Below are 72,089 nucleotides of genomic sequence, written 5' to 3'. Positions count from 1 at the left end.
CTGTCACATAGTTTAGAGGCAGAACACAGAGTCATAGAGATGTACAGCACGGAGACAGACCCATCGGTCCAACTTATCCATGTCAACCAGATATCCCAACCCAATCTAGTCCCACCTTCCAGCACCCAGCCCATATCCCTCCAAACCCTTCCTATTCATATACCTATCCAGATGCCTCTTAAATGTTGCAATTGTACCAGCCTCCACCACTTCCTCTGGCAGCTCATTCCATACACGTACCACTCTTTGCGTGAAAAAATTGCCCCATAGGTCTCTTTTATGTCTTTCCCCACTCACCCTAAACCTATGCCCTCTAGTTCTGGACTCCCCCACCTCAGGGAAAAGCCTTTGTTTACTTATTCTATCCATGCCCCTCATGATTTTATAAACCTCTATAAGGTCACCCCTCAGCCTCCAACGCTCCAGGGAAAATGGCTGTTGGAGGATTCAACCTCTCCCTACAGCTCAAATCGTCCAACCCTGGCAACATCTTGTAAATCTTTTCTAAATCCTTTCAAGTTTCACAAAGTCTTCCGAAAGGAAGGACACCAGAATTGCATGTAATATTCCAAAAGTAGCTGAACCAAAGTCCTGTACAGCCACAACATGACCTCCCAACTTCTGTACTCAATACTATGACCAATAAAGGAAAGCATACCAAATACCTTCTTCACTATCCTATCTACCTGCGACTCCACTTTCAAGGAGCTATGAACCTGCACTCTTTGTTCAGCAACACTCCCAAGGACCTTACCATTAAGTGTATAAGTCCTGCTAAAATTTCCTTTCCCAAAATACAGCACCTCACATTTACCTAAATTAAACTCCATCTGCCACTTCTCAGCCCATTGGCCCATCTGATCAAGATCCTGTTGTAACTTGAGATAACCTTCTTTGCTGTCCCTTACACCTCCAATTTTGGTGTCATCTGCAAACTTACTAACTATACTTCTTATGCTCACATCTAAATCATTTGTATAAATGATGAAAAGTGGTGGACCCAGCAGTGATCCTTGTGGCACTCCACTGGTCACAGGCCTCCAGTTTGAAAAACAACTCTGCACCACCACCAAAGGTCTTCTACCTTTGAGCCTGTACAAACATATGGATTAGGAGCCAGAATAGGCCACTTGGCTCCTCAATCCTGCTCCATCATAGCTGATCTGATTACTCTACACTCATGCCTAATGCAATAATCTTTCACTCTGATCTTTATCTCTATCAAGAACCTATCAACTTCTGCCATTATAAGTATTCAGTCTCTGCTTTGACAGCCTTTTGAGGAAGAGCATTCCAACAACTCAAGATCCTCTGAGGAAAAAAAAAGAAGGGTTCCCTCGTTCTAGATTCTCTCACAAGAGGAAACATTCCAGGTATTGGTCTAGTAAACTGCCTCTGAGCCACTTCCAATGTAGTTAGACCCTTCCTTAAATAAGGAGGCAAATGCTGTACACTCCAAATGTTGTCTCATTTGTGCCCTGCATAACTGTAGCAAAATCTCTCTACTTTTATATTCAATTCCCCTCACAATGAACAATAACATTCTATTAGCTTTCGTAAATACTTGCTATACTTGCATATAAAATCTTTGCAGTTCATACACTTGGACTCAGATTCCTCTCCAGCTTGAAACTCTGCATTCTGTCACCATTTAGATAATATGTTTTCTTTTTATTCCTCCTGCTAAAATAAGCAATTTCACATTTTTCCTCATTATTTATCATTTGCCAGGTATTTGTCCATTCATGTGTGCCATTTATGTCCCTTTATAGCTTTTTTATGTCCTCTTCACAGCTTTGGATTGGAACTCAACACTAGTGCTTGGTATGTTACCAGAGGTGTGTTAGGGACCTAACAATATTATTTCAATGATTGTGACTGATGATGGTAGAGAGTATGGTGGTGGAACTTCTTACTGCTGATAATTATTCATCTGAGCTGAAAAATGTGTTGCAGGAAAAGCGCAGCAGGTCAGGCAGCATCCAAGGAATAGGACAATCGCGTTTCGGGCATAAGCCCTTCTTCATTATGCCTGAAACGTCGATTGTCCTGCTCCTTGGATGCTGCCTGACCTGCTGCGCTTTTCCAGCAACACATTTTTCAGCTCTGATCTCCAGCATCTGCAGTCCTCACTTTCTCATAATTATTCAGCTGTCTTGAAAACCCATAAGCATTAAATTACTACACAAGCTGCATTCGCATTAGATGGTTAATTAAGGACAGGGAGATACACACAACAGGGTTATCTCACTTACTTAAACATAACACACTGCATTTAAAATTTATCAAAGCAGTTGACATTTTCTTTTTACACTACGTCCAATAATTGCAACCTGCAAAAACAAAGCTGAGTAACTTTGTTTGCTTGTGAAATATTTGAAGCAAATGCATTCATTCTATAACCGTACCAACCTGTGCTTGTTTTATTGTCTTAAAGGAGGGACATACTAACACCATAGAGACTCTGCTGATGTTAGGAATTGACAGACAGGCAAGGGATGTCAAAGGCCGTTCTGGTAAGTGTTTTAACTCACTCAATTGTTAAGCTGAAGTTATACAGGACACTACCACAGCTTTATTGTTTGTACTGCTTTATAAATGGGGCACTTTTGCTAAATTAATTTTGATGATGATGTAAATTAGCCTAATTGCCAATAAAGAAATGAAAGGAGTATGGCGTATACACTGGATTCATCTGATATTCTCTGATGAAAAGGCAAACACTGGAGAAGATCAAAGGGAGTCTGGGTTTCCCTGATTTTGACAGTGCAAAAGGAGGGTGCAGCTTCAACACGGATCTCCAACTCAATCACAGTCCTTTGTCCTGAGTTAGACCGTAAGACATAGGAGTGGAAGTGAGGCCATTCGGCCCATCGAGTCCACTTCGCCATTTAATCATGGCTGATGGGCATTTCAACTCCACTTACCCGCATTATCCCTGTAGCCCTTAATTCCTTGTGACATCACGAATTTATCAATCTCTGCCTTGAAGACATTTAGCGTCCCGGCCTCCACTGCACTCTGCGGCAATGAATTCCACAGGCCCACCACTCTCTGACTGAAGAAATGTCTCCGCATTTCTGTTCTGAATTGACCCCCTCTAATTCTAAGGCTGTGTCCACGGGTCCTAGTCTCCTCGTATAACGGAAACAATTTCTTAGCGTCCACCCTTTCCAAGTCATGTATTATCTTGTAAGTTTCTATTAGATCTCCCCTTGACCTTCTAAACTCCAATGAGTACAATCTCAGGATCCTCAGCCATTCCTCATATGTTAGACCTACCATTCCAGGGATCATCCTTGTGAATCGCCGCTGGACACGCTCCAGTGCCAGTATGTCCCTCCTGAGGTGTGGGGCCCAAAACTGGACACAGTACTCCAAATGGGGCCTAACCAGAGCTTTATAAAGTCTCAGTAGCACATCGCTGCTTTTATATTCCAACCCTCTTGAGATAAATGGCAAAAGTTGGGGTATACTTGGTCTCTGCAAGTAAGGGAAATGGCACAGTAAGTATATTACTACAGCAACAAACATACTGCTCCTCACTAGTTAGTTAAAGAGGTAGAAAATATTCCAGAATTACCCAAGGCTACAGCCTTTATGAGAATGCCTACAGTGTGGAAACAGCCATTCGGCCCAACAAGTCTATACTGACTTTCCAAAGAGTATACCACCCAGACCCATTCCACTACCCTATTACTCTACATTTCCCCTGACTCATGCATCTAACCGACACCCCCTGAACACTTTGGGCAATTTAGCATGGCCAATTCACCTAACCTGCACATCTTTGGACTGTGGGAGGAAACTGGAGCACCCAGAGGAAACCCACGCAGACACGGGGAGAATGTGCAAACTCCACACAGTCACCCAAGGGTAGAATTGAACCCGGTTCCCTGGCCTTGTGAGGCAGTAGTGCTAACCATTGAAACACGCGCCACCCCTTACCTTGGAGGGGGGACAATATTGATTTAAGCCTCTTCTACCTTAAGGGCTAGCTACCTTAAGACCGTTACCTTGGTCTTAAGGTAACTAGACCTTAGAGTAGAAGAGTTCTAAATCAATATTGTCCCTCCATTTAAAAAGATCCAGTGATACTTTTCTATTATCCACAATAAATTACATACTCAAATGTTGCTTCTCCCCCTCCTTTTGGTATTTCTCAAGGCGATTTACATTTTCACATTAGTGGGAATAAAAAAAGTCTTATTTGCTTGACACATGAACAATAAGTGACATGGTCATGAGAGGGAAAGCAGAAGAAGGCTGATGTTATGAAGGTGAAAAGATAGGTATTTTGGTTCTAGTATATTACATCACAGACTTTGATTATGGTTTCTCCCTCAGTTCTTCAAATGATGAGTTCTGATATTACTGGATTCATTCGAGAGTGGGATAAAATTATTTCCACTGTGCAGAGATAAAATCATAGTCCTGAGGGACAAAGGTGACATCTGGCAGTGCTCCAATTTACAGTAATGACTGGTCTAAGAGTACCATAAACAATGGCCAGGAACTAGTTATTTACCTTCTTGCACAGAATGACAGGAGGCTTCATAAATTGTAAAATGATCATTTGAGAAAAAACACAAGTTAAAAAGCAAAATGAAAGTAAAAATAGAGAAAAAAAATATAAGCATGAAGAGAAGAAAAAGGAAGGAAATAGGTAGAAACAAAAGTTGTTCTGTTTTTAATTCTCACTTGAAGTGTGGGGTTGGTGAAATATGTTTTCCAATTATACATGGCTCACCTCTCAATTCGAAAGCTGAGAGTTCAGATACTACTTCAGAGACTAGAGTAACATGTCTGTGTGGAGTTTGCACATTCTCCCCGTGTCTGTGTGGGTTTCCTCCTGGTGCTCCGGTTTCCTCCCACAGTCCAAAAATGTGCAGGTTAGGTGAATTGGCCATGCTCAATTGCCGGTAGTGCCCTTGAAGGAGTAACTGTAAGGGAATGGGTCTGGGTGGGTTGCTCATGGGAGGATCGGTGTGGACTTGTTGGGCCTGTTTCTACACTGTAAATAATCTAAATCTAAAAAAAATCTAATATCTCAGCCAGAGCTATCGGAGATTCCATCTTTTGAACAAGATAGTAAACTGACATGCCATCACTTGTCTTGGGGAATATAAAATATCCCATGGGACTATTTGAAGAATTTCCCCCAGTGTCCTGGATAATTCTTATTCCTCAACCCAACATCATGGAAACAGTTTTTTGAACTTATATACACTGATTGTTGTGTTTCCTACCTTACAGTTGTGACCACAGTTCAAAAGAACAGTACTGTATTTCATTGACTGAAAACACTTTGGGATATTCTGTGGCTGTAAAATCAAGTAAATGAACCCAAATTCTTTCTTTTACAGCTTTGCACATGGCCTGTGCAGGCCAGCATACCAATTGTATAAAAAAGCTTATTGCTGCTGGACTAACTGATTCTACAGATGACAGTGGAATGCTAGCAAGCCAGCTGCTCAAGAAACCTGAAGCACTCAAGGCTCTACACAACGTTACAGACTGTAAATAAAATATATGAAGAGAAATCTAAGTTAATATTTCACGTTCTGAGGAAGGGTCACCAGACTGAAATATTAACTTTGATTTCTCTTCACAGATGCTGCCAGACCTGCTGAGCTTTTCCAGCAGCTTCTGTTTATGATTCTGATTTACAGCATCTGCAGTTATTTTGGTTTTTGTGCAAATAAAATATATTTATCCAACTATATTTGCAGTAAATTTATTTTACTCCTTAAATATATCAGTCTGGACGTACATATCCTGCCCCCTTCTGACTCCCTTCCAGATCTGTTCCTTCTTCTTTTCCAATTTCCCATAACTGAACTCAGAAATTTGCAATTTAGCCTTTGACCCAGTTGTGAAGCACTGTGTCAAGAGTATTTTGACATTACATTCAAGCACAGTGCTGTGCTGGGAAGCTGGAATTGGTGAATTCACCCTTTCCTGTCCTAATGTATGCCAATGATAGCATTTTGGTTGTGGTGCCAATTTAGTGACATGGACATAGTAACCCAGAGGCCTGGAATAATGATCAGAGACATGAGTTCAAAGCCCACCATGGAAGCTGAGAAATATGAATTCAGTTAATAAATTGATTTTGGAAAAAATAAGCCAGTAATTGTGATCCTGCAACTATCAAATTGTCTGGAATACTTTATTCATCAATGTCTGTAATGGGCAGAGATTTACCATACTTTCCTGGTCTAACCGATATGTGAATCTCAGATGTACACCAATGTGTTTTCACTCAAATGGTCTTTGAAATGGCCCAGAAAGCCACTCAATTCAGGATACTTAGGATGGGTTATAAATGCTGGCCATGCGGCCCTCTTTTGATGCAGAGGTATAGTCCCTACCCCTGGACCAGGAGGCCTGGGTTCAAGTCACACCTGCTCCAGAGTGTTATGGACCAGACCAAACCCCTCAAAACATTACAAGAAAGTAGCCCAGACCTAACTTTAAGCAGGTATAAATAGACATTCCAGGAGTGATGCAGCTGGTCAAACCACTTAGTTTTAAACAAAACAGAATTTATAAGATTACCAAATGGACCACAAACAAAAGAGAGCAGAATACAGAATAACCCAACAGATTATCCCAACTTAATGATACTGTTCCCTATACTTGCAACAGTCCCTATAAACACCCCTTAGCATGAAAGGAAAGATCAAACATAGCTTCTTATAGGAGAGAAATCAGAGAGAGAGTACTAGCCTGGACCTGCTTCTTTGGGTCCAGCAGCTTCCAAACACTCCTGCTAAAAACCGATCCAAACCAGAGAAAAGTTCAGCAGGCAGAACTGACCACTCCCCTTTCATTGTACAAGTGATTTTTTTCAAAAACATAAAAGCCTGTTGCCTGAGGCAGTATCTGTCAGCTATAATCAAACTGGCCCTAAAACCCTTCAGACTTTTCTGAGTCTGTTCTTTACAACCTCTCTGGGAAAAAAGAACAAGGAAAGCATAACCTTGTGAAAGGAGCAGCTTTGTCACAAGAGGTGTGTCATAACATCTGCGAGTAGGTTGATTTTAAAAAAAGCGATATAAACAACAAATGCTGGTCATTGTGGTGCAGTGGTAGTGTCCCTACCTCTGAGCTAGGAGGTCTGGATTCAAGTGCTATCTGTTCCAGACGTGTGTAATAACAGCTCTGAACAGATTGAATAGGTTATAACTCACACAACACCAGGTTATAGTCCAGCAGGTTTATTTAGAAGCACTAGCTTTCGAACACTGCTCCTTCATCAGGTGATTATGAAGCATAAGACCTTATGACAAAGAATTATGGTCTCGTGCTTCATAACCACTTGATGAAGGAGCAGCGCTTCGAAAGCTAGTGCTTCCAAATAAACCTGTTGGACTGTAATCTGATCTGTGATTTTTAACTTTGTTCACCCCAGTCCAACACCAGCTCCTCCACATCACAGATTGTTTAGAAAATGTCTAAATATTGCTTGTGCTAATGTTATCCCTTGAATAAATTTTAAAAATACTCCTGCACTTTTAAAACCTGTTACCTTATTTATGTGAAATAACACATAAGATATTCATTTAATACTTCTCAGTTGTCATACTGTAAATACTTTTATCACATTTCATAGAATGTCCAACACAAATTCAGGCCATTTGCTGATGCTTATATTCCACAAGTGTCTGCTCATGTCATTTCACCTAACCCCATCAACATATCCTTCTAATTATAGAGAAACAAAAGCAATAATTTGGAGCCGATGCCAAATTAAAATACCTTAATTAAGATGTGAGTCAAATGCCTTTAACTAATCACACTTTATTTAAAAAGTAATTAAATCCCTGAAGACCATTTAAAATCTGCTTTAACAGCAACTAAATAAAAGAGTTGCTGCTTGCTGAATTTGCAGCTACAATCAGATTTTAGTCTCTACTTGTGCTCTACAGTCTGTTTTGTGAGCTTAGGTCCATAAAATAGCAACTAGCTATAAACTATCAAAATGGACAGATCCTGTAGATTTTTGCTGTTTATCCCATAAGAGAAGAATTATTTGATTAGATAATGAAAGCTCTGTCATCAGGAATGATTTTGTTGACATGTTTAACCATGGTCCAAGTTCTCTGTTCGGGTAAATGTAAAAGGGAAAAATTGAGCTATTTGAAAGGGAACAGAGTTATCTCAGTTTCTGGACCACAATCACGTCTCAACAAAGATCATCTAAACTTATTGAATTATATGATATTTTTAATACTTTTCTAAGTACAAATTCAATGTGTTTGCCTATTTATTTGTAATTGCATTGCAAACGAGTTCATTAACTGTGAATTATTAAGGACATCCCAAAGATATAAAGGTGCTACCTACAGCATATATTAATTTTTTAACTTTAGCGTAAATTGTCTCAAGGAAGTATAAATTAACATGAAACTGAATGTGAAAGATGCCAAAGGAGATTTTAGGGCAGGGAATCAAATGCTGCATCAAAGATGTAGGTTTTGAGCAAGGTCTGAAAGAAGCAGAGTTGGGGAGTCAAAGATTTTGGGAGAGAATTCCAGGGCTTTTGATTTAGTGAACACAAATTATTTGATTGTATCTAATGTCCTGTCATTTTGTAAAAATGGTAGCTGATGCAAAGTGGAAAGCAGGATAGTTAGCAGAATAAGCAAATGCACTTGCAATGCAGTGGGGATAACTACATTGTGTTCCCTCCACCAATGATTTACAAAATCTCTTCATCATGAGATAAACATGCAGTTGGCAGGAACCTCCATGTTTGTGTATAAAAGGACTAAGTCAGCAGTTTCATAAATCCTTTCCTGTCTCTGTTGTCAGCACCAATCGCTGTTATCTTAATGCTTTTGTCTCTTGTGTGAGGAATGCTGCTGATAAGGTCTAAACATTTTTCACATCAACACAAGCAACAAACTTCATCCCTGTTCATGATTTATATGAATGCAGCCAGTGTACTCACCTGCGTAACTCAGGAATTTCCTGTCTGCTCTTTGGTGTGAGCTATTAGGATGAATTTCCACAATAGTCATCTTAATAAAACGAGCAATCAAGGTTTTATGAAACAAAAATCGGGAGGAGAGTAAGTTCTGAAATGACATAAGGATTCCACAAAAAAAATTGACAATTAAAACAAAGAAATCCAGATACTAGAAATCTGAAACAAAAAGAGAAAATGCTGGAGAAACACAGCAGGTCTGGCAGTATCTGTAGAGTGAAAACAGAGTCAACATATTGACTTCAGTGACTTGAGCCAGTGACTCAAAACAGTCACTCAGCTTCCTCTCCACCAATGCTGCCAGACCTGCTGAGTTTCTCCAGCAAGTTCCGTATAAGTTAATTGATTAGCAAAGATTAGACAGATGGAGTATAATGTGAGAAAATGTGAAATTTTATATTTTGATCGGAAGAATGATAAAGAAGAATCGTATCGAAATGGTGAGAGATTGCAAAGATCTGTGATTCAGAGAAAGATCAAGGTATCCTAGTTTGCGAATTGCCAAAGGATACCATGTAGGTACAACAAGAACCTATTAGACAGATAAGACCTTTGTCCACTGGAGTTTAGAAGAATAAGAGATGACCTGATTGAAATATATAAGATCCTGAGGGGCAAGTGGTAGATAGGCTCTTTATAAGCAAGAAAGTAAAAGATAATTAGAGGTAGACTGGGCTAGAATTTATTTGTGATCATTAGTTATCTTCAGAAAGTGCTGGTGAAATGCCTTCCTGAATAGTTGCAGTCCATTTGGCAGTATTGGCACCCACAATGCTGTTAGCGAACATGTTTCAAGGTTTTGACACTGCAACACTGAAGGAAAAGCAATATACTTCAAAGTCAGAATTCTGAGTGGTTTGGAGGGTAAATTGCAGTTTGGAGTGATCGATGTATGTGCTGCACTTGTACTTCAAGGTTTGGAAGGAGCTGTCAAATGAGACTTGGTGAATTTCCCCAAAGCATCTTATAGATGGTACACGTTGCTGTTTCTGTGCAATAGTGGTGGAAGGACTTCATGTTTGAGATGTCAATCAAGCAGAGGGCTTTGTCCCGGATGATGTGAAGTTTCTTCAAAGTTGGTGTAGCTGTGCTCAACCAGGCAAGTGGACAGTATTCCACCACAGTCCTGACTTGTGCCCTGTAATGATGGACAGGCTTTGGGAAGTCAGGAGGTGACTTACTTGCTGCTGCTTACCTAGACTATGATCTGTTCTAATAACCATTGTATTTATATGTCTAGTCCACTCCAGTTTCTGGTCAATGGTAACCCCGTACAGGATATTGATGGTGGGGCATTCAACGATGATCATATCATTGAATTTCAAGATGTGAAGGTTAGATTCCTTCCTGGAGATGATTATCACCTGACACTTTTATGTAATGAATGTTACTTGCCAGATCAGTCTAATCTTGAATATTGTCTGGATCTTACCACCTTTCGGTATGGACTGCTTCAGCACCTGAGGAATTGTGAATAGTGTTGAATCATCAGCGAACATCCCCACTTCTGACATGATGATGAGGGAAAGTCATTAATGAAGTAGTTGGAAATAGTTGGGTCGAGGACACCACTCTGAAGAACTCCTGCAGCCATATTCTAGAACTGAGATGATTGATTTCCAACAACCACAATCATTTTTCTTTGCACTAGGTATGACTCCAGCTGGCGAAGAGCTTTCCTCTGATTCCAACTGACTCCAGTTTTGCTTGTACTCTTTAATGACATTCAGTCAGCTGCAGCCTTAATGTCAAAGTCATTCACTTTCACCTCACCTCTGGAATTCAGCTATTTTGTCCATATTTAAATCAAGACTGTACGGAGGTCAAGAGCTGAGTGGCCTTGAACCCACTTGATATCACTGTTGATGATTCCCTCCATCACTTTACTGGGTAGTAATTTGCTTGGTTGGCTCTGTCCTCCCTTTTGTGCACAAGATATACCTTGACAATTTTCCACACCGTAAGGTAGATTCTAGTGTTGTTTACACCTATTGTGTTGTTTTGAATGAAATTTGAGGATTTTAAACCAGTAACAGTGATGGAAGGATAATATATATCCAAATCAGAACTTTCAGCTGTTGGTACCCTTGTTCATCTTGGTGGGAGGGTTTGGTAGATTTGTCAAAGAAGGCTTGGCAGGCTGCTGCAGTGTATCCTTTAGGTATTGCATCTTGCTGCTTCTGTCTGTCAGTTATCCAATGAGTGGATGTTTTAAGGTAGCAGATGAAGTTTTAATGTGGTGGATGGTGTTCCAACCAAGTAGGCTGCATTGTCCTGGATGATGTTGAGCTTCTTGAATCTTGTTAAAGTGAGAGATACTCTCACAATCTTGACCTGTATCTTATTGATGGTGGGCTGGGATTGCAAAGACAGACAGTGAGTTACTTGTTACTAATTTCCATGTCTCTGACATGTTCCTATCAATAATTAAATGGTTGATTCTGAAAAAGGTAAAGGCCATTGTAAATTTTGGAAAAGGGAAAAATGCTTACCAAGTCTGACAGCATCAGTGAAAGCTGAAGGTTAGTTTCAGATATCCTTTCGTCACAGCTGTGACCTTCCAGTGGTGTAAGAGATTTTATTTGTCTAGATGTTAGCTCCTTTATCATTTAATCTCTTCTGAGGTAAAAACAATGACTACAGATGCTGGAAACCAGACTCTGGATCAGTGGTGCTGGAAGAGCACAGCAGTTCAGGCAGCATCCAAGGAGCAGCGAAATCGACGTTTCAGGCAAAAGCCCTTCATCAGGAATATGTGCTCTTCCAGCACCACTAATCCAGAATTTAATCTCTTCTGCCTTCAAACCTGTCACAGAACTTCCTTTCAGTTCTCCCCCCACCTGTTTACCCTGTTTGCTTAGAAAATTATTAAATATCTAAGCACTCCCAATTCTGATGGAAATCTGAAACACAGATGTTGCCAACTAAACTAAGTATTTCCAGAAACTTTTATTTCCCAGGTTTCCAGCACCTGCAATAATTCTTACAGCCATTGGATTGTACAGAATTTAAGTATTGCTGAAAAAATATATACTTTTTAACCTTTTAATTTTGCACTCATCAGGACAATTTTTGGGAACATCAAATCAAGGGGGAAACCAATTGAATGAGGGGAGAGTGCTGATTGTTTATTGTCGTGATTGGGAGAGGCTTTGCAATGGATAATGCAACAATTGATGATGATTGACAGTTAACTACCAGGCTTTGTTTAAATTTTATGTCAAACTGGTTGACGTTGCTTACGATAAATGCAAGACAAAAAGCTTCAACATGCATTTTGCTGTAAAAAGAAACATTTTATTACTTTTCATGAAATTGAATCTAAATTTATTTTTGATAGTAACAATATGGAGTTTCGTGCAGGTGGGGGAGCAAAAACAAAGGTTCACAAATTTGTCTGCATCGCAATGCATGAAGCATTCTGGAAATCATAGGTAAAAGGAGAAAACCTTAGAAGTGTCTTCAAGTATTTTCTAAGCAATTTTGGCAAAATAGAGGCAACACAAGAAAAGCATTACTTTTGTCCAAGAGTGATAAGCAATGAATAAGTTCAATTGCGGCCTTTGAAGAGAATGTCTATGACTGTTGTGGATGGATTGGGATACCAATTGTCATGACTAGTCAAAAAAAAATCCATTATCATTGTACCATGTGATATCCAGATTGGTAGATGGCGAATCTCTAATTGTTGTGGTTGATCTATTTCCACTTTGAGAGAGATTTCAGTACAAATCCTACACTTTGTTCGGAATTATGTTTGGCATGGACTGGTTGGACCAAAGAGTCTATTTCTGTGCTGTATGACTCTGTGTGCTTTAATCTCTAAATCAACTACAGTCTCAGTGGCAAATAACAAACATATAACTTTTCCATGGAGCAAGTGAGGACTGCAGATGCTGGAGATCAGAGTCAAAAAGTGTGGTACTGGAAAAATGCAGCTAGTCAGGCAACATCCGAAGTGCAGGAGAATCAATGTTCCAGGCATAAGCCCTTCTTTAGGAATGTTGGAGAGTGTGAAGGGGGCTGAGAGATAAATAGGAGGGTGGAGTTGGGGGTGAGGTAGCTGAGAAGGTGACAGGTAGATGCAGATGGGGGGGTGATGGTGATAGGTTGGAGCGGAAGGTGGAGCAGATAGGTGGGAAGGAATATGGACAGGTAGGACAATTCAAGAGTGTGGTGCCAAGTTGGAGGGTTGGATCTGGGATGAAGTGGGGGGAGGGAGAAACTGGTGAAGTCAACATTGATGCCATGTGGTTGAAGGGCGGCACGGTGGCACAGTGGTTAGCACTGCTGCCTCACAGCGCCAGGGACCTGGGTTCAATTCCCGCCTCAGGCGACTGACTGTGTGGAGTTTGCACGTTCTCCCCGTGTCTGCGTGGGTTTCCTCCGGGTGCTCCGGTTTCCTCCCACAGTCCAAAGATGTGCGGGTCAGGTCAATTGGCCATGCTAAATTGCCCCTAGTGTTAGGTAAGGGGTATATGTAGGGGTATGGGTGGGTTGCGCTTCGGCGGGTCGGTGTGGACTTGTTGGGCCGAAGGGCCTGTTTCCACACTGTAAGTAATCTAAGATGAGGCCTTCTTCCTCCAGGCATCAGGTGGCTTGGATTTGGTGGTGGAGGAGGCCCAGGACTCTCATGTATTTGGTGGAGTGGAAGGGGGAGTTGAAGTGGTTGGCCACAAGGCAGTGGAGTTGTTTGGTGTGTATATCCCAGAGATGTTCCCTGAAACATTCCATGAGTTGGTGTCCTGTCTTTCTATTGTAGAGGTGATCACATCGAGAGCAACAGACATAGTACATGTTTGGATATGCAGGAAAATCTCTGCTGAATGTGCAAGGATCCTTTGGGGCCTTGGACGGAGGTGAGGGGAGTGTGGGTTCAAGTTTTGTATCTCTTTCAGCGGCAAATGAAGATGACAGCAGTGGAGGGTGTGTTGGTGGGGGGAGGGTGCATGGAGCTAATGACGGAGTTAGGGACGGTTGAGTATCTGAGGAATGCCGATGGGGTGAGGAGAGAAATATATCTCTGGTGGTGGGGTCTGATTGTAGATGGCAGTAATGGCAGAGGATGCTGCGCTGTATCCGGACAGTAGTGAGGTGGAAGGTTCTGTCCTTTTTGCAGTTGGAGGGGTGGGTTCAAGGGCAGATGTACGGGAAATGGAGAATACATACTGGAGGGCATTGTTGATTACATGGGAGGGGAAATTGCGGTCCTTGAAATAGGAGGCCATCTGGGATGTCGTAGAGTAGAAATGCTCCTCCTGGGAGCAGGTATGGCGGAGTGATTGGAAGAAAGTTATGGCGGAGGCAGAGGAATTGGGAGCAAGATGCAGCAGAGATGGAGGAATTCCACAATTACCTGGACTACACCTCCTCCACCCCACCCCGCCCCCAACCCCCACCCCACCCCCCCGTAAAAATGCTATCCTCTACTTCCAATCCCTCCACCATATCTGGTCCCAGGAGGAGGTGGAATTAAACCTGGGTCCTTGGTTCTGTGAGGCAGCACTGCACTGAGCCACTGCATAGATCTTCAAGACTTCAATCATCTAACAGTGATATTTTAACTGAAATGATTGTATAATTTTCAACAATCTTATTAACAGCTGAGAAGTACCTGATTTATCAATATGAAATTGATATGATTCCAGAAAATGGTGCTAAGGCAAGCCAGATGGCAAAAGGGCTTATGCCTGAAACGTCGAATCTCCTGTTCTTGGATGTTACCTGACCTGCTGCACTTTTCCAGCAACACATTTTCAGCTCTGATAAACTCCAGCATCTGCAGTCCTCACTTTCTCCTCCAAGCCAGATGGCAGCAAGGGTTAACTGTGTGGCAGTTTTTCGAGTTCCTACTACCCACATGACCATTTCCATGGTTTCCATTGCTTAACATACCACAGCAATATGTTTGTTGTGTGTGAACAATGGCTGTTAAATCTCATCAGTCAATTGCCTTTGGCAATTGTAGGATTGCAGTAAGGAACTGCTCTACAATGACAATGCAATCACACAGCAAACTGGGTTGATTTTGTCAGAAAAAAGGTTATCTTCAACATATGTCAATAGAGAGAGAAATAGCATATAAATTGGGAATGAAAACTAGCAGGCTGAACACCCTGTTCCCATTGTTTCAGCAAAAAGAATAGGAGCAGAAGAAGGCAATTTGGCCCTTCAAGCCTTCAAACCTGAGCCATCACTCTTTTAAAATGAGAACTGAAGTGAAGAGTTGTGGTCTTAGTGAATGGAAAACAGAGGATAGGTCAACCAGCACAAATGCCCCTTTCCTGGTACTGTGAGGTGGAGTTGAAAAATGTGGTGCTGGAAAAACATAGCAGGCCAGGCAGCATCCGAGGAGCAGGAGAATCGACATTTCAGGCATAAGCCCTTCCTCAGGAATGAAGCTGGTGTGCCAAGCGGGCTGAGATAAAGGGTAGAGGGGAGGGAATTTGGGGGAGGGGTGCTGGGAATACGATAGGTGGAAAGAGGTGAGGGTGAGGGCGACAGGCCGGAGAGGGGGTGGGGGCGGAGAGGTCGGGAAGAAGATTGCAGGTCAAGAGGGTGCTGCTGAATCCGGGGGTTGAGACGGAGATAAGGTGGGGGGAGGGAAAATGAGGAAGCTGGAGAAATCTACATTCAGACAAATCTACATTCTACTGTGAGGTGGACCCAAGGACCAGGGTCTTCCCTCAGCACAGCTTGGTGTTGTAGTATTACATATGCATCTACAACAGGCCAATCAGCCCCTCAAGCTTGCTGTCATTCAATAGGATCATGGCTGATCTGTTTGTAACCTCAAATCTACATCCCACCTACTCATCATAACTTCTAACCTCTTGCTTAACAAGAATCTATTCAACTCTGCCTTCAAGCTATTCAATGACTCTGCTTTCACTATCTGTTCAGGACGAGAGTTCCAAAGGCTCTGAATACTCTGAGAGAAAAATAAATTGCCTAATCTGTTCCAAATAGGTGACCTCTGATCTGAAATTGGCTAGCTGATAGAAGTCAGAGGGTGGTGGTTGATTGTAAATGATCATCCTGGAGTTCAGTTACTAGTGGTGAAATGCAAGAATCTGTTTTGGGTACATTGCTGTTCGTCATTTTTATAAATGACCTGGATGAGGGCAGAGAAGGATGGGTTAATAAATTTAGGGATGACACTAAGACCGGTACAATTGTGGATTGTGATGAAGGATCTTGTAGGTCACAAAGAGGCATAGATAAGCCGCAGAGCTGGACTAAGAGGTGGCAAATGGAGTTAATGTGGAAAAGTGTGAGGTGATTCACTTTGGAAGGAGTAACAGGAATGCAGAGTACTTGGCTACTGGTAAGATTCTTGGTAGTATAGTTGAGCAAAGAGATCTCGATGTCGAAGTACATAGATCCCTGAGAGCTGCTACCCAGGGTGTTCGGGTCGTTAAGAAGACATACGGTGTGTTAGCTTTTATTGGTTGAGAGATTGAGTTTCGAAACCATGAGGTCATGCTGCAGCTGTACAAAACTCTGGTGTGGCCACACTTGGAGTATTGCATACAGTTCTGGTCACCACATTATAGGGAGAATGTGGAAGCTTTGGAAAGTGTTCAGAGGAGATTTATTATAATGTTGCCTGGTATGGAGGGAAGGTCTTACGAGGAAAGGCTGAGGGACTTGACACTGTATTCATTAGAGAGAAGAAGGTTGAGAAATATAGGCCCTTTGGCCCTCGATGTCGCGCTGAGCTGTGAACCCCATCTTCACAGAGACGTTTTAGATAGTCAAGAGGCTTAAATAGGTTGGACAGTGAGACCCTTTTTCCTTGGATGGTGATGCATAACACGAGGGGACATAGCTTTAAATTGAGGGGTGATAGACATAGGACAGTTGTAAGAGGTAGTTTCTTTACTCAGCATGTAGTAGGGGTGTGGAACATACTGCCTGCAACAGTTGTAGACTTGCCAACTTTAAGGGCATTTAAATGGATAGGCATATGGACGAGAATGGAATAGTGTAGGTTAGCCGGGCTTCAGATGGGGTTCACAGCTCAACGCGACATCGAGGGCGAAAGGGCCTGTACTGCACTGTAATATTCTATGTTCTATGTTCTTGTAATTAGTGACCACTAGATTAAGAAGGAATCAATATCCATCCTGTCAAAACCCCTCAGGAGTCTGTCTCTTTCAATCAAGTTTCATTCTCTTCCAAACTCCAGTGGATGCAAGGTTAGCCTCACAAGGCAACCCACCAATTCCTGATATTAGTTCAGTGAATATTCTTTGAACTGCTTCAAAAATATTCACAACCTTCCTCAAAATAATTACCAATACTGTAACAAAGACAGAAAATGAAGGAAGTCAACAAGTTTGGCAGTATGTATGGAGAAAAAAATATTAATGTTTCAAGTTCAGTGACCCTTCAGCAGAACAGATTATGCAGTTACAACAAGTAGGAAAGCTAATAATTTATCATGAGGGTAAATGAATACAAAGGAGATGTTATGCTTCAGTTATACAGAGAGCTGGTTAGACCACATCTGAAGTACTGAGATGTTGGTCAAATAAAAAAGAACTGCAGATACTGGAGATATGAAGCAAAGATAGAAAGTGCTGGAGTAGCTCAGTAGGTCCAGCAGCATCTGGGGAGAGAAAATCAGAACTAACCCTTCCACAGTTCTTTCTTTGATTTAATCAATGTTGTACTTGGTGCTCCAGATGTGGTTTCACCAGTGCTTTGTATAATTGAAGCATGACTTCCCCACTTTTGTATTCAATTACCTCATGATAACTTGTTAGTTTTCCGAATTAATTTTTGTACCTGCATAATCTTCAGTGATTCATGCACAAGGACACCCAGATCCTTCTCCACCTCAGAGCTCTGCAATCTCTCATCATTTATATGCTTCTTTTTTATTCTTTATTGATCACAGTTACAAAGACAGAAACCTTGCAGCGACTGGATCCTTATAGACATTACCACCACTAATAGGGCAGATACAACTAAAGCCCCAATGAATTCCAGAAATCAGTCCATTTTATTATAATGAGGCAGATATTTTATCAGGATATCCTCAGATAAAGAATGTTAAGTTAACTTAAAATAAACATGATTTGGAGGTGCCGGTATTGATTGGGGTGTACAAAGTTAAAAATCACACACCACCAGGTTGTAGTCCAACAGGTTTATTTGGAAGCACTAGCTTTCGAAACACTGCTCCTTCACTAGTTGGTTGTGGAACGGGACCATAAGACGCAGAATTTATAGCAAAAGGAAGACAGTGTCATGCAGCTGTAATGATTAAACAAATTTAGATTAACTCTTTCATCCTTTAGCATTGGATATGCTAGATTCAGTTCTTTGCTATGTAAATCCCAGGACTCTTTTAAGTTACATTCTTGAGATAACTTCAGCTTTTCTAACAATAGGTGCCATCTCAGCTCAAACAATGCATGAAATGCATGTCTGTGTCCCAATGTTGAGTCAGACTGGTTCTATTTCTAAAGCTAGTGATTCCAAATAAACCTCATGATTTGGAGATGCCGGTGTTGGACTGTGGTGTACAAATTTTAAAAACACACAACATGAGGTTATAGGCCAACAGGTTTAATTGGAAGCACACTAGCTTTCAGAGCACCGCTCCTTCATCAGGTGATTGTGGAGGACACAATTGTAAGGCACAGAATTTATAGCAAACATTTACAGTGTGATGTAACTGAAATTATACATTGAAAAATACCTTGATTGTCTGTTGAGTCTTTCATTTGTTCAAATACCATGATAGTTTCACTTCTTTCATGTGTAAATCACAAAACATTTTTTTAAAAGTTGCATTCTCAGGTTAGCTGTAACAATGGGTGTTAGCTAGACAATATGTTGAAGGTGTTAGTCCCCGTGTTCTCTGTCTATGCCATGATGTTTAGATTGATTCTAATCTAAAAAGTGAGATGACAGAGTTTTATATGAATTCATGCAATTTTTGAGCAAGTACAATGTACTTGCAATGTAACTCTGCAAGTACAAATTCACCTCAAAACATATGTGTGCATGTGGGTCTTTGTGTCTGTGTCTGTCTGGATTGGGTGTTGTGAGTGTGAGAGAGAGTGTATATGTGTGTGTAGTGAGTGTAGAGTGTCTTAAGTCTGTGAGGGGGTGCACGTGTGAGTGTGTGAGTGTGTGTGTCTGGGGTGGGGGGTTGTGAGTGTCTGTGAGAGAGAGTATATGTGTGTGCATGAGTGTAGAGTGGTCTAGGCCTCTGAGAGGATGCCTGTGTGTGTGGGAGTGTGTGTGTGTCTGTAAGGGTGTGTGTGCGTATCTGTGTGCCTGTCTGTGGATATGTGTATCCATGTGTATGTGTGTGTATAGGAGTGCCTCTGTATGTGTGTAGGAATGTCTGTGTGTGTGTGTGTGTGTGTGTATAGTGCAATGGTGGTCACCTGTAGTGTGACATGAACCCAAGGTCCCAGTTGAGGCCCTCCCTATGGGTATGGAACTTACTATCAGCCTCTACTCAGCCACTTTTCACTGCTGCCTGTCCCGAAGTCCGCCTTGAAGGATGGTCACCCAAAGGTCCGAGGTCGAATGTCCTGGACTGCTGAAATGCTCCCCAACTGGGAAGGAACACTCCTGTCTGTTGATTGTTGTGCGGTGCCCATTCATCCATTGCCATAGCCTTTGCTTGGTTTCCCCAATGTGCCATGCCTCAGGGCATCCTTGCCTGCAAAGTATAAGATAGACAATGTTGGCTGAGTCACATGAGTATCTGCCACGTACATGGTGTGAGGTGTCCCCACGTGTAATGGTGGTATCCATATGCACACTCTGACACATCTTGCAGCGCCTACCGTGACAGGGTTGTATGGAGTTGTCCTGAAAGCCAGGCAGCTTGGAACGACCAATGATTTGTTTGAGGTTTGGCAGTTGTTTAAAGGTAAGCAGTGGAGGTGTGGGGAAGGTCTTGGTGAGGTGCTCATCCTCATTAATAATGTGTTGCAGTTTTGTGATTTACACATGAAAGAAGTGAAACTATCATGGTATTCAAACAGATGAAAGACTCAACAGACAATCAAGGTATTCTTCAATGTATAATTTCAGTTACATCACACTGTAAATTTTTGCTATAAATTCTGTGCCTTACAATTGTGTCCTCCACAATCACATGATGAAGGAGCGGTGCTCTGAAAGCTAGTGTGCTTCCAATTAAACCTGTTGGACTATAACCTAGTGTTGTGTGATTTTTAACCAAATAAACCTGTTGGACTATAACCTGGTGTTGTGTGATTTTTAACTTTAAAGTAAACATATCAGACACTGTGAATTGCATGTCCAAACCTTGAAATTCAAGCCAAAAAGAATGTTTCAAGTTACCCCACACCCTATTATCACTCCCTGGTCATGTTCTGCAGAAACCCTCTCTAAGTTATAATCACCCCTGAGTGTTGTGTTGACTGAAATCAATTTAGCAAGTGACGGACAATTAAATCAGGATCAGGAACACAATCTTTTTAAAGTCTTATATTCTGCCTTTACAAAAATATTATAATTTATAGTGAAATAACAACAATTATAAGGTTATACCAGTGGCTTGCAGCAATGAAGTGCCTCATTTATATTTATATCCCACTGGTCCTGCTTTATTTATCTAGCTCAAATCACCTATTGATATGTTTTGGCTTTAATCCTTTTATTATGATGACTTTGATTGAGGGTTTGGTTAAGAAAAAGAAGGAAGCATATGTAAGGTATAGACAGGATAGATCGAGTGAATCCTTAGAAGAGTATAAAGGAAGTAGGAGTATACTTAAGAAGGAAATCAGGAGGGCAAAAAGGGACATGAGATAAAATAGAATTAAGGAGAATCCAAAGACATTTACAAATACATTAAGGACAAAAGGGTAACTAGGGAGTGAATAGGGCCCCTCAAGGATCAGCAAGGCGGCCTTTGTGTGGAGCCACAGAAAATGTGGTAGATACTAAATGAGTAGTTTGCATCAGTATTTACTGTGAAAAATGATATAGAAGATATAGACTGTAGGGAAATAGATGGCGACATCTTGCAAAATGTCCATATTACAGAGGAGGAAGTACTGGATGTCTTGAAACGGGTAAAGGTGGATAAATCCCCAGGGCCTGATCAGGCGTACCCGAGAACTCTGTGGGAAGCTAGAGAAGTGATTGCTGGGCCTCTTGCTGAGATATTTGTATCATCAATAGTCACGGGTGAGCTGCAGGAAGACTGGAGGTTGGCTAACATGGTGCCACTGTTTAAGAAGGGTGGTAAGGACAAGCCAGGGAACTATAGATCAGTGAACCTGACATCGGTGGTGGGCAAGTTGTTGGAGAGAATCCTGAGGGACAGGATGTACATGTATTTGGAAAGGCAAGGACTGATTTGGGATCATCAACATGAATTTGTGCATGGGAAATCATGTCTCACAAACTTGATTGAGTTTTTTGAAGTAACAAAAAGGATTCAGGGCAGAGTGACATCCATCATCGATATGGACTTCAGTAAGGCATTCGACAAGGTTCCCCATGGGAGACTGATGAGCAAGGTTAGACCTTATGGAATAACGGGAGAACTAGCCATTTGGACACGGAACTGGCTCAAAAGTAGAAGACAGAGGGTGGTGGTGGAGGGTTGTTTTTCAGACTGGAGGCCTGTGACCAGTGGAGTGCCACAAGGATCGGTGCTAGTTCCTCTACTTTTTGTCATTTAGATAAATGATTTGGTTGCGAACATAAGACATGCAGTTAGTAAGTTTGCAGATGACACCAAAATTGGAGGTGTAGTGGACAGTGAAGAGGGTTCCCTAAAATTACAACAGGATCTTGACCAGACAGGCCAATGGGCTGAGATGTGGCAGATGGAGTTTAATCCAGATTAATGTGAGGTGCTGTATTTTGGGAAAGCAAATCTTAGCAGGACTTACACGCTTATTGGTAAGGTCCTAGGAAGTGTTAGTGCAGGTTCATTGCACCTTGAAAGTGGAGTCGCAGGTAGGTAGGATAATGAAGAAGGCGTTTGATATGCTTTCCTTTATTGGTCAGAGTATTGAGTACAGGAGTTGGGAGGTCATGTTGCGGCTGTACAGGACATTGGTTAGGCCACTGTTGGAATATTACGTGCAATTCTGAGCTCCTTCCTATCGGAAAGATGTTGTGAAACTTGAAAGGGTTCAGGAAAGATTTACAAGGATATTGCCAGAGTTGGAGGATTTGAGCTATAAGGAGAGGCTCAACAGGCTGGGGCTGTTTTCCCTGGAGCGTCGGAGGCTGAGGGGTGACCTTATAAAGGTTTACAAAACTATGAGAGGCATGGATAGGGTATATAGGCAAAGTCTTTTCCCTGGGGTTGGGGAGTCCAGAACTAGAGGACATAGGTTTAGGGTGAGAGGGGAAAGATATATAAGAGACCTATGGGGCAACTTTTTCACACAGACGGTGGTACAGGTATGGAATGAGCTGCCAGAGGAAGTGGTGGAGGCTGGTACAATTGCAAATTTTAAGAGGCATTTGGATAGGTATATGAATAGGAAGGGTATATGAGCCGGGTGCTGGCATGTGGGACTAGATGGGTTGGAATATCTGGGCGGCATGGATGGGTTGGACCGAAGGGTCTGTTTCCATGCTGTACATCTCTATGACTCTATGATCATAAAGACTTTAAGCAAATCTTTTTGATGGACTACACTTTTCTGGCTAACAGGTCCCAATCATTCAACTTATCATGGAAAATGAGGGCCTTTAAAATAAGAAATATTCTGTGACTTTCTTCACATTTTATGAACAAAAAAAGGTTTCATAATAACCACAATTAACTGGTGTTGTGCACTCTAAACCCGAGGTGCACTTCCCAAAAAGCAGCCTTTCTTTTGCACAGAACAGACTTTACTTAACTCACTTCAACACATTTCAATTTGGCTATACATCAACAGTATTCAAAATTCAAAAGTACGTACAAACTGTAATTAATTTCCTAATTATTTGCTCACATCCTATTATTTCAGGTTATAGTGGAGTCTGAGCTATCATCAGTACAATGTTTGTTGGGACTATCATTACCATATTTGACTGCATTGAACGAAAATGTCAGTCTTTCAATTTAATAAAAAAGCATCAAAAGGTGGTGGAAGCAGGTCTTAAATATTTTTATGGCAGAGGTAAATAGATTCCTGATAAAAGAGTGACATGTTAAAGGGGTAGGAGGAAGTGTGAAGTAATCAGATCAGCTGTGATCTTACTGAATGGTGCAGCAGGTGTGAGGGGCAAGTGACCTGCTTCCATTCTTAGTTTGTGTGTTCATAATCATGACTTTAATGGTTAACTGACTTCTATGTGCTTTTCAAACAACCAGTTGCAAGTCTGATACTTCATTGAAATATACTCTTAAAACACACATTTCCCACAAAATACATCAACCTTCTGTCATCCTACACATACTGTGTATGCATGCTGCAAACAAAAACCGAGAAGATATAAAATTCAGTCTATTTAAATAGTTAAGTTTCCATGCTTTCAACTTTTAAGTATGGACATCATTTTACAAAGTTGAATAACATAGCAATTGTCATTTTTAAGCTGCAACTTTGCACTTTGGATCTGCAACAATTCTAGTAAATAACATTGTATTTTCCCAGAAATGTGGCAAAGCAATGTTTATCCTGTCCACTGCAGTAAGGCTGAGTCTTGGTGTAACACATGGCTGTACAGATAAAATCAATTCTCTATTGTGAATTCTTCATCTTCTTCAGCGAATGTCAATCACTATACACTTTGAGCAAACCTTCATTTTTATCCTCTTGAGAAATGGTGCTTGAAAGGTGAAACTGAAAGGTTGCAAATCCAATGAAGGACCACCTTTGTTCAGAATTTATATTTAGGATTTGAACTTTGAACAATCCCTAAATTTGATGGATGAGACCAAATAGGGGAGTGTTAATTAATCCTGAGGAGAATTGAATGGCAAGAACACATAAACTGAACAGGAGTTTTTTGATAGTGCCTTAGCTAGTATAGTTTATCAGCAAAACCCAAAACATGCAAGAGTACATAAGTGGGGTTAACATAACGCTCCTTAGCACTAGCTGACAACACCGGCCAGCAACATGAGATGCCTACATATCTTTGCATGTCATTTCCAAAAATGGCTGCTCAGTCTTTCATATCACCAATCATCTCATTTTCTTTCCTCCTTCATTTATGAAATGATAACAATCATTTTATAAAGTGCCCTATAGAGTGGAGGTGTTTCACAGGTAGTAAATCAGGAAAATAATAAATAAAATCAATACAAAGGAGGGAATATTTAGACAGTGGCCTGATGTTCAGTCAGAGGTAGTTTTTGACGAATTTCTTAAAGGAAGGGAGAAATGGAGCAAAGAGATTAGGTGAGAGATATTTAGAGTTTAATATAAGGAGGATCTGAACAAAACACCAGGACCGCAAACATCAATGGTATATGTTTATTTACATATTTATCATCCAATTCTCATAAACTGACCAATTTTAATAGGAATCCTATCCAAGGATATACATACTGTTGAAAGGAGAGGAAGATGGGCATAAGGTGCAGGGTTACCTTGTTAAACATACAATCAAATCAATAGCACAGTGATACAGAATCAGAAGGAGTAGAACTTTTGTGGTTAGAATTGAGAAACTGCAAAGGATAAAAGACCCTGGTGGGAGTTATGTACAGGCTTCGCAGCAGTAGTCAGGATACGAGGTAGAAAGTAAATCAGGAGATAGAAAAAACATTTAAGAAAAGCGCTTTATCATGGGGGACTTCAATATGCAGATTGACAAGGAAAATCAGGTTGGTAACAGACCCCAAGAAAAAGAACTCTTGGAATGTCCACAAGATTATTTTTTGGAGCAGGTTGCAGTAGAGCCCAATCAGGAACAGTCAATTTTGGGTTTAGTGAAGTGTATTGAGGCAGACTTGATTAGGGTGCTCAAGGTGGAGAAAGCCATGGGGGCCAGTGATCACAATATGATAGAATTTGTCCTGCAGTTTGAAAGGGTCATGTTGGAATCAGATGTAACATTACTACAATTGAGTAACGGTGACTACAAAAACATGAGGGTGGAGCTAGTCAGAGTCCAGGACAAGAAATGATGGACAATAAATGCTGGCCTTGCCACCGATGTCCAAATCCCTATCAGGAACAAATAAAAAAGGGCCTATTTGGAAAAGTACATATACCTTTTAATGTAAAATAAACTAGTTTCTCAAAAAAGTTCTAAGTGCATAATCTCCCAACACTGAAATCCTTATCCTTGTATTTAAATACTTCCAGGTGTCAGCCCTTCCCCCTCTCTGTAATTTCTCCAACTTTACAACATCACAGGTCCCATATCATTACCCTGAACTTTGAACTGCATATGTAACCACACAACAGCTGAGAACTCTTACACTTATATAGATGCCATTAAAATGAATTCATTCATTTCGAGTTGCTCTGAGATGTACTTAGAATCTGATAAGGTACAATGAAGATGCAAAGTTTTCCTTTCCTCCATTGCTAACGGACACAGCTGGATCTGTGATCTCTATAGTGCCCTACTATGGCTATTTGAAATTTTCAGGCCTCCTTGACCACATCATGAGTATGATAGGGAGCATAAACTTCCACTGTTTCAGACAAAAATAACTATCACTTAAGAAAATATGGGTAATAAGTGATAGCCAGCACAATTTATTGTTCAAGATTCCTTTCAAGTTGCACACAATCAGATTTGGTTTTAACATTGTTTCTCCTTTCCTGCTAGGTTGAAGTCCAGGAACTTCCTATCTAACCACAAGTAGGAGTAGGTTCACTATTCGGAATGTTCATTGCCACATCCTCCTCAAGGGTAATTAGGCAATCAATGCTGGTTTTGCTAGTGATATCTTATTTGAAAATTTGAATTTAAAAAGTGTAATAGTACATTGCTTGCTCCAGTTCAAGAAACAACTATTTATGATTAGTCTTTGCTTCCTCTGTTAATTTGGTATCCACTCTGCTACTGTCCCTTATATTTCATTGACATAAACTTTGCCTGTAATGCCAGCTAACACAACAGCTCTGACAATAGATATATATTAAGACTATTATTCCGGTCTGTTAAATTGTCTATTTTTTCAAAAACGTAAAGTTGGTCACCTTTGTATCTTAACTCACATTCTTAAACTACATCATAAGTAAGATTTCATAATAATTGTCAGCTTGGTTTAATGATCAATCAATATATTCAGCCTATCTAGTTTAGTCTGCTCCTCTAAAGCAGCAATTCAACTCATGCCAGCCCCTTGCCTTTTTCCTATATTTCTGCAACTGCATTTTCAGGTCCAATAAATTCTCATTCAAAACTTTAATTGACACCACCTTGAACACACTCTCAGGAAGTGCATTTCAGATTTTCACCACATACTTCCTGGGGAAAAAAATTCTCATGTTGCCATTGCTTTTTTTTCCCCCAATTACCTTAAATCTGTGTTCTCTGGTTTTCTATGCTTCCATGAATGTGAACAGTTCCTCTCCATTCTGTCTAAATCTTTGATGCTTTTGAAGTTGTCAAATCTCCTCTCAATACCCTCTTCTTCAAGAAAATTCACAATCAACCCTCCCTCTGAGCTGCATGGCTGCAGTTATGTGCAGCCACTCTGATGTTCTACATGTGGTGATTAGCATCAGCATACCAATTGCAGTATTGGCTATCGGTTCCAGAAGTTTCTGCCACACAGGCCCATGCAGCTGGTTAAAAAAATTAGAAGGAACGCTGCTCACATGTTCTGCAATCTTTCTATGTGATTGAAGTTCCACATCCCTGGAATCATTCTCAGATTTTCTTTTCTGATGCATTCACTGCTTGCCTCAAGCATGGCACTCAGAATTGAAGCTGAAAATGTGTTGCTGGTCAAAGCACAGCAGGCCAGGCAGCATCACAGGAATAGAGAATTCGACGTTTCGAGCATAAGCCCTTCATCAGGAATGAGAGAGAGTAGCCAAGCAGGCTAAGATAAAAGGTAGGGAGGAGGGACTTGGGGGAGGGGCGATGGAGGTGGGATAGGTGGAAGGAGGTCAAGGTGAGGGTGATAGGCCGGAGTGGGGTGGGGGCGGAGAGGTCAGGAAGAAGATTGCAGGTTAGGAGGGCGGTGCTGAGTTGAGGGAACCGACTGAGACAAGGTGGGGGGAGAGGAAATGAGGAAACTGGAGAAATCTGAATTCATACCTTGTGGTTGGAGGGTTCCCAGGCGGAAGATGAGGCGCTCCTCCTCCAGCCGTCGTGTTGTTATGTTCTGCCGGTGGAGGAGTCCAAGGACCTGCATGTCCTCGGTGGAGTGGGAGGGAGAGTTAAAGTGTTGAGCCACGGGGTGGTTGGGTTGGTTGGTCCGGGCGTCCCTGAGGTGTTCTCTGAAGCGTTCCGCAAGTAAGCGGCCTGTCTCACCAATATAGAGGAGGCCACATCGGGTGCAGCGGATGCAATAGATGATGTGTGTGGAGGTACAGGTGAACTTGTGGCAGATATGGAAGGATCCCTTGGGGCCTTGGAGGGAAGTGAGTGTGGAGGTGTGGGCGCAAGTTTTACATTTCCTGCGGTTGCAGGGGAAGGTGCCGGGGGTGGAGGTTGGGTTGGTGGGGGGTGTGGATCTGACGAGGGAGTCACGAAGGGAGTGGTCCTTGCGGAACGCTGATAGGGGATACTCAGAATTGAAGACAGTATTCCTGTTGAGACAGCGTTATGCAGGTTTATCATAATTTTCTATTCTGCATCCTGTTTTATAAAGCCCAGATGCTGAATGTCCTTTTTAACTTCCCCTGTCACCTACAATGATTTGTGCACCTGTTCCCCAAAACCCCTTTGTTCCTGCATCTCCTTAGAATTGTACTTTTTAACTTATATCACGTCTCCTCATCTTCCCACCAAAATGAATCACTTCATACTTTTACAAATTAATCTCATCTGCCATTTGTTAGCTCTAGCCACTGACTTGACTATGTCCCTTTAAAGTTCTACTTAATTCTTCACAACACTTCCAAGTATTGTATCATCTGTAAATGTTGAAATTCTGCCCAAACACTAGGATATGGATCATTAATATATATCAGGAAAAGTAGGAATCTAAACATTGATGTCCTCAGTGGCATCCTCAACTTGTAAATGAATTTTAAAAAAGTAAAAACTGTTCCAGTACATTGCTTGCCGCAGTTCAAGAAACAACTATTTATGATTAGTCTTTGCTTCCTCTGTTAATTTGGTATCCGCACTGCTACTGTCGCTTATATTTCATTGGCATAAACTTTGCCTGTAAATCTGTTGTGCAGCTCTTTATCAAATGCCTTTTGGAAGTACACATTCAACACACCAATAGCATTAACCTTAAGCATTATTTTTCATTCTTTCACGGAATCTGGGCATCACTAACAGGCCAAAATTTATTGTCCATTCCCAAATGCCCTTGAAATGGTGGTGAGTGATCTTTTTGAATTGCTTGGGATGTAGGTACGCCCAATGTGCTGTTAGTCAGAAGGTTCCAGGATTTTGATGCAACAAAGGTGCATGAATAGTGATAATAGTTCCAAATCATACTATTTTGTGATTTGGAGGAGAACTTGGAAGTCAGTTATATCACACATCTTGTCCTTCTAGATGATGGAGATTGGGGCTTGGAAGGTGAATTGTTGATACACGAAGCGTAAAAGATACACATATAGTGGCACTGTGCATCAATGATGAAGGGAGTGTATGCTCAATGAGGTGGATGGTGTACAAAGCAAACGGGCTATATTTCCCTGAGTAGTTGTAAGGATTTCACAGCATCCTCAGAGGATCTTCAGCCTATCATGTTCACATCAGTCATCAAGTTCTTAGCTATTGTATTCCCATTTTCCAGTACTTGGCCCATGTTTTTGTATTCTTTGGTGCTTCAGGTGAACAATTCATAAATGTTATGATGGTTCCCACCTCAACCAGAATTTCAGGCAGGTGACAAAAATTCTTCCTTTAATCCCTTGTGAACCTCCCATTGTTTACCCTAAATCTATGCCCTTTTGTAACTGATTCCTCTATTGAGGGGAATGTTTTCTTCCTATATACCCTATTTATGCTCCACCTAACTTGTATACCTCAAACAGGTCTCCCTTTAGCCATTTCTGCTCTAAAGAAAACAACACTTGCTGATCTGGTTCTCTCTTCATGACTGATTCATTTCATCTTAGACAATTTCCTTGTGAATCTTCCTCTGCACCTGCTCTAGTGCAATCCCATCCTTCCTATAATATAGTCACCAGAATCACAGAGTACAAAAAAAGCCCTTTGGCCCATTGAGGCTATTGCCAATACTGTGCTAAATATACTCTCGTTCCACTTTTCAGCTCTATAGGACCATAGCCTTGAACATTATGACATTTAAAGTGAGTCTGGCATGGATACTAGTAATGTTTTTCAGTGCAGGAATTGAAGCCATAACTTTGATGTTCTTAGCACTGCTCACTAGCCATTTCAGTTTACCAGTCACCAGTTATGGCCTAATGTGTGGAGACAGGCCATTCATCCCAACAAATCCACACCGATCCTCTGAAAAGCATCCCACCCAGACCCATTCCCCCTACCCTTTCCCTGTAAACCTATATTTGTCCCTAGTTAACCACCTAACCTACACATCACTGAACATTATGGGCAATTTAACTTGGCCAATCCACCTAGCTTGCACATCGTTTAGACTGTGGGAGAAAACTGCAGCACTGGCAGAAACCCACGCACACACAGAGAGAGATTGTGTGCAATTTTTGAGAAGATTTGTGGCTCAGGTTGAGGTTTATGTTGTAAGTTTGCTCATTGAGCTGGCAGGTTTGTTTTCAGACATTTTGTCACCATGCTGGGTAACATCTTCAGTGAGCCTCTGGTGAAACACTGGTGTTCTGTCCCTCTTTCTATTTATGTGTCTTGCTCTGTTAAGGTGGAAGATATCATTTCCTGTTCTTTTTCTCAGAGACTGATAAATGGGGTTCAAATCGATGTGTTCGTTGATGGAGTTCCAGTTGAGGTGCCAGGCCTCTGGGAATTCGCGTGCGTGTCTCTATTGAGCCTGTCCTACGATGGATGTGTTGTCCCAGTCGAAGTGGTGTCCTTCTTGGTCTATAATGATACCCATAATAGTGGGTCATGCCTTTTGGTGGCTAGTTGGTGTTTGTGTATCCTGGTGGCTAGTTTTCCGTTTGGCTGTCCAATGTAGCATTTGTTACAGTCTTTGCAGAGTACTTTATAAATTACATTCATTTTGCTGGTTGTTGGTATCTGGTCCTTTAGGTTTGTCAGTACCTGTTTCAGGTACCTGTTAGTAGGTTTGTGGGCTACCATGATGCCAAGGGGTCAGAGTAGTCTGGTAGTCATATAAGAAATGTCTTTGATATATGGTTGTGTGGCTAGAGTTTCTGGGCATGTTGTGTCTATTTGTTTGGGTTTGTTGTTTAAGAATCCGCAGACTGTGTCTATCAGGGAGAATGTGTAAACTCCACACATACAGTTGCCTGAGTATGAAATCAAACCCAGGTCCCTGGTGCTATGAAGCAGCAGTGTTAATCACTGAGTCACCGTGCCACACCCCACCACCCCCCAAGAAACTATCAAATTATACAGCTCTATCATAATTTCCTTGCTCTTGTATTCAATGTCTCGATTAATAAAGGCAAATATGCCTCGTTCACCACCTGTCTCTCTAGTGTGGCTGGAGCTGCTCTCAATTTTTGAGAAGATTTGTAGCTCAGGGTGAGGTTTTGGATGTCGGTTTGCTCGCTGAGCTGGTGGGTTTGTTTTCAGATGTTTCATCACCATACTAGGTAACACACAAGGAAACTCAAACATATAAATAGAAAGTGGGCTACACCACGGGTGCCTCAGTAGGAGGCTCACTGAAGATGTTACCAAGCAGGGTAACGAAACATCTGAAAATAAACCTTCCAGCTCAGCAAGCAAACCTACATCCAGGTAGGTGGGGATTACATCCAAATCAAAAACAGAGAAGCTGCTGAAAAAAACTCAGCAGGCCTGGCAGCAAAGAAACAGAGTTCATGTTTCAGAGTCCAGTGTGCCCCTCCTTTCAAACAATCCCGACTTGTGCATTTGGACGTGAGGAATTGGGAACCTCAGGTATTCATCAGGAATACCTGATGAAGGGCTTTTGCCCGAAACATCGATTTTACTGCTCCTCGGATGCTGCCTGAACTGCTGTGCTCTTCCAGCACCACTAATCCAGAACCTGGTTTCCATCACCTACAGTCATTGTTTTTACCCTTTAGGAGACTGGGGAGGGCTGCCGAAGTTATCGATGGCCACCAACCGTCAAACGTTCGCCCGCACGCGGCCTGCCCAGAAGCGGCGGAAATTCCACTGCGCCTGCGCAACCACACCTCCTTCCCTCCCATCCCCCAAAAACCTGTCGTTATGTGGAACTGAGGTACTTGACGGCTCATGGGCGGGGCGGTCTACCGCAACGCGCCTGCGTGAAAGGTCCTCGGGTGCGGCAGTGGAGTTCTACGCATGCGCCTTGGAGCCTGCGTTCCGCCTGGCAGGTTTTCGCTCCCTTACAAAGAGCGCGTAGTGCGCATGTGCCTGCTTCAGTGACGGGAGAAGGGGAACAGGGGTGGGGATTGTCTCAGGTCCGCGTCCATCGCCTTTTTTCTCTCTCTCTCTCTCTCCCCGAAATTCGGACGAAAGAAGTAATCGCTCTCGGCCAAGATGAATGAGGAATACGATGTTATCGTGCTGGGCACCGGTCTCACGGTGAGTCTGCCCTCGGCTTTGATGGTCCGCTGCTGAGTGAGCGGTAAGGGGCGAGGCTGCTCGGCAGCGCCCGCCTAGGCCTCAGGCCTCTCTCTGCTTCTAGCTGAGTCAGGGAGAGAGAGAGAGAGAGACAGGGGGGAGGGGAATGGAATGGAATGGAGAGATTTGGGCAAAGGGATCAACTCCCGGTGGGGGAGGGGAGCAGAAGCTGTCTTTTTCCCTCTGAATTTACTCCCCTAGTTCCCCTACACAGGAGACTCTCATCATTTTTGCTATTGTAAGGTTGCCGTTAGACGGTTTCTCTTCGCACACCGGAAGCTTGTGCGTTGCCGGCGGTGAAGTTTGAGGTCGGGGAAATGGTTGGTGATGGGAGCTCTTGGGCTTTTTTTAAAAAAAATATCCGGGCAGTACATGGATTATTTTCGCATTAGCAAGGTGCGGCGGATGCTGAAATTCAGAACAAAATGGTCGATTGTTCGGCGGGTTTTGGCAGCAACTGAAATGTTCGGGAGAAGGGGCACAGTTGAAATGCTAAAACCTACTTTCGGATACTGAGCGTGTCCAGCGGTGTCTGCATTCATTTTTTCCCTGGTTTTGGTAATAAAGATGTCAAGAATGTGTGACCGCAGTGAATGCGTGGAAGTTTTTACAGGGCAGTGCCTCCTAATTCCCAGTAGTCTGTCCACCATCTGCAAGACACGTATCAGGAGTGTGATGAAATACACACTGTTGCCTGGATATGTGTAGCTTCTCCAACAACCCTCAATGGACTCGACACCATCCAGAACGAAGCCTATTTGACCAGCAAGAAAATCGACGTTTTAGGCAAAAGCCCTTTTCTTGCTCTTCGGCTGCTGCCTGAACTGCTGTGCTTTTCCAGCACTACTCTGCCAGAATCTGGTTTCCAGCACCTGCAGTCATTGTTTTTACCTATTTGACCAGCAGCCCATCAACATTCAACTCCCTTCACTACTGGTGCAAAGTGGCAGCAATCTATTACTGTATGATGCACTGCAGCACCTCACCAAGGATCCTTCAAGAGCAAGTTTTTAAATTTGTGACCTCTGGGAATGTGAGTTCATCTTAGTCCCACATAATCCTAATTTGGGATGAAATCACAATTCCTTCAGTTGCTTTTCAGTCACTGAAGTTGATAGCACTGTGCAAGTAAACATGTTGCCTATATTCCTAAATATTATTTTATATACTATCTCTTCACCTAGACTTGAGGTGATCTGTTTTGGGTACAAATTATATCCTCATGATTCAAATCTGTTTTGATCAGTGCGTTTAGAGGGTCAACAGTTGATCTAGTTACATAACAACAGGACTTCGGACCTGTTTTTCTGAAAATCAGTGAAATATAGGTTGAGCAATACAATTTACACCCCTCAGTTGAGTGTTAACATTGCAGTTACCATTCCTTCTGCCCTTTCATTAAGAAAACACTTGCATTGGTGATTTCATATTGTAGAAAAGACACTTTTAATTTTTCAGAAACAGCTATTCTATTTTAATTTGTTGTTGGATGCATTTTGATTTGGCTTGTTTAATAATTGAAAACAATTGTTTTTTTAAAAACTGAAAAAATTAAACCTCTACTGTTTTTCTGAACAATGTGAAGGAAATGGCTAATGGTTCAGGACTTGGGAGTAAATGCAAGTTTGTGATCAAGCTGTAAAAACTAACTATCAAGTTACCAAAGCCAAGGCATGTAGTATAGGAAAGAAGAAAAATCTGTCGTTAAATACAACACTTTACAACTACTTATTATCCCAAGTTGCATCGCAGCCAATGTGTTACATTTTGTGATGTGGTCGTGTGAAAATGTAAGGAAGGACAGCTGCTAACTTGCACCAGAAGACCCTGCAAATTCTAATCAACTTGTTTTATTTGAAGGATAATGGCTGGGACGTCAGGAAAACAATGTCTTGACTTTTCCAACAGATGGGTCTTAATTTCATTTGAAAGACAGTTAGAAACCTCATAATGTGAGCCCAGACATTTTCATTCCTGAATGGGGTTTTCATCCATGGTGGCACAGTGGTTCAATGATAAGCACTGCTGTTTAACAGTGCGAGAGACCTGGGTTCAGTTCCAGCCTCAGACTGCGTGGAGTTTGCACGTTCTCCCCATGTCTGCATGGGTTTCCTCCAGGTGCTCTGGTTTCTTCCCATAATACAAAGATCTGCAGGTTAGGTGAATGTGTTCAGGGATGTGTAGTTTAGTGCATTAGTCTAGGGTAAATGTGGGATAATTAGGGTAGGAGGGGGGAGAAGAGGGGAGTGTGTAACTCATCAGAGGGTTGGTGTGGACCTGTTGGGCCAAATTTCCACTATGTAGGGATTCTAGGATCTAGAACTCAAGACCTGGATGGATGCTGCCACTGAGTTGAGACTCCCACCTGGAAGAGAAAGTGGAACAGATGGGCAGAACTATATTTAACAAAAACTAGTAACCACTTAAACCCTCTATGTTTAGTATTGGGAGTAGCATTACCCAAATGCACCAAGCAAATCTTATCATAAGTGGAAGTGAAAAGCAATGTGTTTGTCTGTTGGATAACAAATAGTGCAGCTGGTACATGGTTTAATTGTGGAAGTCTGAGCTAGTCAACTCTCAGTTCTGCATTGAATTGGGACTTGTCTTGATTACCTATATTAAAGCACACATTAGGATGAAGTGGTTTCACAATTGCATTCTGTAATTTAAAGGCTATATGAAAACTCCCTGTTAACTTGGTCTGTTGTTTGATATTTGCTTTAATTTTATAACTCTTGTATGGATTTAGATTAGCTTTGTTGCTGAAATCCAAGAATGCTGCTAGGTTAACCATCATTTGCATACCAGCCAGAGGAGGTGGTAAAGGCTGATGCAGTTACTGCATTTCAAAAGACATCTGAATGGATGTGAATAGGAAGAGTTTAGAGGATTACAGGTTAAATGCTGGCAAATAGGACTAAATCAGATTAGAATATCTGGTTGGTATGTAAGAGTTCAACTGAAGGGTCTGTTTCTGTGTATATTTCTGACTGAGTATTGCACGCATCTGATACTGGAGTGGAAGCATCGCAGTCGTCAAATGGTAATTTCAAACATTTCAATTGTCTGGTGAGTAATGCATGTTGACAAGGTTTTTTCAAGGTTTTTAACAGCAAACTAAATTTTACAATGAGATTGTAAATGCTTTAAAAACTTAAATTGCCAAGCACACTTTAAGTTTTTTTTAAATTTAGCAAAGCACCTTATTAATTTCCTTGCCTTTTTAAGGATCTATCTTTTTGTACTGATCATTTTGACACCTTAGGTTCCACGTCAAAAATATTGTGCATTTAACATTGGGAGGAATTAACAGGAAAATTTCTTCTCTCCATTTTTTTTTGTACCTGAATCACTAGAATCTTTTGCTTTGAGTCTTTGTTACAGGTATGCTTTTATTATGTGGAACTTTTGGTTGTACAGATATGGTTAGCATTCACATGGCACACATGGTAGCCATTTTGCACATTTGTGAAAAATGTCTTTGGTGATACTGAAAACTTTGGCTTGAAAAATACACTTGCTGCCTGCATTCTACTATGAACATGAAGTAAAATAATCTAACTCTACTGTGGACTCTTTCATTGTAGTGACATTTTGAGTTCAGCAGTCATTGGCAACAATTTCATCTTAGGTCCTGTAAATTAGGAAAGTGGTCTTGGAATATTTTAAATGGTTGAACTATGGGTTAGCAAAGGTCCTCTTATTCATATACCACTTAGTATTCTGCTATTTGTTTTGAGTAAATAAATTAACCTAAATGAAATGAGTTATTCATTGCATCCCATATGGTGGTTACCTTTGGTATTGATGCTTTTCTGCCTTGCTGTGTTTTAATTCAGATTGACTGACTGAAATATTAGTATTTTATCTGCAGGTCAAATATACCAACCACATAGCTGTGCCAACAAAAACCTTTGTTTTCACCACTTATATCACTCAGTTGTGCTTTTGCCTTATACCTTTTGGCTGTTGAGCCCCATGGGGTGGCACAGTAGTTAGCACTGCCTCTCAGCAGCAGGCATCTGAGTTAATTTCCACTCTCTGGCCATATGGATTTCCCCATGTCTGCATTGGTTTCTTCCACAGTCCAAAAGTCAGCAGGTTAGATGGGTTGACCATGCTAAATTGCTCTAATGTCCAGGGATGAGCAGACTAGGTGGTTTATCCTTGGGAAATGCAGGAATAGAAGAATCTGGGTGAGGATATTCAGTGGGTCAGTGCGGACTTGATAGGTTGAATGACCAGCTCACACATCGTAAGGATTTTGATTTGTCCATATTGTGATGTAACTGCAAACCCAGATCCAAGTTTGATATTTGCAGCATCTGCTATTTTGCTCTAACTTGTGTCAAGTTATGAATATTCGCATGTCTGCCTATTGTCTAGTCTGGTAGGCTGTTGCATAAGACTATACTGCGCACTCCTTCAGGCTACGATCTGTTCAGCATAATGGGTGCTTCCTTCCAACATTTCTTGTCATATCCATGTATGACTTTTTTTACATGTAACATATGAAGGATATTGTTTAAACTTGGTTATATAGCACAGAAGCAGACTCATCAATACTGGCCAAGTTACCTAAACTAGTCCCACTTCCCTGCATTTGGCCTATAATCCCTCTAAGCCATTCTATTCATGTACCTGTCCAAATGACTTAAGTGTTGTAAGTGTACCTGCATCTCATTTCTGCAGTTCATTCTCAAACCACCATCTGTGTGAAAGTTGTCCCTCCAGTTCCTATTAAATCTCTCTTGGAGGTACAAAATGCCCTCTAATTTTGAACATGCCTAACCTTTGCTATTCAATTTATCCAACTGCTGAAGTAAAATAAAATGGTTAAAAAGAAATCTGCTACAGTAACTAAAGCCAGACATTCAAGTACAGCAACTAAAATAAACAGGGCACAGAAATTGGCCAAAAAGCAGGTATCCTGGAAATACCTCCGTCCAAGACACAGACAAGTCTGACTAGAAGGAGGCCCTGCAAGATTCAAGACCAGAGAATTGAAAATGAGAGAGGCAGCAGAGCACATTAACAAGTGGAAAAGGGCTGCTCAACAATACCTGAAAAACCGATCACCATTTAGACACATAAGGCAGATGTGCCTCAGTAAAACAAAATACCATGTGCATATTCTGGGCCAAAACCGGACACCCAGGGCCCAAAGCAGGCCAATCAAAAGGGTTTGCTGTTTGCAAGCTATTTGAGAGGGTGCAGAAAAAACTTAAAGGTTTTGGTTGGCCTTGAGGGTTTGGGTTATAGGTTGATTTTTCTCCTGGAGCATTGAAAGCCTTGGGGTGACCTCTAGAAGTTTATAAAATAATTTAGAGGCATGGATAAAATGAAAGATTTTAAAAAGGTAAATGTAGGGGGTGATGGCTGTAGCATGAACAACCAAGTTTTTGATATTGAGACTGGCTCTGATGCAACGAAGGGTACATTTAAGTTCTAAGTGATTTATTGTGTTAGGAGACTGGATTGTCTGTGACACACAGACGTTTCTGTGGCTAGCAGTGAAAAATCAGAATGGTGTTGCCTCCCTGGTGCCAGGGTCAAGGATGTCTCGAGGGGAAGAGGGCCCAGCAAGAGGTCATTGTACACATTGGAACCAATGACATAAGGGGAAAAGGATGAGATTCTGAAGGAAGGATATAGTTAGGGAGGAATTTGAAAAGGAGGTCCTTGAGTAGTAAAAGCCAGAGAACTCCTGGTGAGGGTAGGATTAGGAGGTTAGAGCAGGAGGCTGAGGAGCTGTTGCCTAGAAGGATTAGCATTTTTGGATCATTGGAATCTCTTCTGGGGTAGAAGTCTTCTGTACAAAAAGGACAGATTGCACCTGAATTGGAAGGGGGCTAATATACTGGCAGGGAGATTTGTTAGAGCTGCTTGGGAGGATTTTTAAACTGGTATGGTGGGGGGGATGGGACCCAGGGAGATATCGATCTCTTTCATCACTGAGATGGGTACAATTGAAGTGAGTCAAACAGTCAGGGACAAAGCAGAGAACAAGGTAGGACTGGTAATCAAAGTTTGGGAGAAGATTTGTAGCTAAGGTGCTCATTCTTGTGGTTCTGCTCGCCAAGCTGGGAATTTTGTATTGCAGATGTTTCCTCCCCTGTCTAGATGACATCCTCAGTGCTTGGGAGCCTCCTGCGAAGTGCTTCCAGCTGTCCGTTGCAGTGGTTGATATATTGGGACCACTGCAACGGATAGTTGGAACTGACAACCGGAAACGGCAGACTCAAACCACTACAAATGCCGAAGGAAACATCACCGAAGCGCTTCACAGGAGGCTCCCAAGCACTGAGGATGTCACCTAGACAGGGGACAAAATGTCTGCAACAAATTCCCACCTCGGTGAACAGTAGGACCGGTAAGTTAAACTGCTTTAAGAAAAAGGACGCAAATGTCAGGTATAGACAGAATAGATGGTGAATCCTTAGAGTATAAAGACAATAGGAGTATACTTGAGAGAAATCAGGAGGGCAGAAAGGGGGCATGAGGTAGCTTGGGCAAATAGGGTTAAGGAGAATCCAAAGGTTTTTCCACATACTTTAAGGACCAAAGGGTAAGTAAGGAGAGAATAGAACCCCTCAGATCAACAAGGCAGCCTTTGTGTGGAGCCGTAGAAGATGGAGGTGATACTAAATGAGTATTTTGTATCTGTTTACTGTGGAAAAGGACATGGAAGCTATAGAATGGAGGGAAATAGATTTTAACATCTTAAAATGTCCATGTTACAGAGGAGGAAGTGCTGATTGTCTTAAAGCATAAGTGGATAAATCCCCTAGATCTGATCAGGTATACCCTAGAACTCTGTGGGAAATGATTACTGAGCCTCTTGCTGAGGTATTGATGCTACAAATAGTCACAGGTGAGGTGCCAGAAGACTGGAGGTTGGCTAACATGGTGCCACTGTTTAAGGTGGTAAGGACTGGCCAGGAACTATAGACCACTGAGCCTGACATCAGTGATTGGTAAGTTGGAGGAAATCCTGTGCGACAGGATGTATGTGTATTTAGAAAGGTAAGGACTGATTAGGGAACATAAGCATGGATTTATACATGGGAAATTGTGTCTCAAACTTGATCTGAGTTTTTTTAAGTAACAAAAAGGATTCAGGGCAGAGTAACATCCATGATCGCTATGGACTTTAGTAGGATGTTGTTTGACAAGGTTCCCCATGGTAGATTGGATAGCAAGGTTAGATCTTGTGGAATACAGGGACAACTAGCCATTTGAATACAGAACTGGCTCAAAGGAGACTGGTGGTGGAGGGTTTTTCAAACTGGAGGCCTGTGACCAGTGGAGTGCCACAAGGATTGGTGCTGGGTCCACTAATTTTAATCATTGATATAAATGATTTTAGATGTGAGCATCCAAGCTATAATTAGTAAGTTTGCCGATGACTGACAGGTGTCGTGGATAGTGAGGAAGGTTACCTCTGGGATCTTGATTAGCCCATCTGATCGGCTGAGAAGGGGCAGAGGAAGTTTAATTTAGATAAATGAGGTGCTGCATTTTGGGGAAAATAGGACTTGCACACCTTAATGGTAAGGTCCTCGTGAGTGTTGCTGAACAGAGACCTTGGAGTGCAGGTCCATCACTCCTTGAAAGTAGTGTCACAGGTAGAATAGTGAAGGAGGTGTTTGGTATGCTTTTCTTTATTGGCCAGAGTATTGAGTACAGGAGTTGGGAGGTCATCCTGTGGCTGTCCAGGACATTATTCCATGTTTGGAATATTGTGTGCAATTTGGTCTCCTTCCTATTGGAGGGATGTCGTGAAACTTGAAAGAGTTCAGAAAAGATTGAAAAGCATGTTGCCAGGGTTGGAAGAATTGAGCACTAGGGAGATGTTGAACAGGCTGGGGCTGTTTTCCCTGGAGCGTGGATGCTGAGGGGTGACTTTAAAGGTTTATAAAATCATGAGGGGCTTGGATAGGGTAAATAGGCATGGTTTATTCCCTGGGATGGGGGGAGTTCAGAACCAGAAGGCATAGGTTTAGGGTGAGGGAGGGAAAGATACAAAAGAGACCTAAGGGGCAACTTTTTCACGCAGAGGATGGGCTGCCAGAGGAAGTTGTGGAGGCTTGTAAAATTACAGCCTTTAAAAGGCATTTGGATGGGTATATGAATAGGAAGGGTTTGGAGGGATATGGGCTGTGTGCTGGCAGGTGGGACTAGATTGGAACAAGTGGCTGGCATGAATGAGTTGGATCAGAAGGTATGTTTCCATGCTGTACATTTCTTCTGACTCTATGACCTGGGAGTAATATTTTCAGGCAGAGGGTGGTGCATGTATGGAGTGAGCTGCCAGAAGTGGTGGAGGTGGGTACAAGTAAATATTTGAAAGGTATTTTGCTTATATGAATAAGCAGTGTTTTCAGGGATGTGGTCCAAATGCTGGCAAATGGGGCTAGGTCTGGTATGGAAGAGTTGATGAAGGTCTGTTTCAGTGCTTCATCAACAGTCTAGCATATGCAGTTTATCAACATTTTTGCTGATTCTCATTTTAAGTATAATGGCAGTGAAGTTATTTCTGTAAACTTGAAGCTTTGTCACAGCAAATCGTCTTTTTGAATACCATTTTGAGTAATAGTGCACAATGAGTACTTTTCACAAGGGTTGATATGTGCTAAAGGGAGATGCAACAAGATGAACCTTTCTTGATTTTTATTGCTATAATGCAACCAAAACCCATGGTTCAGCATAGGCTTCTCAATTGTGCATTTGTGTCCTGTTTGTTTTGAAACAGATGTGTAGTGTTTGGGATGAATGGAGTTAATATTGGTGTATACAGCTGAAGTAGAATTAACAAGGAAATAAAGTCCCAGACTTGCTAGCAAGTCTTTATCTCCTTTTCAAAAGAAATCATAATTTTGAGCATCTTTATAATTTCGTGTAAGCTATAACTGCAAATGCCTGTACATATCTTAAGGATTGCAATTGATGTGTGAAACTACTGTGCTGTCATGCCCTGCAGACAAGAAAACAGCAAATGTGTAATGGTTATGTTGTACTCTAAATACTGGGAATTGCTTTGAGATTTGGGTGTTAGATTAATATGTAAGGAATCTAATCAAATAAGTTTTTGATGCAGGGCATGTTGCTAAGGATGTGCATAGGGTATAAGCAGGTAGGGAAAGATGAGGTTCTTCAACTGAGCATGACTCAACAACTAGCAGTTAACAATGGGGTACTGGAGGCAAGGGTAATGGGTTAACAAGGTGGGAAGGCATTCATAATGTAGAGCCATTTAACAATATTAAAAAGTTTTGTTAAACAAAGGTGAAAAGTATTCATTGTGAAGTTTTTTTCTGCCTTTCTGTCCCCTCTACCCAGGACAGGTTTTTAAAAAAAAATCACTGAGGAAAGTGCTATATTTAGTGCCTGCCTTGTGCTTGAACTGAGTGACTTCAGATAGCTCAGACTTATTTTTTAATGGATAACCTAAAGATTTTAAAATGCTAGAGCGTGCACAGTTATAAGTATATGTAGACCTTGAGCAAATTCCATTTGGAAGGAATGGTTTTCTCATCAGAAATGTAATGGCACAAAATGCAATAATCCAAATGAGTATTTGGATACTGGGATCAACAGATAAAAGGGCAGGTACAGACAGATCATATGCTTTGTGAAATATGGATTTCCAACTATCTTCTGGCTAGAGAAGAAAATTTTGGGGGGGGCAGGGGGAATCTAAGATGGTGGCGATCTGAGAAGATCACACTGCAGAGCTTCGCATCGTAGCAGGAGTAGGACGGTCCTTTTACCCACCCAATCCAGGTCATCAGGATTTCTTGGGGCATTGGAAAGATTGTGGAGCCCCAAGAAGCATTGACTTGTATTTTCAGAAATGCCTAAAAAGGAGGAGCATCTGAGGCCAGGCCTGCAGCAGCCTCTGAGCCAATTACTCTCCAGGACCTGGTGAACCAGCTCTCGATCTCTATGTTGGGGAAACAGCTTGAAGAGAAGCTGGCTCCAGTCTCATGCTACATGAGCAGCAGCTGGGAGACCTGGAGAAAAGGACGGATGAGGTGGAGCATTGGGTCACAACGGTGGAAGCTGATGCCAGTTCATTCAAGGAAGAGATCCAAGCCCTGAACACTAAGGTTCATAATTTGCATGACCAAGTAGATGATCTTGAAAACGGATAGGAGAAAAAAAACATTCGGATCATTGGTCTGAGGGTAAAGAAGGTGAACGGCCTGTGGAATTTGTTGAAGATTGGCTTCTGCAATTTCTTGACTTGGAGACTGGCATGAGGATTGAAGCTAGAGGGCTCACTGGGTCGCAGCATGGAGGACGGATCTGGGTCAATGCCCTCCTTTCCTGGTGAGGTTCTATCATTACCGGGATAAGGAGAGAGTCATGGAGGCTTCTAGACTCCAGGGGAAGGATCCAAAGGTCCTGATTTATGCAGGGTCTAAGATCACGTTTGTTTTCAGGACTTTTCAGCGGCGGTGATCCAGAAACTAAAATCGTATGATGGCGTCGAGAGAAGATTGAAGGAGCTTGGGGTTCGGTACTCGGATATCCGGCAGGGCTTCGGATCTCCTTAGATGGATCCATGCATCTCTTTGACACATGGGAGAAGGCAAGAGTTTTGTGGACAAACTAACATAATTTAAACAATTGTAGTATCTATAAATATTGTTGCTTGGGTATGTTTTTTTTCTGTAAAAGAAATGAAGGAAAACCAGTTGGCGCTTTGACTTTCCTCTTTTTCTTCCTCTATTGATGATTTGGCTCAAACTATGTCTGGTGGTTATGATGTACATTTTTAAAAATTTCGAAGTTAGGACATACCAAAGGATGGGTGGGGTGTTTATTCACCCTTTATTTTTATAGTTTTTATTCATACTGATATTCTATGGGGCATTTATTCGTTTTAGCTTGTGCTTGCGATGCGGCTCTAGCTGGGAGAAGTTAAGGTGGTTGAGATGCATAGATGCCTATTTATGGGCAGTTCAGACAGGTAGTTGCCCCCTCTGGGCAGGGGGTGAGTTCCCCTACTCAGCGTTATTGGTGCTTCATATGTTGGTTTGTTTTATGGTTTTTGGACCCCTTTATTCCCATGGACAGCAAGTTTGTGGAGTATTTCTCGAGGGAATTTCGGGCATTCCTAGACATCAACATAGACTCGGTTGATAGCTCATCTGTTCTCTGGGAAACTGCCAAAGCTAATGCCAGAGGGTTAGTTATTTCATGTTCCACAAGTAGGAAGCGGCAGAAGTGTGAGCAGCAACGTCTCCTTAAAGCATGGTTGAAGGCAGCCGAGAAGGCCTATTTTGATAGACCCTCATTGGTCAAACTACAGAGGATTACGGCACTGTGGTCTGCACTAAATTCCTTGCTCACGCAGACGGCGAAGGAGCTGGCTTTTGCAAAGCCAAGGTTATACGAGCATAGTGACAAGTCAGGCAAATACTTAGCATACCTTGCCAGAAAGAGAAGTGCCCCATAAACCATTATAGCGAATAGGGGAGATTACAGCGATGTCAACAGCATTTAATACAGGGATTGGTAATTTCTTTTAGATGCAGAGAAGGCATTTGACTGAGTTGTGTGGCTGTACCTTTTCTATACTCTAGACCAGTTTGGTCTAGGTGAAGTTTTCTTAAGATGGGTAAAGGTTCTCTACAGTGTACCTCTTGCTGCGGTCATTACCAATTAGGGTACGATCAAGCAATTTTAATATTTCTAGGGGCAGCTGGCAGGGCTGTCCCCTTTCACCATTACTTTTTACATTGGTGATTGAACCATTGGCAGAAGCCATTCGTGGGGATCTCAATATATCAGCTCCAGAAGTGGGGTCAAAATTACAGGAAGATCTCGCTGTATGCAGGTGTTCTAATTTTCTTGACCAATCCAGCAGTCTTGGTGCCTTGCCTGATATGCATTCATGCATTTGATGCTTTTTCAGGGTATAAGATTAATTCTGCTAAATCAGAGACTGCCTATGGGTGGTCTTACAAATGAGTTGGCTCTTGAGTGACCATTTAGGTGGTCATGGGGGTTTTGTGTATTTTGGGCATATTCATTACTCTTGTTCTGGATTGGCTGTTAAAGCCAATTTTACTCAATTATTTGAAAAAAATTAAACAAGATCTCCAAAGATGTGAGGCACTTCCAGCCTCATGGTTGGCTCGGATAGCGCTTATTAAGATGAATATCTCCCTCGTTTGCTATACCCTCTATGGATGCTCTCCCTGATTTTCAATAAACAAACACTCAGGAGACTGAACAGTGGGTTCAGCACCTTTTTTTTTTAAATCTGGCACTGTAAACAGCCCTTCATTAAATTAGCCAAACTGCAGTTGCCTCACAGATTGGAGGGAGTAGACCTTCCGGACACTAAAAATTGCCAATTAAGCTCTCTTTTGACCTACATAAGTGGGTTTGTGGGGACCCTCTTTCAATATGGCTAGACAGAGGTCTCCCAGGCAAGGTGTCCCCTTACCAGTTTGCTGTTTTTGGACAAGGTGAGGACAATTAGGAAATATTGCCATATCTCAATAGTCATCAATGCTGTTTAAAGCATGGAGGGCAATTTGGCAGAGGAAGGTAATATTGGCAAAACATCTTGTTTACACCTTTTAGTGGGTATGATAGATTCAGGATTTAAACGTTGGGCAGCTAGGGGTATACCTTGAATGGGTGATTTATTTGAGGGAGATGTAGTAATGTCCTTTGATCAGTTAGTACGGAAGTAAGAGTTACCTAATAGAGACCTTTTTTTCCCCAAGTTGGGGATTTTTTCAAAAAAAGGACCACACGTTTGACTCCTACAAATCTGACATAGAGGGGTACTAAGGGCTAAGAGTACACTGTCAGTACTCTACCCCCAATTGGGGGGGTGCTCCCTCATAAGTCTGATCAACTCTGCAAGATGTGGGGAAAAAGAGCTGGGTGTTGAAGTTTCTTCAGAGGTATGGGAGGATATTTGGGAGAATGCAATGAAGATATCAATTTGCAATAGGACCCATACTTTACAGCTGAAGATTCTCCACTGGGTTCGCTTAGCCCCAGACCGTTTATCAAAATTTAAACTAGGGGTATCTTCAGCATGCCCCAAATGCAAGGTCTGTACAGGTACTCTTACCCATTGTCTTTGGTCTTGAGACAGGCTTCAAACACATTGGAGCGCTGTGGTGGGTGAAATGGAGAGGGTTTTGGGTGTAAGGGTGGAGAAGGATCCTATTTTGCTCCTTTTGGGTTGCCCATTGTATTTCCTGCAGACTCTCAAAAGGCAAAACTTTTCAATATTTTTACATTCTGTGCAAGGAAGAATATCTTGCTAGGTTGGATATGGGAAAACTCCCCATATTGGTGGAAGATTGTTATGGAGCATATTCCCCATGGATTTTTCTCAAGTATGGTATACCACAAAACTGAATTTTTACAAGACATGGCAACCTTTTTGAAATACCTGGGCACTGATTTATCTGCCACACTAACAAGGGCTTTTATATAGCCGTAATGATTGTGTTTCATGAGTCCAGTATCCAGGGAGGAGGAACTGTGAATGTATGAGTGTTTTGTTTGGCTGGGCTGAGTTATTACGATTTATTTAGTTAGTTAAATGGCTAGTTTAGGTTTTTCAATTTTATACTTTTATACAAATGTATAAACATACGTAGAGGAGGGTGGGTTGGGGAATGTTTTTATTTCGATTTTAGTTTTGTACTATTGTATTGTTTTGTATTTATAATATTTAAAAATCTCTTTTCTTAAAAAAAAATTGCCTTGAATGTTATCTGAAATTTGATTTGCTAGATTTTCAAAAGTGACAAATTTTTCTGACTTGAATGCAAATTTTTAAAGGAATGAGAGTTTTAGTTGTTTTCTAACTAAGTCTATTCTGATCACGCCACACTGGATTTGGCAAACTGTTTTTGTGGTTATGTTCAGAAGTAGGTCAAGCTTAGTTGCTGCTTGTTCATGATTTGAAAAATGAATGTGGAAGTATCTTTTCTATCTTTTTATAGTTTGATTCATTCTTTACTTTCTAAGTGCATATATTGGAAATGAAGTATGGTTATCATGTGTCACTTAATGCACAATTGCTTGCATACTTTATCACCAGTCATAGTTAGCTATTAAAAGGTAATTGTCAGTATTTGGCAAACTGTTCTATTCATAGCACACGACAGGATCTCTTTCTCACTAAGAATTTGGTTAGCTTGTAGTATATGTTAGAGGAATTGCGTAAATTGACATCTATACAGAGAAATTTTTTTTAAAAGCCTTGCAGCTAGCTGCAGATCAATGCAATCTGCATAAGTGGTACCTTTTGGTAAGATTGACTGACTGTAGACCTGCAATCAATTATTCCAGTTGGCCACTTGCTGAGAAGTCTGCTTTTAGAGCCGGTCATATAGATGTACAGCATGGAATCAGACCCTTCGATCCTTGCCGACCAGATATCCCGACCCAATCTAGTCCCACATGCTAGCACCTGGCCCATATCCCTCCCAACCCTTCCTATTCATATACCCATCCAAATGCCTCTTAAATGTTGCAATTGTACCAGCCTCCACCACATCCTCTGGCAGCTCGTTCCATACACTGACTACCCTCTGTGTGAAAAAGTTGCCCCTTGGGTATCTTTTATATCTTTTCCCTCTCACCCTAAACCTATGCCCTCTAGTTCTGGACTCCCCAACCCCAGGGAAAAGACTGTCTGTTTATCCAATCCATTCCCCCATGATTTTGTAAACCTCTAAGGTCACCCCTCAGCCTCCAACACTCAGGGGAAAACAGCCTCAGCATGTTCAGCCTCTCCCTGTAGCTCAGATCCTCCAACCCTGGCAATATCCTTGTCAATCTTTTCTGAACCCTTTCAAGTTTCACAACATCCTTCCCATAGGAAGGAGACCAGAATTGCATGCAATATTCCAACAGTGGCCTAACCAATGTCCTGTACAGCTGCAACATGACCTTCCAACTCCTGTACTCAATACTCTGACCAATAAAGGAAAGCATACCAAACACTACCTTCACTATCCTATCTACCTGCAACTCCAGTTTCAAGGAGCTATGAACCTGCACTCCAAGGTCTTTGTTCAGCAACACTCCCTAGGACCTTACCGTTAAGTATATAAATCCTGTCGAGTTGCTTTCCAAAAATGCAGCACCTTGCATTTATCTGAATTAAACTCCATCTGCCACTTCTCGGCCCATTGGCCTATCTAGTCCAGATCCTGTTGTAATCGGAGGTTGCGCAAGCCTGGTAATGTTGATGAGCTGAGGAATCACTACTTTTTGTTTGGTGTGTTGCACTGTTTATTCTGGAATCTGAGCTGATAATATGGTGGAATAGCCCTAAAACCTTTCTAGTATGCATTCAAATATGGAACAGGAAAAAGTGTCTTTATGTAAAGTCAGGTTTTTAAGAATATTTGGAGACCAAGAAAAGGGAGGAATGTAGAAACCTGAAGAGTCTTGAATGGTCACTCCTGCATGCTTTTTCTGGCTTTGCCTCTTCTCCCCTGAAAGACATTAGTATTTTGGGGGTTTATTATATAATAGAACACTGGAAACTATGCACCTTCAATGTAATGGAGTGAAATTGGGCATCAGTGAGAATCACTGTTGAAGGTAGTTCATTTTGAGTCACTGAACTCATGCTGAAAATTAGTGGGGTGTCAGTACAGTAGAATTGTTTTTTCCAACGAAGATGCAGTGAATGAGGAATAAATGCGTAATACAAATTGGGTTCATTTGAATGGCTAGTGTTCAAATTAGGGAGGGGTCAATGGAGGGGAATTGTCATTTGATCTTTTTTAAAGAAAGCTTTCAGATTCAAATTTGTTACAATGCAGATAGTTTGACAGGTTTAAAAGTTTTAAAATAAAATATTCTGATCCTGCATTTACTAGTGACCTACATCATGAATTCTCTAAGACCTTCCTAGAAGCTAGCTACTTATTGCAATTTTGCATTAAGTGCAAATTGTTTCACTGTTTGACTATTTAGAAATGATTTCTATATCCCTAGTTCACTTGGCTAATTACATTCTTTGACTTGCAGCATTATGGGTATTTCCAAAATACAGCATTTCACTATGGTGATCGTAAAACCATAAGATATTACAGCATAATTGGGCTAATCAGTCCATAGAATCTGCCCTGCCATTTAATCATGGCTAATATCTTTCTCCACTCCCGTTCTCCTGTGTTCTCCCCATAACTCTCTTGATCCCATATTTAATCAAGAATAACTGTCTTAAATACACTGCAGCAGAGGGCAGTGAAGGCCAAGTCATTTGAGTTCTAGAGATTAACCACTACGGCAAAAGGAAAGAGAAACAGCAGCAGGGAGGATACTCCCCGCAGTACCGAGCACACCAGAGGCCGCAGCAGCAGCCTGTCCTGAAACCCCAGAAAACCTGACCAATTCTCAGTAATTGGTGATGGTGAGACTTAGCTTGAAGGTTGGGGCTGCAATTGAGATCCATGTCCATTGCTTCCATGCTGCAGAAGCATGAAAGGGAGCTTCAGGAGCAGGTGGAAGGTCAAACCACTGCCTCAGAAGCACCGATTGAGTCCTCATCCAGTTGAAGCCAGGTAGTGGCGCTGGAGGTGTGGGCCTTACAAGACCAGGTTGACTACTTCTGATTGAGGTCAGGGGGTGAATCTTTAGACTTGTCCACCTCTGGGAAGGTGAAAAGGGTGGCCAGCCAGTCAGCTGCTTAGAAAACTGGCTGCCGTGGTTCCTGGGCCTTCAAATAGTCCACCTGGCTGCAGATTTGAAGGGGCCTATCTGATTGCGGTGCACAGGTCTGGGCTGGTACAGTGCCCCCTCCTGGTCTTAGTGTTTCCAAGGAAAAGCAAAAAGTGATTGAAGCCTCCAAATCCACTGGAAAATGACCCACAGACACTGCACATGGGGTCAAACTTTTTTGACAGGATTTCTCTGCAGCTTTAATTCGAGGCAGGTCGTCCTTTTGAAGAGGAGGCTGAGGAACCTGAGCATCCAGTGCTCCGAGGTACCCTGCAGTGCTCCATATCAGCCAGGAGGACTCAGTTTATACTTTTGACTTGGCAGATAAAGCCAAAAATGTTGTAGACCCTTTTTCAGGGGGTGGGTGTGGGGAAAGAGTCTCCCATTCAAGGTTTTACAGTTGCCTTTCTTTGTAGCTTTTTTTGGTAGCAATAGTTGTTTGTATTATGATTTAGTAGTTTTGTATATGCAATTTTGAGTCTCTATTTACTTCTGCTCAGTGCATTGTAAGCAGGGTTCTCCCTCCGGGGTTGAAGCCTGTCTGAAAGGAGATGTGGTTGTCTTAGATGGTGCACCTGGAACATCAAGGGAAGTCATTTGTCTGTTAAAAGAAAAAGTACTTTCTAGCTATTGAGGGAAAGGGTTGATGTTGCTCTTTCAGGAAACCCATCTTTGAGAACACCTGAAATACAAGGGGTTATGACTAGGTATTCTTTTCATCCTTTTACTACTAAAAGTAGGGGATGGCAGTACTTATCAAGTATAATTTTCCGTTCACATTATTAGAGCAGGTGAAGGATGAGTAAGGGTGGTTTGTGACACTTAAAGTGCTGATACGTTGGGAGGAATATGGCATTTAAAATGTCTACCGTCCTCTGATGCATTTCCCTCATTATTGGTTAGTGCCTTCTCTAAGTTGAGCGCTTTCAGAACACTGCACATTATGGGGGGAATTTTACTTGCCGCCTTGATCTGACGTTGGATAGATCCAGGCCCCCAACTATTCTTTCACTGGCTAAGCAGGTGGCTGGCTTGTGAGAAGTTGGGGCTGGTGGAAATTTTGGAGATGTCCTCCCCCTACTGGTGGGGACTTTTTTTTCAAACCTGTGTAAATGTCACGTGAGGACTGACCTTTGTCTGGCTCCTCTACCTTTTTTTTTCGGGTTTAATCATGGGTTGTAAAATTGGGAACATAGCTATCTCTGATCACATGGCAGCATATTTGGAGGTTAAGGCCAAGAGTGAGGGGCTAGGTTTGCAGCACCTGCGTCGAGATTCTTTTTTTTTTGAGGATTCCAAATTTGTGAATACTAGAATAAGTTTCAGGAGTTCTTGGCTATCAAATCAGGCACGGCCAGTAGTCCGTCTGTGCCAAAGGAGACCACTAAGGCCTTTGCTAGGGGGTTGCTATTTCCTGTTCGGCCAACTGAAAACGACAGAAGGGGGAACAGCAGCGTCTACTTGAGACATGGCTGAAAAGTGCTGAGGGCGCACGCTTTGAGTGGCCTTTGGTGATTAAGCTACAGCGAATCACAGCCCTCCAGGCTGCCTTGAATTCAATACTGACACAAACTTCAAAGAAAGAACTTGCTTTTGCTAGACAAAGGCTATTTGAGTATGGGGATAGGCCAGGAAAGTATTTGGCATATCTGACTAGAAAAGGTGTGCTCCCCAATCAATTACTGGGGTCCTTTTACATAGGATGCCAAAAGGATTAATGAGGCTTTTAACTGTGAATTCAATCGGTCTGACGATTGCGAGGACAGGTGGGCTAACTGGAAGCCTTTAAGAACCTGGATACCTCCAGGGGTAACCTTGGAAAAGACCTCCTTAATGCCCCCTTGACAGTTCAGGAAATGCAGGAGGCAGCTAGGCAACTTGAGTGGGAAAGCATCTGGCCCTGATCTCCTCCTGGGTTAGTTTTATAAGGAGTCAGGACCAATGTTGGAGATGTACAGTCACTCCTATATGCATGAATGCTCACCACGATCTTCTGAGAGAAGCTAATATTTTCCTCATTCTTAAGAGGGCCACCCAGGTTTCATAAGGGGCCCTAAGTCTTCTAATATTGTTAGGTTGCTGAATATGATCCAAGTTTGTCAGCAACGATCAATTTCAAGGGTTGGTGATCTTTTTTAAGATGTGCAGAAAACACTTTAGGTGGATTGACCATATATTTTGTGTCTTAAAGTGGTTTTGGTTGGGTGGGGTCTTTGCTAGGTGGGTGCAGGTTTAACTCGTCGCCCTCTGGCCACTGTCACCAACGAGGTGAAGTCTGGGAGCTTTAGGATTGGCGGGGGTGATAACAAGGCTGCCCCCTTTCACCGTTGTTTACGTTGATAGAGCTGCTGGCAGAGGCCATTCGTCAGAATGTCCACATAACTGCTCCAGACGTGGGATTGAGCGTACACAAGATTACACACTTTTGTGGATGATGTCCTTCTGTTTTTATCGAACCCGATGATCTCTGTACCCCAATCTAATATAATGTATCAATTAATTTGAGGCTATTTAATGATTCTAAGACCAACTTTGCAAAATCTGAGGTTTCCCCAAAGTATAGCCTCAAAGTGCCAGAGGTTGAAGGTGGCCCTAGGTTCCCTTTAAGTGGTCATGAGTGGGGTTCCCATATCTGGGCATTTTTGACCCCAGTGTTTGATCGGTTATTTCAGACTAACTTTTTGCTCACTTGCTCAGCTATATTAGGCAGGATCTCCAGAGACGGGAGGCTCTACCAATTTCATGGTTGGGCTGATGAAATTATGATGTCTTTGAAGCAAGTGAGCCACAAGTATGAGTTGCCCCTCAGATCTTTCATTTTATTCAGGTTAGATTTCAGAAGGAGACTATGCTTCTCATTAAGTCCAAAAACCTGATAGAGGTTGCTATATGCTGCAGTCACCCTTTTATTTTTTGGTTAGTGCCCTCTATTGTCTGCTGGGTGGTAAGACCTGGCGGGATATTAACTGGTGATGAGATGTCTCTGAGCAAGAGCTAGGAGTGGAGATCTCTTCTGAAATGTGGGAGGATATATGGAGAATGTGTGAAAGATTTCAATCTGTAATAAAACATGTACTACGCATTTTAAAGGTTCTGCAATGTTCATCTGGCACCAGACCATCTGGTGAAGTTTTTAAAAAAAGGGGCAACTTCAATGTGCCCCAAGTGTAAAATGTAGGCACTCTTACCCATTGTTTCTGGACATGCCACAGACTCTTGAAAGGGGGGGGGGCTCCTGAGTTAATATGGGTATGTATACAATGATACCCGTTCTTTTTGTTTGGGAGCTTTGTACTGGGCATAGCTATTGTTATTAGTCACTAAGTTATTTATTGGTGGAATTTTGCTCATTGTTTGGCAATATAGGATAGGTTAGTAGTTAGTAAGCAGTAGTATTGTAATTTTTTCTTTGCTGCTGATTGACTATTTTAAAGTTATTGAAAATACAACAATGTTTCTTGCTAATTTATAAAAAGAAAGCAACTCCAATCCCCCTCCCTTTTCCTTGTTGTCCTCAAAGAATTTGCCTCTTTTTAAATATGTAGTTCTCAGCCTGTGCCAGAAGTTGGATTCCTGATCATTTCCATACACTCTTCTAGAAGCTTTAAGCTCCACTGAGCCGCACCCCCCCCCCCCCCAACTATTTAGTTTAAAGTCCTATCTACAGCCTTCGTTATGCGTTTTGTCAGGTCTCTGATCCCATTGTGATTCAGAGAGGTCCACCCATTGGAACAGCTTCCTAGTTCCAAGTACTGCTACCAATGTGCCATGAATTTGAACATATTTCTCCCACGTCAATTCTTGAGCTGTGCTGATTTCACCGTGTTGCTGTGCTGATTTGCTTGTTGTTTGGGTTGTAATTCAGAGGCTTTTTGGTTCTGTTTTTAATTTAGCCTCCAGTTCATAATTCCTAAGCAGAACGTCTGTTTCTGTCTAATTATTGTTTGGTACCAGGTGTGGATCTCAACAACTGGATCTTTCCCCCTCTCAAGTTCCTTTTTAATCCAGATGAGATCCTGAACTGGGCACTAGTCAGGCAACCTAACATTTGGGACTCTCGATCCAGTGATGTCATTTTTTGTGCTGAGTTCTTGATCCTGGGCTTCAATTTAGATTTTTTTTTTAAAAAACCTTTAAAACTAGAGAAATGCACCTCGCTCCCCTTGTGCACCACATCCCACGCTGTCTCCTCCAAATTCTGTAAACCATATGCTCATTCAGGCACACTCTCACTGGGTGGGATCTCTCCTCCCTGACTCTTTGCAACTTGCTATTGATCCATTCTTAATGGACTGCAACAAGCCTTACATTGTGGCATTGCTTTTCAGTAAGGAATGATGTGGTTGATTCAATAGCTATTTCTTCTGAATAATCTGGATTCTGACTTTCTTTAATTTTTTTTACAGGAATGCATTCTTTCTGGCATAATGTCTGTGAAAGGGAAGAAGGTCCTGCACATGGATCGCAACTCTTACTATGGAGGTGAAAGTGCGTCCATAACACCACTGGAAGATGTAAGTAATAAGGAAAACTACTTGCAACTTGTTTAACATAAAATGCACAGTTACGACTCCATTTTTAGTCTTGCACATTTTATTAAAGTATCATGACTTGAAAGCGATGTTGAGAGCTAGAATACTGATCTGTGCTCATGGACTTGAGCACCAGCTGTTCAGATATATAAAGTCTGAAAGGATTAGACTGGGTGGAATTTTTAAAATGCATTCAGGTTATCAAAACATTCTCCTAGAGATGGGGTAGTGCTAGACATAATCCGAGGGAATGAAGTGGTTGAAGTTTATGCCAGAGGAATAGGATTAGATTCCCTACAGTGTGAAAACAGGCCCTTCGGACCAACAAGTCCTCACCGACCCTCAGAAACCCACCCATTCCCTGATATTTACCCACGACTAATCCACGTAACTCTATGGCCAATTTAGCATGGCCAATTAACCTGCCCTGCACATCTTTGAACTGTGGGAGGAAACCGGAGCACCTGCAGGAAACCCACACAGACACTGAACGTGCAAACTCCACACGGTTACCTGAGCTGGGAATCGAACCCGGGTCCCTGGCGCTGTGAGGCAGCAGTGCTAACCACTGAACGTCTGTGCCACCCAGATATCGTTTTGGAGATAGTGACCACAACTCAGTCTTTATGGAAAGGGATAAGGATATTACAGAAACTAAGTATCTATATTAGATAAGGCAGGTTTCAATATCATCAGATAGGATCTGACAAACACCGATTTAATAGCAGCTGCTGGCAGGCAGGTCTATATTTGGAAAATGTAGTGGGAATTCCAATGCCAGTGTCTTTTTCTGTAAGTGAATGGCAAGGGCAGCAAGTCCAAGAGCTTAAAAGAAACAATTGTCAGGTACAGTGCACTTTAAAAACAGGGAGGCACTTCAGAAGTATAAAACGTAAGAAATTGTTTGAAAAGAAAATTAAAAGAGGAGCCATGAAATATCTTTAGTAGATGAGATCAAGGAAAACCCCAAGTCTCTGTATAAATATATTGAATAGGATTACCTGAGGGAGTGGAATATATTGAGACAAAAGGGGCAACTTGCTTGAGGTCTTAGTTGAGAAGTACTATCTTTGCAGAGGAGCAAAGATATTGAGGCATACACAATATAAGAAGCATAAATAAGAGTAGATTGTGAGAACCTTTTTTTCCTCTGGCAGACGCATCTGAGACATAAGTGTGTAAGTTTGAGGTGAGGAGCAAGTAGTTTGGATGAGATCAGAGGAGATGGGGAAATATTTAACCTAGAGGGTGGTAGAAATATGGGACTGACTGCCTGAAGGAGTGGTGGAGGCTGATACTCTTGTAACAACACTTACTCATCTGGATGAGTACTTAAAATGCCAGGCCATAGGCTATGGCTAAGTGAAGGTAAATGGGATTAGTGTAGCTTGGTGTTTTGGTCAGTATAAACATGGTGAGCTGAAGGGTCTGTCCCTATGCTGTGATTGAATCTAATTAAACCACAGTTAAATTAAGGGATCAAATTTTGTTTCCCAACTTGCTGTGAGGTGAAAGTAAAGAGACTTCAAGGTGACAGTCAAGTTGAGTTGGCAAATACAGAATAATGCGAATAAAAATCAAAAAACTGTGGATGCTGTAACAGAAATTGCTAGAAAAGTTCGTAGGTCTGGCTGCATTTGTGAAGAAAAGGTTAGTTGTGTTCTGAGGAAGGGTCTCTGGACCCAAAACGTTAACTTTGATTTCTGTTCACAAATGGCTGTCAGACCTACTGAGCTTTTCCAGCAACTTCTGTTTTTGTCACAGAATAATGTGGGTAAGTGCGAACGTATCCACTTCAGTGGGGGAAATAACAATGTGTTTTATATAAATGGTGATTGGGAAATATTCATGTGCAACCAGACCTCATGTCCTTGTCCTTGTACACGTGCAGTTTAGATCTCATTACTCAAGGTGTGCAAATGACCAGTTAAGTTTTTTTAATTGAATTATAAGGAAAGAAAAATAAAATTCACGACAGTATTTGAATAAATGCCAAGAAGCTAGTGTCAAAAATTAAAGATTTTCAAGGACCTTGAAGACTTGACAGTTGAAAATAGCTTATCACCTGTGGCAAGAAATGCTTCGACTTCCAGTGAGTCTCAGTCATAAAAAGGCAGGTCAAGGAAGTGAAAAGGGTACTTTCTAAAAATTTTTTTTATTGGTACATAATAAATGACTGTTTTAGTAGCCACAAAAGGTAAAACTCTAGATTAGATTCCCTCCAGTATGGAAACTGGCCCTTCAGCCCAACAAGTCCACACCGACCTGCCAAAGAGTAACCCATCCAGACCCATTCCCCTACTCTATATTTACCTCTGCACCTAACACTATGGGCAATTTAGCATGGCCAGTTCATCTGACCACATCTCTTGGATTATGGGAGGAAACCTGAGCACCCGCACGAAACCCACACAAACACTGGTGGAATGTACCAACTCCGCTCAGTCGCCCATGACAGGAATTTACCTCTGTTCCCTGATGCTGAGGCAGCAGTGCTAACCACTGAGCCTCTGTGCTGCCTTCAATCATTGAAAATCCATTGGAAAATCTTAGCTAGCCAATATAATGGGTAAATAGGTCAGGCATCTTGGGACAGAAATGGGTTGAGTTCACCATCAATTTATGCTGAACATTGAGACAGGCATTCTAAGTAAATTGTTCTGAATTGTGTATGGCTTTTTGTTTGATTATCCAGAAGAGGTTTTAAAGTACAGTGTTATAGACAGTCTTTGACATTTACTGACACTTTTTTAATTGTGGGAATATAGAATGTTTGTTTGGATTATTCTCCCTCAAGTGAATATCTTCAGTGACAACAATTGATAATAGTCATCTTTTATTATAGTGTAACTTAGAATTGATTCTCTCTAAATATTGAGTTGTGGCCTGTACTAGTAATATATCTGTTAACATTCCACCCTGTGACGATTTGGCTGGTTTGAAAACTCCTAGGAGTGTCTTCATCGGACTCATACCTGGGAAAGCTAAAATACTAAGTACCTTGGTAAGCAGGGCTGCTGGGGACTAAAGACAGAAGAAGCTCTTTAAGTAATGCTTGTCATGAGCGTATGGTCAAGGCTCAGTGGTCTGATCCCTGGGTAGTAGGTTTATTGTATGAGGGGAGTTTGGGTTGAACAGGTCTGTATTTGTTGGAACCTAAAAGAAATGGGGATCTTGTTTGAGTGCTAAAAACTCTTGGCTGATATTTTGACCGAGTGAATGCAGAAGTGATATCTGGTGGATTATTTAGGATAAAGACGAGATTTTTTTTCACTCAAGTGGTGCATCTGGAATTCTCTACCAGAGAAGGCTGTGGAGACTAAGCTGCTGAGTATATTTGAGAGAAATACACTTCAGGATGCAAAGGGTTACAGCGAATGGAAGTGCAGTGTTGAGATAGAGGATTAGCTATGATGCTATTAAATGGAGGAGCAGGTGTGATAGGCGTAATGGCCTGTTCTTGCTCCTTTGGTCACAATTGGAAACAGAACCTTTTTGTCCAGATGTAAGTTTCAATATTTGATTGCTTCAGTGTTAGATTTTGTTTGCTCTTGATCAGCATGCTCACTGAGACTATCTTGCAAAGTCATGCTAGTTTTGGGTTGGTTGCTACTCTCCAAGTTTTATTTATGCAATGAATTTAGAATTGGAGTGTTGGAGAAAATGGGGTCATAGGTTGTTAGGAATTTTTTAGTATTTGATCTGTTTACATGGAGTGTTGATGTTTAGCATTGCCTTAGACTGAAACTGTAACCTCTGTTCAGGACCAGAAATTGAATTTTGGTCAGTGTTCCCCAAAAGGCAAAATTGGAGTGCATCAGTGTCAAACCTTAAACTTGGATTAGGAGGCGTCTGATGTCTTCCATGTGCTGCTTAGTTTAATAATGTATTCAATGTTGCACCATTAATGAGATGTGGCTTACCTGTACAATGTTTCATTCTCATTGTTGGATTAACTTGGTTGGAATGATTTTGAGACCAGAAGTTTGTCCAAATTAGGATAACCCTTCCTTCCATGAAGTTGAAGAAAAGTGTTTTTCAAAATGTCACTAGAAGTATAAAGATTATATTTTGGAGATACATGTGCAAGTGAAACATTCATAATACCAGTAACGGCAAAACAGATTGTCTCTTAGTCATTGCAGACACTCAATGACATCATTTGCCTCTGCAGCACTGTTTCTGGAATGGATGAAAAGTCTTGTATAATTGGAACTGATATTTATATTTATATGTCCATAATGTTTATCTGAGCTGGGTAGTAATTTTTACACAGCCTGTTAAGGCTAATGTATGCATCTACGGCTCAATATAATTTAACGTAACATTGGCCAAGTCATTGAGTGAAGTGCCACTCCATAAGTTTGTCTTCGTCCTTGCTTTTAGCAACGAGGTGGAGTATACTCCATTTCCCATATAGCAAATGTTTGAATCCATTCATCTAATGCAATAAACCTTGTCACTTTTCACTTCTGACAATATTTGGCCAACTTTGCAAATTAATGCAGCTGTAATCCAAGGAATCATGAAGTTGTAATTATGAAGACTAGTTCTAGCCCCTGTGTTCTGTAACATTCCTGAGATTGCCCTCCAGAAAGATGCTGATTATTCTATTTTTGCTAAATACTAAAATCTTAATGCTGCTATAGACTAGTCTACTTCAAACCTGGCTTGAATAGAGTCTGATGTCCTGATTTTTCTAACAAAATCAGATGTATGAAAAAATTGTGAAGTGCCCATATACTTTATGCTTACACTATGCTAAATTCATCCTCTTCAGCTGTACAATAGGTTTAATATCCCTGGTTCACCACCTGAATCCATGGGCAGGGGAAGAGATTGGAATGTGGATCTGATCCCAAAGTTTCTTATGGCAAATGGTAAGTAAATTGCAAATGTATTCCTGTATAACCTACAGGACACTTTTTTTTTGTTTTAAAGATGTCTTTGAATGTAATGAGCAGTAACTTAGTGGCATGAGTGACCACAACCACCGCTGAATGTAAAAAAAAAAGGAAGGTAGACAGCAGTCGGAGTTGGGCCTTGGTAGCCTGAACTCTAACTACAGATGGTGGTGGAATAGCAGTGCAATGTTCTCCCAGAGGGTAATGAATGTCTGGAATTCTCTGCCATGAATATCGTGGCGGCTAGATCTCCAAAAGAATTTACAGAAGAGATGGGAGTAGATTCTTGAAACATCAAGCAGTTTTTATCTATGTTGAATCGAAACACGGACGAAATGATCCCTAGCATAGATATTCATGATCTTGATGAATGGCACAGCAGGCATGAAGGACCAAATGGTGTACTCCTGCTTCTGGCTCTTGGGTACTACTGCCTGAACTCCCCACAGATTTCTCAAGTTATGTCAACCAAGTGATTATGTGCATATGGGCTGGTGCTGTCTACAACTCTGTCTGCTAGTGGATATTTTTGCTAATTGCACAATTCCTTATTGCTACTAGACTGAATAATAGCTAAATGGAATTCACATAACAGTATATAAAGATATGTCGACTGTGTAATTAGGGTAATGTTACAGGTGCACAGGAAAAGTAGGGTGTTCGAGTATATAATGTATATCATGACTTGGTTGTGCATTTGCCTCTGATTCAGAAGATCTTGGTTTCAAGGTTTAAACCTAATCTAGGCTAATACTTGACAGTGGCCTGAAGTCTTGAGTCCTATATAACTCTCCCTCCCTCTTTCTCGTTCATGCCTTTCTTCCTAGCCCTGTGTTTCTCCCTTCCTGTCCTGCTATGGTAGTGCTTTGTAATTTGTTTTTTATTAAAATATGTTCAAATATGCATTCTAAAAAGTAAAATGCTTTCCCTTTTGTTTTTAGGGCAACTTGTAAAGATGCTGCTGTATACTGAAGTCACCCGGTACCTGGACTTTAAGGTCATTGAGGGCAGCTATGTTTACAGAAAAGGCAAAATCTACAAAGTGCCATCTTGTGAAAGAGAAGCTTTGTCATCCAGTGAGTAGGAATTAAAGATAGTGGTTGCGATTTAAGAGGTGGGCTGAAAGTTTATAGATGTTATGACTCTAGTTATGTTATCTTTTCTAGCAATTGAGTTCAATCTCAAAAATAAAATAGAATGAACCTGGCACAATCCTTTTGGAGCTACTCATGCAGGAAAACAATACTAGATGTTCAGTAGCAGTTTCCTCTTTTTCCTTTGTTTAAAACAGCAAATGTTCTTGTCAAGCTCATGCAGCATAGTTGCCTCCTAGTCTAGTAGAATAGCTCTTAATTCGGTCAGAACACCAATCAGATATAATACTGTAATATTGGAAACTGCTATTTCAGACATTTTGCCTAACTTGCTTAGTGCTCTTACCAAAACCTTCAATTTTACAGCTATTTAACTCTATCTTTGCTTTTGTGCAGAATAATTTCATAAGTTTATAATTTTCCTTTTTTTAAACTTGCATTTGTGAACCTCTTGGCTTGCAATTTCAGCTAGAATTAATGTTAACATGAATGGATTGTTAATTGATCTGTGGTGTTCACGTTTCAGTGCTTTTTCCATTTTGACCAAGGCCAAATGATGTCGGGAACTAAGTTTCCCTGGTGGGACTCCAACTGAGCATCTCAACCCCTTCCATCCAGAGATGGATCCTCTACCTAGCACCTCTGAAGTTTGGGTGTAAATTGCCTTGTCTTTGCACTGATGTGCAGCACTGTGTCTTCACATTGCTGCACAAATATTCTCAAACAACAATCTCATCCTGTTGTTTCCAAGTCCACTAACATTCATGACCTGAGTGTGGCAAGATTATAGAACTTGGATCTAATCCTTGGGATCTCTTAGCTCTGTCCTGTTGCATGCTGTGTTTGCTATTAGTCATGCAAGTATTCATGTTCTAGTTTCATCAGATTGGAAGGAAACGTTTTAGCACAGAGGTGATGCAGTCCATTGTGTCTATGCTAGTTAATCTGTTTGTAGGTATGCCTCGTTTTTGCACCTTGTGCTTTTTTTCATTTGACCAGAATTAACCATTTTGACTTAATATTGTTGGAGTGAAGGGGGTATGGTGCAATCAAGTTGCACATTGTGGTTGAATGCAATTCTGATGGCTGACTGTGTCTCTTGGTGCGTGGAATTAAGTTGCAAGATTTGCTGTCATGTGAATTTTACCACGTATGTTTAGTCTCTTGGTGTGACTCTCTTTATTAGTAAGTTTCCAATATTGAAGTCAATCCAGACAAAACATTTTGTGAAGTATATTTCCTGAAGTGTTGAGTTGAAGCTAGTTTCAACAGAAATTTAAAATTTTAAAAGCTAGCCTGTGTTTCATGTATTTACAAAATTGTTGTTTTTTTTTTAGATTTATTACACTTAATGGAAAAAAATAGATTTAGAAAATTTTTGCAGCGTGTTTCTGTTTACGATGAAAATGATCCGACGACTTGGGATGGCATTGACCCTAAGAAATCAAACATGAAGACTGTATATGAAAAATTTAGTTTGGGGAAAGATGTCGTCGACTTCACAGGCCATGCTCTAGCCTTGTATAGGACTGATGAGTGAGTAGTTGTATATGAGACAAAATTACTCCATTTTTGTGTACAATATCGAGTCAATTTCTGCCTTGCTCATCCTTAAATTTGTATTTTAATATTAATATCCATAGTATTAATGCTTCCCCCAACTGATGGTATATGAATGTTAATTTGTTAAACCATTTTGTTATATTCTTTAGTCTTGCTCATTTTTGCTGCTTTTACTGCATGCTGGGCATTATATTTTCTACGTTTATCCCTATGAAGTGTTAAATAACTGTGTCCCCAACCTTTCCATTTTTATTCCCTTGTGCAAATAAAGTAAGCCTCTTACTTTGAGTAGTATTTCTGCACTACCAGGTCAGGATGTCTTGAAATGCATAAAAGTGGATAAATCCCCAGGACCTGATCAGGTGTACCATAGAACTCTGGGAAGCTAGGGAAGTGATTGGGCCTCTGGCTGAGATATTGGTGTCATCAATAGTCACAGGTGAGCTGACGGAAGACTGAAGGTGGGCTAATGTGGTGCCACTGTTTAAGAAAGATGATAAGGACAAACCAGGGAACTATAGACAGTGAGCCTGACGTTGGTTGTGAGCAAGTTGTTGGAGGAAATCTGATGGACAGGGTGTATTTAGAAAGGCAAGGACTGATTCAGGATAGTTGACATGGCTTTGTGTGGCAAAGCATGTCTCTCAAACTCGAGTTTTTCTTTGAAGTAACAAAAAGGATTGAGGGCATAGTGACAGACGTGATCGATGTGGACTTCAGTAAGATGTTTGACAAGGTTCGCCATGGGAGACTGGCTAGCAAGGTTAGATCTCATAGAATACAGAGCGAACTAGCCATTTGGATACATAACAGGCACAAAAGTAGAAGACAGGGTGGTGGTGAAGGGTTGTTTTCCAGAGTGGAGGCCTGTAATTGGTGGAGCACAACAAGGATTGTGCTGGGTCCATTACTACTTGTCATTCAGATAAATGACTTGGATGTGAGCATAAGAGATAGTAAGCTTGCAGATGACACCAAAATTAGAGGTGTCGTGGACACTATAATCTGAGGTAACCACCTTCACTGGGATCTTAATCAGATGGCCCAATGGGCTGAGTGTGGTAGATGGAGTTTAATTCAGAAAAATGCAAGGTGCTGCATTTAGGGAAAGCAAGTCTTAGCAGGACTTATACACTTAGCAATAAGGTCCTAGGGAGTGTTGCTGAACAAAGACCATGGAGTGCAGGTTCATCACTCCTTGAAAGTGGAGTTGCAGGTAGATAGGATAGTGAAGAAGGGGTTTGGCATGCTTTCTTTTATTGGTCAGGGTATTGAGTACAAAAGTTGGGAAGTCATGTTGCAGCTGTATAGGACATTGGTTAGGCAATTTTTAGAATATTGTATGGCAGTTCTGGTCAAAAGATGTTGTGAAACTTGAAAGGGTTCAGAAAAGGTTTACAAGGATGTTGCCAGGGTTGGAGGATTTGAGCTATAGGGAGAGGCTGAACAGGCTCGGGCTATTTTCCCTGGAGTGCTGGAAGCTGAGGGGTGATTTTATAGATGTTTATAAAATTGAGCGGCATGGATAGGATAAATAGACAAAGTCTTTTCCCTGGGGTCGGGGAGTCCAGAACTAGAGGTCATAAGTTTAGGGTGAGGGGGGTAAGATATGAGACCTAACGGGCAACCTTTTTATGCAGAAGGTGGTGCATGTGTGGAATCAGCTGCCAGAAGTGGAGACTAGTACAATTGCATCATTTTAAAAGTCATCTGGATGGGTATATGAGCCAGATGCTGGCAGGTGGAACTAGATTGGGTTGAGAAGTCTGGTCAGCATGGACGAGTTGGACTGAAGGGTCTGTTTCTGTGCTGTATGTCTGACTATGATTTTATACCACATCAGTCCTCTGTTCAAGTGTTATCAGATACCAGGACAGCATTTTTCATGTGAATTATGCAGCTTATGTATATTGTTACCAAATTGGATTCTCACTAGTTGGGCTTTATTTTGCTCTGACTCATGTTTGACTTCAAAGAACACTTAAGGTGTTCATAGTGCTTTTGGTCTGTAATGTAGATTTAGTGAATTTTCTGTTTTCATTGAAATGACAGTTTGCTAGACTATTTCACTGGATAGTTTGTGCTTTTCCATTTGATCAACTTGGTTTATTTCCTAGGTGTCAGTGAAATGTGAATGCTGTTTTTTGAATACTGCTATATGAAAGGTGTTGTGAAACTTGTAAATCTTTTTTTCTCAACCTTTTTTTCAAGGATGTTGCCAGAGTTAGAGGATTTCAACTCTGGGAGGGACTGAATAGGCTGGGCCTGTTTTTCTCCCTGGAACACTTAATGTCACTCCTCTGCCTCAAAGGTTTATAAAATCATGAGGGGCATATGTTGAGTGAATAGAGAAGGTATTTCCCCTAGGGTAGGGGAGTCCAAAATTAGGAAATTTTAAGTTGGGAGGGGCAAGATTTTTAAAAGGACCACTAAAAGTGGGTAACCTTTTTCATGCAAAGGGTGGTACGTGAATGGAATGGACCATCTGAGAAAGTGGTGGTGGTTGGTGCAATCAGAACACTTAAAAGCCATCTGGATGGGTATGTGAATAGCAGGAGTTTACAGTAATTTTGGACCAAATGCTGGCAAGTAAAACTTTAGGATGTCTGGTTGGACTGAAGGGTCCATTCTGTGCTGCACATCTGACTATGTATCAATTTTATTTTTTCATTCCCTGTGCATCTTCCGGGGAGAACTGTGGGCATCTGTTTTCGGCTTTCTTTTTTCAAATGACGAAGCTGATGATCAAGTTCGAATCTTTGTCCCTTTCAGCTACATTGACCAACCTTGCCTTGAGACATTAAACAGAATTAAGCTCTACAGTGAATCACTGGCTCGTTATGGGAAAAGTCCATATCTGTACCCTCTTTACGGCCTTGGAGAGTTGCCTCAGGGTTTTGCCAGGTGAGAATTATAATTGGTAAATGTTCTGTTTAAATGGTGAAATGCATTTTTAATTAGTTGGGACATCTGGCACTGAAAACCTTTTTTTTGAATTGTGGTTCAAGATTTATTCTCGCTCTAAGCTACAAACCTCTTCTAATAATTTTAGATCTTGATTAAAGAGATTTACTTGTGTATTTGTCAAAGTAGTTTTTTTAAAAAAAAAACTTTAACTCTATCGTTAAAGGCTAGCTCAGGTCCTAGATGCTAGGTCGGAGACATTTTCTGCTGTCACTCATCAGCCTGCAAGGAAGTACATGTACAACCAAGCATGATTCCACTTGTCCCTGTCTTTTGTGAACGTCTCTCCGGACGTCCTCTGTGGTACTGAAGGTTGAATCATTGCTTTGGTGTGGGTAATGTAGGCATCGACCAATGTTGGCATTACATTTTTGATGGTTAAGTCTTAATTTGTGCAAACTTAAGATTATGTATTCCTGGCTTGTTCACCCAATCTCTAACATTTGGGGGGAAGAATGGAAAATTTTGACACCACTCATTTAGTCTGGCAAATTTTTCTAAAAAAAAAGTACAAGTTTTCAAACTGGATGTGTTCAACTTTATTAAGATTTCAGCAGTTTTAAATAATGCCTGATCTAAATGTCTTTATTGAAATTTGAACCTGTTTAATCTTTTGAGCTATTTCCAAATACAGATATTGGACTGCAGTATTAGCGTTCAGCATTCTTTTATAATTAACAAAATGTCATGTTTTATTAGAAAACCTTCTTGGCTATATGCCATCAAATAGTCTGGTGATTTCCTGGCTAAAACATAAACACTTGTCCTGTACAAGATGCCCTCAAATCCTCATTCTCTGCTTGGTGTGTTTGTACTACTTTGAAGGCTTTGAATTTACACTTGTAAGGCATTTATGTATTTTTGCATGTGTTGTTGGAATGCAGAGTGACAAATGTGTTGTGGCTTAACATCAATATTTGCAATCCTGATTTGATATCTGAATACACTCTCACATATATGATTTGACTCCTGGACTGGAAAAAAAGTCCACTTGAAAAATCTAACTGAATGTAAGGAAGCTTGCATGTTTCTTTTGACGTTTTGTCCTGTGATCTGAAACAAGTGCCATAGAACAGAACACACTTGAGCAGAGCTATGAAATGGAGTTTTTTGGGAAATTGTACAAATTTCCCATGTCATGCATGTTTGGCAATATTTGAGCAATTCTGATATTTTATTGCCTCTGTTCTTATGATCTTTTGATTTGATTCTTGAAGGTACAAAAAGGTTGCAGCCACAATCCATCCTTGGCTGACCTAGCTATTCAAAGCAATTAGCATTATGTATTAATACTGGCTTTATTTCCTTAGGTTAAGTGCCATTTATGGTGGGACCTATATGTTAAACAAGCCTATTGAAAAAATAATTGTTGAAAATGGGCAAGTAGTTGGAGTCCAGTCTGAGGGAGAGGTGAGTGCTTTTAATCCTTTGAGCAAGAATTAGTATTTGAAGTTAGAAAAAAATTTCATTGGCTATGTTGTAAGAAACTCTATTGAGTCACAGTTTACAACTGGAAGGTGACAGACCTGTGATAGTTCTGCAATCGTAAGATTTCTGTGTAAACATTTTACATCCTTTCCATCATTCAAAGTCATTTCCATCATTCAAAATAGTGATTATCCAGGGTTGAAGTAACTACAAATAGTGCTTGATGCCCAAGACTCCCACTTAACAATGTTACACATTGGATTTGCCATGGAGAGCTATTGTAGTCAAATCACTGCTTTGAGTGGCGATGCAGCCTATCTTGTTTGTACTTGAATAGTCATTTGCAGTCCAGGCTGTTTTAAGTCTCTCCAGCAGATCGAAATGATTTCCGATGTTCCACACGCAAGACCTTAGTTAACCATCACTTACATCTGTGACTCTAAGTAGAAGTACAGCATGGAAACAGAGACCCTTCGCTCCAACACGTCCATGCCGACCAGATATCCCAACCCAATCTAGTCCCACCTGGCCCATATCTCTCCAAACTCCTCCTCTTCATATACCCATCCAGATACCTTGAAATAAATTTTCAAAACCTCTTCAAAAAAGTGATCTGTTGCTATGACCGCTCTATATACACCAGCCTGTCTATTGAGGTTTGAAGCCCAACCCCTCAGCTCAAACGTCCTGACACCAAAACATTTATTTTTCTTTCTTTTCAATCCCAAAGCACATTGTCTGTCTGATAGACCATGAATCATTTAATTTCTTTGTGAAGAAGCAGTTTACACAGGATTGAGGGACATTTCAGGGCATATTTAACAAAATGAATTCATGTAAAGTTACAAAGAAATGACACAGGTTGAACTAGCAGATGCAGTCAGTGGCCATACTTTTCATAATCTGCTTCCCAATTTCTAAATTAACTCGATGTAACTAGTCAACAGAGTACAGCTTAATGTAATATGAAAACAATCAATGGAGAAACATTTTTGGCCATTTGTAGATTTTTTAAAGTAAATATTTATCAGTTAATGCTAAAGTTTCACTTTGGTTACTAAATGTTAAATTAATCCACTTCCTTTTCTTACATTACTGATTTATGGTGTATTCTTATATTCTGTTAGCTGAGTTTAGAATTAAGACCTCTTGAGAGACCTTAGCTTTACTACTGTTGGAACATTTGGAATTTCATTTTTAATCACCTGAAGAGCAGAGCAATCCTCAAAACAATCCATGGATTATTTGTGAAGATGCCATTTGAGTTGGATACCTTGCCATAAACTCTTGGCAGCAAAACTACTGCATACTGGCAGAGGTGCAATGGACCAAATATCTTTGTGATACAAAGTATGAACAGATTCTGTACACATCAATCGAGAAGAACCGTTGACGTTTCTAGTACAGTGGCCCTCTTTTTCAGAACTGAATGAATAGCTGGGAAAAGGATGGTACTGCTAATGAGGTTGTTTGGTTTTTTGGTAGGCATGGGTGGGGTTTGACGAGAGTAGATGGTGACTGCCCAGAGAGTGATCAAGATAGTCAAACAAACGTTGATAAGCTGAGGGAGAAGTGCTGGTAGGATGCTAATGGGAAGTGTAAATAAGACCATAAGACACGAGAGTTGGGTCATTCCACCCATCGAGTCTGCTGTTCCTTTCAATCACGGTTGATATGTTTCTCAACCCCATTTTCCTGCCGCCTTCCAACTGATGATTCTGTTTGGTCAAGGATCTATTTAACCGTCCTCATTCCTGAGGAAGGGCTCAAGCCCGAAATGTCGATTCTCCTGCTCCTTGGATGCTGCCTGACCTGCTGCGCTTTTCCAGCAACACATTTTCGGCTCTGATCTCCAGCGTCCCTTTTCTCCCTGTCATTTAAGACACTGACTTGACCTCAAGGTCTTCTGCAGCATGGAGTTCCACAGACTTACAATACTCTGGCTGAAGAAATTCCTCCCCTCAATTCTAAAGTGTCTGTGGCTGCTACAGTGTCTCCTACTAGTGCAAAAGCTACTCCTGGTATGTCCAAGGCTTTGAGGAAATGGGGAGGTTGCACAATGATACCTGTCTCTCCACCTATCGCCTTGTAATCTGCAAACATAACTAAGTCCACCTGTTTCTTCTTCCAGATTGTTAATGTATAGCATGAATTATTGTGGTCCTAACCCTGATTCCAATGGGATGCCGCACAATCGCTAACTGCCATCCTGTAAAAGACCCCTTCATCCATACCATGCCTTCTGAGCTAATCTGTGTCTGTGCCATGTACCTTGCCATTAAGACAATGGGCCCTTTTTCTTATTGACCAGTCTCACATGTGGTACCTTGTGAAAGGCCTTCTGGAAATTCAAATGGATAGTGTCCACTAGCTCTCCTTTGTCATTTGCTTGTTATGAATAGTTGAACGTGGGTCAGAGCAGCGCATACCAAATCAGGCCTAGGGATGTCCGGAGAAGGTAGTGAATATGGGGAGGAAGTCCACACTGAGATTAAATACATTGAGTCCATGATGGAAGATGAGATGTTATGCTGGAGTACTGCAGCATGTCTGAGACAAATGGCATGAAGTGGCAAGCAGCTGAAAGCTTGGTCATTTTTACAGACCTAGCATGGGTGTTTGACAAAGTGGTTGTCTCATCTGTCTGCTCTCCCCGGCTTGTCTCCCCAGTGTACAGGTGTGAGCAATGAATTCAATAGACTGGATCGAATGAAATGTTGGTAAGTCGATGCACCATAAAATAAACGCCTTTTTCCAGCATTTTTCCCAGTCCTGATTGAAAGGTCACTGACTCAACCTATTAGCTGTTTTTTCTCTTGCCAGATACACTCGGATTGAGTTTCCCCATTCTTTTCAGTATCCATAGTAGTTTTTTGCTTTTGAGATGAAAATTCTGGTACTGTTAAATTTTAGTCAAATTATTTATTTTCAGATTGCTCGCTGTAAGCAGCTGATCTGTGACCCTAGTTATGTGCCTAACCGTGTGAAGAAGAGTGGCCAGGTGATTCGAGTTATCTGCATCATGAGTCACCCTGTTAAAAACACATCAGATGCAAATTCCTGTCAGATTATTATTCCCCAAAATCAGGTCAACAGAAAGTCTGGTGAGTAACTTTGATAAATCTGCATTTCATCCTATCCTAGCAATAGAATTGTGCACACTCACTCTTTTTTCTTTTGGTACCATGAGGTGTAGATAGTCATGCTCAACTTTTGATTGCAGAAGTGTTTTCCACAAATGAGACCAAGTAGTCTGTGGGAATTTACACCTAGCTTATTTAACATGAGCAAGGCTTACAAATGTTGCCTTTCTGTATTGCTTGTTGGTATATGTTTTAAGGATCAATTTGCACAAGATGGGAGCAGAATGTAAAGGGTCCAAATTTTTTTGACAGTAAAAGGTTAGATTGTTATAATTTGAGACTAGGTACACTTGCAAAGCAGAGGAGTGGTAGTTAACACCAGTTAGGCACTGGAACAATAAGTTAACAGGGCATTGAATCATCAAGCTGAGGTAATCTATAATTTTGTTTATAGAACTGTGAAAAATTTGAAGTGTGAAGTTTCAAATTGAAAATGAGAATTTCTGGAGCAGTAAATCTCGTCAAAATTGTCTTTGGAAAATGGAAGACTTGACTTGTTTCAACTTGTTTGACTTAGTGTTTTTTTTATATAAAATCATTCCTTAGACATCTACATTTGCATGATATCCTTTGCACACAATGTGGCTGCTCAAGGAAAGTACATTGCTATTATTAGCACAACAGTGGAGACCAGTGATCCAGAAAGTGAAATTAAACCAGCGTTGGAACTTCTGGAACCTGTGGAACAAAAGTATGCTTCATATTTTGAATTGTTTTGGAGCTTTTGGACAATGCTTAATTGAAACTATAGAGTAGGCTTGTTTTTTGACAATGTCTAACATCCTGGCCTTATTTTAGTCCAACCTTGATGTAATAGTCCTAAAGTAAACAGGCAGCTGTCCCAGACCACGGTGTAGACGAGAAGCTCTAAAAAGAAGCTGGTGTGCCATGAAATAGCAGCATTTGTTTAGGGACCTAGCAAGGTTTTTTAAACTTTTTTTTTGTTTGTTTTGTGTGATAGCACCGAAGCCATGATGTAGTTGCCCAGGTATTGGGTACAAGAGTGGGAAAGCCCAATCAAAAGCAAAGCCAATTTCCTTCTCTTCCCCCACCCCCGCCCCCCCAAACACCCTGCAAAGCTTGCATGCTGTCCCTCCAAATACACATCTCCTCCTGTTTGTGTGTGCCCCCCCCCATTTTGCTTTGACTCTCATTTAAATGTTACAACTGGAGTACATTATGGTGTTGCAGTACATCCTTGTTTTCATTGTCTAGATATCAATTTCAATAAAATTTCTCTAGTGTTTGGAAGTCAGAGGAGATCTAAATTGAACTACAAGTGGAACAAGTAATGGATACCAAGTGGTTGAGGAGACTAAAGCTAGAGGATCTACTTTTAAGACCAAGTTCATTGTTTCAGGATGTGTGAATTTTTATTTGTGAATTGTTGGTGTGGAATCCTGTTGCCCAGGATGTAATAGCAGATGAGTCATTTATTCAAGGGTAAGGTTTACATTTTAATAGAAAAGGGAGTTGAAGGTTAGAATGTTGGGGCAAGACAATGGAACTGAGCCCAACACTAGGACAATGTTTGTTTTATTGAATGGTGGAGCAGGTTTTGAAGGACCAAATAGCCCACTATACCTGCTACAGCATATAATTACAAGTTTCATCCACCTATTAATGGAATGACTTGAATTTTGGTTCTTGCCATTAAAGATAAGCAAGTAGTTTGAATTGTTACCAAAGGAACATGAATTTTCTGGGATAATTTGGTACTTTTTGTCTACTTTTCAGATTTGTTTGCATCAGTGATATGTATGTTCCAACTGACATGGGAACTGAAAGCCAGGTAAGAATATGACATAAATTCTTTTACATTCTAGAATCAAATGTGAATTAGTTATTTAACCAGTGGAATTAAAGGTTCATAAGTTTCTGGCAACTGACAAGTGCTCACTGCTTGATCACTCTTGGTAATGATTTGTTTGGTCTAGTGGCAAAATAAAGTTGGGAGATTTGAACTCAACCCTACTTTTAGAGCAGTCATTGTTGAAATGAGGTGGAAGCAGAGATTCAGCTATTCCAAATTGAGTGATGTTTGGAAAGATGGCCACAAGTTTGGGAGGCAACATGCTCAGGCTCTTGAGGCACTAGCAGTTGGAGAGTGGTTTTCCTAGAGCTCCACATCTTAGTTTCTAAGCATCTGGGGAAGTGGGACTTTCTTAAAAGGAGCTGGGTTTGTGCTTGAGTAGAAATCACCATTTATGAACCAACTAGCATGGTGGCCATGAAGAGAAGTTGTCTAGTGGGAATGAGGATGACACAAGGTAGTTATTAGTCATGGTGAATTCAAAAGGTATGTGAAGAGATGATTTTGTATTCAAGGTTTGGACCATAGGAAAAACTTTGAGGAAGTTTGGCTTTGCAAAGTAATTGAACAAGGAATCTCCATTTAGCTGACATAAATGAATTGAGCTTGAACGGAAAATGAGATTTGAAGAGGTAGAGGAGAGACCTGAAGGAGGCAGCAGGAAGCTGAAGCATTTAAACATGAGCAGTGAGCACTTTTTTTCTTTTTAGCAGAGTTGATCCAGATTTGGTGGTTTTGTGGTCTAACTTGATCTGGTATTGCTGTTGTGCACCATACCCGTTCCATCACTTGGTGCAATCATGCTTATCTGAGACTTTACTCCCTACCCCCTTTGGTATGGTTAAGGTTTGAAAAGTCTAAGCATTTTAAACTGGTTGATATCTGCAGATGTGTAGATATTGATTCCCTAATGCTGACTGGGGAAAGGGTATGGATGAAGATGGGGCCAAGTTTAGATTTATTGTGGGTTATCTGAAGTGATGGCAAGAGAAGTCATTAAACAAAGCACCCTGGCTCCAATCAAGTGGGTAACAGCCAACCTAAATGTAACTGGCTCAGAGTTGGATAATGAGGTGAGCTCTTCTATAGTTTAAAGTCTGGTTTTAGATTTGTAGCTCGGGTGTCCGTTGTTGTGGTTCTGTTCGCCAAGCTGGAAGTTTTTGCTGCAAACGTTTCGTTCCCTGGCTAGGGAACATCATCAGTGCTATTGGAGCCTCCTGTGAAGCGCTGCTTTGATGTTTCTTCCGGTATTTTGGTTTAGATAACAGGTTCTGTACAAAGTGGAAAACTGCCATGCGGCAAACTCATTGAATTAACTGATTATTTTTATCTTTCAACAGATTTTCATTTCAAGAACATATGATGCAACCACACACTTTGAGACCACTTGTGATGACATCAAAGATATTTACAGGAGGATGATGGGGGTTGAGTTTGACTTTGAAGAAATGAAGCGGAAGCAGAACGATATCTTTGGAGAGGATGAGCAGCACGAATGTTCAAAGTAAACTGTCTGAAGTCTACACCTAAATGGCAGATTCAGTGTGGGTCTCATTAAGGAAACTAGTGAGCACTGCAGAAATGGAAATTAATATTGTGGGTCCTGCTTATTTTTTAAATCGCGTCTTCAAGATCCTGACAAGTATTGCACTGATTCTAGATGGAAACGCCATCAGTTGTCTTTGGCATCATGTGTAAATTTTGCTGATATCTAGGGATGTTGTCCAAAGAAGACAATTTACTGATGTCTGATAGGGTTTTAGAGACAGTGCATTGGGATAGTTGGGGGGGGGGGGGGGGGGGGGGGAGGTGCAGCAGGTATTTGGGAGGCCAGGATGTAATTTGATGCATTCTTTGCTGTCAACGTGGAAAACTGTAAAATGCTAAATCAATATTCCATTTTTGTGGAAATATTTACTGCCGTCTGCTTTAACATCAGCTCTAACATTTAATGGGTTCAAAGTTCATTTGTGTAATTGACTAACAGTTTATGATGGATTGATTCTATGTAGAACTGCAACTTCATAATAAAAACATGTATGTATACCACCAGCCATTTATAAACAGGAAAGACACTTGTATAATTTTTAATCTTGTTTACATTTCTGGGGGTTTCAAATAATCAGCTGACACCATTTAAGCT

The 72,089-nt window shown here is 41.2% G+C and overlaps 2 protein-coding genes across 2 annotated transcripts in view; both read left to right on the top strand.

Moving 5' to 3' along the window:
- The window catches only part of ankrd16 (ankyrin repeat domain 16), a 21,940-nt gene extending 16,244 nt beyond the window's left edge, over positions 1–5,696 (top strand). Inside the window, exons 6-7 of the mRNA XM_060843104.1 lie at positions 2,438–2,516; positions 5,367–5,696. Coding sequence (XP_060699087.1) covers positions 2,438–2,516; positions 5,367–5,527 — 240 coding nt within the window. The 3' untranslated portion in view covers positions 5,528–5,696. The remainder of the gene's footprint in view (positions 1–2,437; positions 2,517–5,366) is intronic.
- A 25,863-nt stretch (positions 5,697–31,559) lies between these two features.
- Positions 31,560–71,746, top strand: gdi2 (GDP dissociation inhibitor 2). The gene is made up of 11 exons (XM_060842699.1): positions 31,560–31,735; positions 52,912–53,019; positions 57,818–57,917; positions 58,883–59,017; positions 60,373–60,571; positions 63,371–63,502; positions 64,873–64,972; positions 67,923–68,094; positions 68,680–68,824; positions 69,871–69,925; positions 71,287–71,746. The coding sequence occupies exons 1-11, from the start codon at positions 31,691–31,693 to the stop codon at positions 71,452–71,454; spliced, it is 1,359 nt and encodes a 452-aa protein (XP_060698682.1). The 5' UTR covers positions 31,560–31,690; the 3' UTR covers positions 71,455–71,746.
- The last annotated feature ends 343 nt before the right edge of the window (positions 71,747–72,089 follow it).

Source organism: Hemiscyllium ocellatum, chromosome 23, assembly GCF_020745735.1.
Source record: "Hemiscyllium ocellatum isolate sHemOce1 chromosome 23, sHemOce1.pat.X.cur, whole genome shotgun sequence".
In the NCBI taxonomy this organism is placed as follows: Eukaryota; Metazoa; Chordata; class Chondrichthyes; order Orectolobiformes; family Hemiscylliidae; genus Hemiscyllium; species Hemiscyllium ocellatum.
The sequence above is the reverse complement of the archived record's forward strand: the minus strand, read 5'-3'. Positions and strand labels throughout refer to the sequence as shown.

What these genes read in the sequence shown, in the direction of transcription:
- gdi2 (XM_060842699.1), top strand. Translation starts at nt 31,691, where the DNA reads ATGAATGAGGAATACGATGTTATCGTGCTGGGCACCGGTCTCACG. An exon ending in AAGAGAAGCTTTGTCATCCA is followed by an intron (nt 59,018 to 60,372) that starts GTGAGTAGGAAT and finishes TTTTTTTTTTAG; the next exon opens with ATTTATTACACTTAATGGAA. An exon ending in CTGGAACCTGTGGAACAAAA is followed by an intron (nt 68,825 to 69,870) that starts GTATGCTTCATA and finishes TCTACTTTTCAG; the next exon opens with ATTTGTTTGCATCAGTGATA.